Source organism: Equus quagga, chromosome 6, assembly GCF_021613505.1.
Source record: "Equus quagga isolate Etosha38 chromosome 6, UCLA_HA_Equagga_1.0, whole genome shotgun sequence".
Classification (NCBI taxonomy): Eukaryota; Metazoa; Chordata; class Mammalia; order Perissodactyla; family Equidae; genus Equus; species Equus quagga.
The window spans coordinates 99,447,064-99,519,152 of NC_060272.1; the positions used below are offsets into that span (position 1 = coordinate 99,447,064).

General features: G+C 41.1%; 1 long non-coding RNA gene across 2 annotated transcripts; it reads left to right on the forward strand.

The window, feature by feature from the left end:
- The first annotated feature begins 32,954 nt into the window (after positions 1 to 32,954).
- LOC124240588 (uncharacterized) lies at positions 32,955 to 42,489 on the forward strand. 2 transcript variants are annotated; one of them, XR_006888950.1, is made up of 4 exons: positions 32,955 to 33,089; positions 33,298 to 33,422; positions 36,587 to 36,681; positions 42,432 to 42,489. It is a non-coding gene; the product is annotated as an uncharacterized LOC124240588 (long non-coding RNA). The 2 variants fall into 2 exon arrangements; XR_006888949.1 differs by lacking the exon at positions 32,955 to 33,089 and having other exon boundaries at positions 33,096 to 33,422.
- The last annotated feature ends 29,600 nt before the right edge of the window (positions 42,490 to 72,089 follow it).

A 72,089-nucleotide genomic window follows, 5' to 3' on the forward strand; every position in this document is an offset into this window, starting at 1 on the left:
GAGTTGCTCAGTTTTCTTGAGTCTCTCCCATGTATACATGTTATAAAGCTTTGTTTAATTTTCTCCTGTTATTCTGTCTCATATCAATTTAATTCATAGTCCAGCCAAAAGGACCTAGAGTGGGTAGAGGAAATGTCTTCCTCCCCTACACCACCCACACTGGAGCATCCAGTGGCTTAGGCACCCCATTAAACGAAGGTCACTCAAACACTCCCCTATCGATCTTCTTTAACCATCTGTACCAGAGGAGACACTGCTTACAGCTCTTTCTGTTCTCTTTTACTAGTCCCAATCCTACCATCTCAAAAATGCTTCGTCTTCAAGGAACACCCATGTGGAGCACAGAGCATGGCTATAGCCTAATCAAAACAGAAAGAAAAAGACAGAAAAAAGGAGACATTCTGACAAGGAAACGTTTGACGTAAATACCACTAAAATGTTACAGAAACAGAAATCCTAATTAAAAAGAATGAAATGTGTGAGATTTTTTTCCAGAGAATGATTTAGGATCATTATAAACCATACAAAGGAGAACACGGCCAGCACCTTTGGAAAACTATTACCTGCTTCCTTAATGGCTTAAAATGAGGTGTGTTCTCTTCCAAGGTCCAAACACAGGATTTAGGAATAGCATCCCTTTTGTCCTTTGTTCTAGGTCATTGTGGTGGGTAGAAATGCTGGCATGGTGTGCCAATGTCATCTTGTACTATGAGGCCATTTGTGGGTGGCGGATTTTGAGGTTGTACATTCATTCTACCTCCTCTTATTTTAAAACCTCTATTTACAGAAGGACACACTACCCATCTGCCTTCTCTATTCTGAATTAGCCTTCATTTTCTTCAGTTTATATTCAAATGGACATGACATTAAATTTCTGAGTGTAGGGTGGTAAAGGTGGAAAGGATCTCCCAAAGGGAAGTATCTGAGAGACAGAACAGTTGGATGGACTGTGACTAGGCGTATATGAAGTAGGCAAAGTATATGAACAGAAATTCATGGGAGAAAACATCCAAATGGCTAATAAATATGTGAAAAAAACATGTTCAACCTTACTAGTTGTCAAGGGAAATGCCTATTCAAACAATAATGAGATATTGGATTAGTCTGGGTTCTCCAGAGAAAAAGAATGAATAGGAGATTTTATTTATTTGTTTATTTATTTATTTATTATAAAGAATTGACTCATGCAGTTACAGATGCTGAGAAGTTCCAAGCTCTGCATTCAGCAAGCTGGAGACCCAGAAGATCTGATGGTATTGTTCCAGTCTGAGTCAGATGGCCTGAGAACTAGGAGAGCCAACGATGTATGTTCTAGTTCAAGTCCTTTTGTGAAGGCAGGAGAAGACCCACGTCCCCACTTGAAGACAGTCAGGCAGAAAGAGAATTTTCCCTTACTCTTCTTTTTTGTTCCAGTCAGGCCTTCAATGGCTTGGATGAGGCCTATCCACATTGAGGGGCAGGGATTTACTCAGTCTCCCAATTCCATTCTAAATCTCATCCAGAAACACCTTCATAGACCCACCCAGAATAATATTTAACTAAATATCTGGGCATCCTGTGGCCGAGTCAAGTTGATGCATAAAATTAACTATCACAGATACTATTTTATAACAACAAGAGATTGACAAAAACTTAAAATCTAAAAAAAAATCAAGTGTTGGGGCTGGCCCTGTGGTTGAGTGGTTAAATTCACACTCCCTGCTTTGGCGGCCCAGGGTTTCACCGGTTCAGATCCTGGGTGCAAACGTGGCACCACTCATCAGGCAATGCTGAGGTGGTGTCCCGCACAGCACAGCTGGAGGGACCTACAGCTAGAGTGCACAACTGTGTACTAGGGGGCTTTGGGGAGAAGAAGAAGAAAGAAAAAAAAACAAGAGAGAGAAGATTGGCAACAGATATTAGCTCAGGTGCCAATCTTTAACAAATAAACAAGCAAGCATTGGCAGGAAATGAAAAGAATCAGGCAAGTGCACAAATTGCTAGTGGGAATGTAAACTGGCATCACCTCTTCAGGGAGCCATTTGTCAGTCTCTAATAAAGGTGAGTAGGACCACCTCCCGTAGTCCCACTTCCATAAAGTCTTTTATATTTATATGAGAAGAGATGTTCAAAGATATACTTTATAACACTGTTGATAATACTAAGAAAAGTAGAATTGCATATTATAAAGTAAATTTTCAAAAGTTAAAATTAATCCACATAAAGCAACAAGATAAATTTCAAAAATATAACATGGCATTTAAAGAAACAAATTGAAAAAGGATACACAAACTTAGATACCATGAATATACAGTATTCCCCTCTTATCCATGGTTTCGCTTTCTGTGGTTTCAATTACCCATGGTAAATTGAGGTCCAAAAGTATTAAATGGAAAATTCCAGAAATAAACAATTCATAAGATTTAATTTGCGGGCCATTCTGATCACCCTGATGAAATCTCACGCTACCCCACTTGGGACGTGAATCATCCTTTGGTCCAGTGTATCCACACTGTTTACGCTACCTGCCTGTTAGTCACTCAGCAGCCCTCTTGGTTATCAGATGGACTGTGGCCAACTGTGGCCGTGTTGCAGTGCTTTTGTCCAAGTAACCCTTATTTTACTTAATAATGGCCCCGAAGCACAAGAGTAGTGATGCTAGCACTTCAGATATGCCAGAGAGAAGCTGTGAAGTGCTTCCTTTATGTGAAAAGGTGAAAGGTCTTGACTTAATAAGAAAAGAATCGTATGCTGAGGTTACTAAGATCTATGGTAAGAACAAATCTTCCATCCATGAAATTGTGAAGAAGGAAAAAGAAATTTGTGCTAGCTTTGCTATTGCACCTCAAATATATATGTATAGGAAAAAACATAGGGGCCAGCCCAGTGGCATAGTGGTTAAGTTCACGTGCTCTGCTTCCGTGGATCGGGTTCGCAGGTTTGGATCCCTGGCACAGACCTACGTACCGCTCATCAAGCCATGCTGCAGTGGCATCCCACATACAAAATAGAGGAAGATGGGCACAGATGTTAGCTCAGGGCCAATCTTCCTCATACACAGAAAAAGAAAAAACATAGCACTATATATAGGGTTTGGTACTCTCTGAGGTTTCAGGCATCTACTGGAGGTCTTAGAATGTATCCTTTGCAGAAGAAGGAGGGCTACTATAAACAGTTAGTGTAAATAATAGAATAGTAGAAAATATTACTATATATTATTTCTGGACAGATATTTATATGTAGAAAATTATTTAAAAAGCAACCATGCATGAGGCTGATTCACACCAGCTTCCGGATAGGGCAATCTTCGAGGATACAGAAAGGGAGAGAGAAAGTGATAGCAATCAGATGGCTTGGCTATAACTAAAATGTTATTTACAAAAAAGGAGATTTGGCAGCATCTTGATTTTTCTTCATTCTAAGTACTGAGTATATAGGTGTTAGGTTATTTTCTCTACTTTTCTGTATATTTGAAATTTTTCAAATTAAAAATGGTAGAAAGGAATTAAAAAGCAATATTATAGTAAGATCTTATAAATATAATGAGCAATCAAATAGAAGGATATACACTAAAAAAACAAAAATCAAGAAGACTGTAGCCCAAAGTGTTAGCAATGGTTGTCTCTCAGAAAGATACTTAAGGGATTTTATTCTCTACTTTCTACGTTTTTGTTTTGTCTGAACTTTTGCCATGATTATAATCAGAATAACCAGCCAACATGTTGAGAAGGAGCAGAGGAGGTAAAGAAAGATGTAAAGACGTTTACATTTAGGTCCTTGCTCAAAAACACCCTTTGAGCCCCACCCCTTGGTATCATTTTTCAAAGAGTAGGCCAGAGGAAAAAAGGAATGTGTTTATGTTCTTAAAAGCCAATAACTAGCTAAGCCTCAATTTTACAATTATGCAATGCCAGCTGCCATTTCTGAACATTCACAAAGAGCTAAAAAAGGGCTCATTATGTTCCTCTGAAATCTGCTCCTCAGCCTGTATTCTCGGTCCACAGGAATGTTGACACTAGACTCACTAAGTTCAATCAATTCTACCACCCTAATCACTTTTGTACCCTCTGCTCTTGCCCCAGTGCCACCACCTTTGTTCAAGGTGTCTGGTTGATTAGTTCTTCTTCCTGCCTCAGGCCTTAACCCTTGAAATCCATCTAACAAACTGCGCTCAGAGCAATCCACCCAAAGCATGTTTGATCATAAAAATCCCTTCCTCAATCATCTCTATGAAATGTGTCCATATTTCTCATTACTGACAAGATAGAATTTCAACTCTTTAGCGTGGCTTCAAGAGTCTGGAGGCATTTATGAACGAGCTCCTGTCTACTTCACCAGGCTGACCTCTTTCTATGCACAGTTCAACCCTGTAAACTCTCTGTAGTCACCTGTAGTTTTCTGGACTTCACCCAGTGTTTTGTTTATGTTGCTTCCTCTGCCTAAACTTCCCTGCCCCATCCACCTAGAGAACAGAACATCTGGTGTACCAATAGGCTCAGCCCACACTTCCTTTGTGAACATTTTCCTGGTTCTTACCCACGTATACTCAAACACACACACACACATCCATTTGGTCAGAGTCCAGCTTTTTTCACTGTGCCCTACTCTTATTTTATACATTTAATGATTTCCCAAATCTCTCTGAGTATACTAAATAGTAGTTGTTGGTTTGAATTATTTATATTTTAATTCATGTCTATATTTTTCGAATTGCTTGCATTTTCTACAGGGGTCAGTTTGTTTTTCTTGGATTGTCTTGCTCATGCTGTTGGTTTTCCAAATATGTCTGATAATTCTAACCTGCTACTCAAATTACCTTTCATTCTCTAAAATTTGGGAAGGAGTCTCTTATCTGCTAATAATGTCTCCTTCCTTTCCCTTTGCTCTACAGCTTTATTTTGTTTTGCACATCACATATTTATTTCAGGGAGGTCTGGGGTATTTACAATGAGGAGATACAAATGCTCAGCCTGCCATCTTGGGTCAGAAAGCTAACCAACCATTTTAGAATCCACTGAACTAATAGACATTGCATAATAATGAAAAAGAAACAAACAAATTTCTCAAGACTCAAAATATTTAAGAATGCAGGTCAAGAATATTGTAATGAAGCAATAATTATTTACAACAACTGTGAAGCTTACAGTGTAAGCTTCTTTGAGGAAGAGCCTGTGTCCTCCACATCTTTGAAGCTGCAGTGCCTAGCACAGTGCTCAACTCATAGCATGGCTCAGTAGATAGCTGTTGAATCAATGCAACATCAACAGAAATTCTAGAAGCAATCCTCTCACTTCATTTGTTCTCATCATATCTATACTAGAATATGATTCTAATCTAGTTTCCATTTTAATTGGAAAGTGGAGAATTTAGGTCAAGACCAAACTTCAAGACATGTTTAGAGTAGGAGTTCCTGCCTCTGTGGTGTCAAGGAATACAATTTCTCCATAAAGCTTTGTGATTGAGTGTGGGGCGGAGAAGATCATGGTGAAGAGGAAAGTTGAGCTTGGGGGTCTGAGAAGAGGTGAAGGAGGAAGCAGTAAATCTAAGAAAAGTTGCTGGAGTATAGGGAGAATACAGACAAGTAAACAGACAACTGCAGGAAGGTGTGATAAACGCTACTATGGGGTGATCACCAGGCGCTATGCGAACATAAAGACGAACACATGCTCGCAATGAGGGGTCTGGGACATATTCCAAGGGGAAGTGACATCTTCTATGAAATCTGAAGGATTAATATGAGTTATTCAGGGAAAAGTTTACAGGAAGTCATCATGGGAAGGGGAAAGAGAATCTCACAGCAGAGAGAATGCCTTGGGGCAAGAGAAGAAAGGGCAACAAAGTCCTACTAGGAACTCATTATGGCTGAGACATCATCTGTGAGGTGGAGGGTAGTAAGGCCTGAGGCGGGGGAAACAAGCAGGAAAATCCTAAAGGGACTTATGCCCCTACATTGGAGAGCTTGAACTTGACCGTGAAGGCAAAGTGGAGGGCAACGACAGAGTTTGAGATGGGGATGCAACAAGATCTGATTTGTGTTTTAGACAGAGCTCTCTGGCTATATTATGTGGAATGTATTAAGAGATGAAGTGATTGGGCACCCGGTGCTGGAAGCTCAGGTGGGAGTCTGTGAGGGCAACCTCAGGAAAGAGGTGAGGAGCCCTAGACTAATATGGTAGCGGTAGATTAGACAGAAGTGGATGGAATCAACTTGAAAGACAAGTCTGTGGCATAATCAACAAGGGTAAGGAGAAGAACCTAAAGCTGCTTGTTAAATAAGCTTTCTTATCAGAGTCCAAGGACCACAAAATGTTCAGCTATTCACAGCAGGGTCTCTTGTAGGCTCTTCCTGTTTCTCCTGCCTTCCCATCCTGTCATTGTTGAGTCTCTCCTCTCCACAAAGGCCTTGATCTACTCTCCATCCTCTACCTCCTAACCTGGAGGATTGGTCTCTCCTTTTCCCTTCCCATCTACTCCAATCCTCTACACATCTCAAAGCATACGACATTCCTTATGGAGTGGCTTCCTGAAGGCTTCCATAGAAAAGACAGTGATAGCCCTTGACTCCCCAGGGTCTTCAGAAGAGTTGAGGGCAGATGAAAGAATGGAGAAGGGATTTCCAGGAAACTGGTCTCCTCTAAGATCATACCTCCAGTATGAGTCAGTCCCTTCTCTTGATTTATTCTGCAGGTGGTCCGTCAGTCACTATTGAAATAATCACATGCATGTACAGGCACACACACAAAATGCTTGAACACATACCCATCCCACCAAAGGACAAATATTAATTCTTAAAAATATACAGTCTATAAAATGATAAGGAAGCAGCCAGACTGGTGGTGTAGTGGTTATGTTCACACACTCTGCTTTGGTGACCTGGGGTTCGTGGGTTCAGATCCCAGGCACAGACCTACACATCACTCAACAAGCCATGCTGTGGTGGAGTACCACATATAAAGTGGAGGAAGAGTGGCAAAGATGTTAGCTCAGGGCCTATCTTCCTCACCCAAAAAAGAGAAATGATATGGAAAAAGCTAGGGGCTGGCATGGTGGCATAGTGTTTAAGTTCCTGCACTCCCCTTTGGGGGCCCAGTGTTTCACTGGTTCGGATCCTGGGTGCAGACATGGCACTGCTTATCAGGTCATGCTGAGGTGGCATCCCACATAGCACAACCAGAAGCACTCACAACTACAATATACAACTATGTACTGTGGGACTTTAGGGAGAAGAAGAAAAAAAAAAAAGATTGGCAACAGTTGTTAGCTCAGGTGCCAATCTTTAAAAAAAAAATTCTTAGTCAAAGTTGCTCTTCATTCTGTTTCTGCCTGAGGTAAGGAATAGTATGTAGTTTTGTTTCAGATATATCTATCTGCCGTATTCTTCTAGCCAAATAATAGAAATTGTTTAGCAACAGCACAATATTGGGGAAAAGACACTGTTTAAAGTAAGACTTTGCGTCAAAAATGCTGACTAACTTCCTGGAACTAAGTAAATCTGTTAATTTCTCTGAGCCTCAGTTTCCTCATCAGTAAATGATGGGTAATATGAATTTGTTTGGGTTTTTTCATAATCAATTTAGCTCAAGTGCAAAAATATATGTGAAAGTAACTAAAATACAGCAGGTGTTCAAAAATATACTGTACTTATGTGCGGTTAAAGTCAGAAATGATCTAAAGTAACCATTAATTTCTGCAAACAAAGATGCTAAAGCACAGAGAGGGGTAAGATTTGCCCAGTCCCACAAAGTGGCAGAGTCAGAAATAGGCGCCAAGTCTCCTGATTGTTGCTCAATGTTCTTTCCATTGTACTTTCTGGAGTGAGCCTGGAGCGTGTGTAAAGAGATGGCATCCTTTCACTATAGAATGTCTGCCCCAAGGATTTGCCTCCGCCTTTCCCACATGTCTAGGCTAATGTCAATTCTTTTCAACATCCATGAGATTTTGCCTTGGATGCAAAAGTTTTTTTCCAGCCACCTACCCCATTATCCTGTTTTGAAAGGGTAGTCTGTCAGGCACATCAAACATTAAAAGCAGCGGGAACATTCTGAGGTTTGCAGTGTGTATATTTTTCTCACCGATTAAATCTTCACTCCTCAGCTATCAGACAAAAGGGAGGGAAAGCTGTCGCTCTCCTCCCCTAAAAGGAGAAAAGCTTTTAAAACAGTTGGCAGAACCCGCTATTGAAAATGGAAAAATAAAATTTTCAAGCAACATCAGATGAGAAAGGCAAAAGGACGCATGTGTTCAGGGTAAAGTTTGTTTTCTCTTGGGCTAAAATATTGCTGCTTCATGACTCTAAGCTATTATCATTACAGCCAGACTGTAGCCAACAATGTTATCAACACAACTTAATGCTTTGCCTCGGTTACCATAATTAGGAAAATATAGGAATGTTTTAAGCTGATCTCATCAAATAAGGAGAAAACTGGCATTGCTAAAAATACAATTTTGCTAAATGGCAGAGTGGAGGATTGGTATGCCAGACTCAACTGAAAGGTGTGATTGGAGTTATCACCAGGCCTTTGATAGGATCACCTAGGAAATGACAATCAAGGCAGGGCTAGGTTCTTGGATGTCCCACTAGCATCTCAAACTCAATACGTTCAAGTTAGAATTCTGTCTTTCTCTCCTGCTCCAAGTTACTCTCCCTTCGGTATTCCTGGTCTTAGCAAGATCACCATCCATCACTGAAGACATCAACTCCTTCTTTTCCCTCATTTCCTATCTTCATCCTATCCCAAATGGTCTAAGTCCATTTTTTAAATCCCTGAAATGCCTCTGGAATCCATGGCCACAGTGTTAATTCTGACTTTCATTGTCTCTTGAACTATAGGCACTTGAGTTTGATGAATCAGTCTCTTGGAGTCTGCTCCTATCAACCCCCAATCCATGTTTCTTACGGCAAGCCAAATTACTATTGTAAAATATAAAGCTAATGATGATTTAAAACTTTCTATGGCTCCCTGTTGCCTAAATGAGGCCAAAGTTTTCATCTGGTCTGGAAAACTTTTCTCAATCCAATCCAATCTCAATCCACTTTCCAACTTCCCCTTATCACATCCCACCACCATGACCGTGCAGTCGAAGATTTGACAATCCCCGAAGTACTCATTGTTCTCAAAAGCAAAAAAAAAATCCTGTTATATCTCCATGCCTTTGTTTATGCTATACTCTCTGCTTGTACGTCCTGCATTTGAACTTCCATTGTCTACCTGGTGCCTTTCTTCTTAACCTGAAAGACAGCTCCAATGCCACGTCTCGGTTACGTTTTCTTTGATAATCCGCAAAGATTTAGTTGGGTCTTCCTCTATATTTCCATATCATGGTTAACAAATTGTTATTATACCAATTAACCCATTATGATTATGTTTTTGTGAGGGAACTCTTTGATATTAGGTTGTATCTTCCTTGTATCCTCAATTCTTTTTTTTTTTTTTTTTGAGGAAGATTAGCCCTGAGGTAACATCTGCTGCCAATCCTCCTCTTTTTGCTTCGGAAGACTGGCCCTGAGCTAACATCTTGCCCATCTTCCTCTACTTTATATGTGGGCCCCTACCACAGCCTGGCTTTTTGCCAAGCAATGCCATGTCCACACCTGGGATCCAAACCGGTGAAACCCGGGCTGCCGAGAAGCAGAACATGCAAACTTAACTGCCGTGCCACCGGGCTGGCCCCTGTATCCTCAATTCTTAATCCAATGTCAGGGACAGTAAGTATTCCAATGTTTGTGACTCAAACTAACTATCCATCTCTCCCCTAGTGATAAGAAATGTGAGTGACTTTCTTGTATAATCTCACTTAAACTTCCAACTATCAGAAATATAGATTGGCTCTCAAACAATATACCATGGCACAAGTGTATACTGCTAAATATATAAAATGTAAATTATATAAAAATTATGTCAACTACACAAAAGGACTGTTTCCTTGGTATCTGTCAGACAGCAAGTTGAGAGGTTTATATAACTCAGCATAGGATGGAGTAAACTTAGTGCATACAGGAGCTTAAAAAGAATGGTGTAATGTAAAGCCAGTGACCAAAAATAGTGGGGTGTTTTTTTTATTAGAACCTGCAAGACCTTTACCTTGCAGTATACGAGAAAATATAGTCAGGGCAGGAGGCAGTTCAACTCAAACAATGAATCAATGTTCAAGGGAAACCAAGTGGAAGAATCGTAACTATGGGTGTTTCATGGCATCTCTGATCGGTGTCCCTACAGAGGCCCGATGCAATCAGAAAAATAAAACTATAATTATCAAGTTTGCTTGGGTGGTAAAGTGAGGTTTAGGTAAGGAGATCTGGTGAAACTCCCAAAACATCACCTGGGAAAGCAGACGGGGATGAACATGGAAAGGAAAAAAATGGCAACAATTCTATCAAAGATACTTACAGATTGAGAGTTCAGAGCAAAATTCAGGTAGATGAGGCTGACTTGGAATATATAAGGACACAGGAGAGCATTAACTTTTATCTGACTATAAAGATCAATGGCCGGAAATGTTTATTTGCATGTGGAATTCCGTGATACTTCCACGAGTTGCTTCCACAATGAGATACCTGTGTAATTTGATGGTCTGGAAGTAAGTAGTAGTAACTTATGACTCATGACATAATTGTTTCCATCCAATCATCAGAGTTTGACAGCTGCATATGGCAGGTATTAACACCTGCCTCTTGGGCTATTTCGATAATTAGTGTTTTCAACAATGTTTTGAGCTGTAGAAAGCTGGAAACAAAGGTGGGGTGATGTGTCATGGTTACCAGACACAACTATTATTCGTTTTCCTTGTAATCAAGGACACATCACAGAGGCTCTAACATACCTATTTAAGAATGAATGAATATTCCTCAGTCAAATGCCAGCTTTCAGACAATGGGATTCTTGCCTAAATTCAACCTGGAATCAGTATGTTTCAAAATAGCTAATGCCTCCTAAACACATTGAGTTCTGGGTTTTGCAGCCCGTGTCAATGACCTCCTTGTGGCTAAGTCCATCTGGATACTTCTAAATCCTCACACATTTGATGTGGTTGACCACTACCCTCTTTCTTTAGCCATTCTTTTTTTATGTGTTTTTATTTAGATTATGGATAAATGATTTTCCTGATTTCAGTTCCCAAAATTTGACCATTTTCTTTTCGTGGCCACTATAATATCATGTTTTTCTGAGTTTAGTGTCTGCTTTTCAGATTCTTCTTTGTCCGTTCCACGATTTGTTTTTTGTCCAGGTCCCGTTCTTTGCTTTCTGGATTCTCTGTTGCTGAGCAGTATCACCCATGACTGTGGCTTCACATGAGAACCTCTGAGTGCTGATGGAGCTCAGAAGAGGACCTAGTCTACAGAAGCTATCATGAAATGATGGTATTTGAGTTGGTTCCTTAAGAAAGTGGTAAAAGGGGGGTCATAGAAAGTTTCTGGCATAAAATTGAAGTTATGTTTGTATAAAATTATATCTCTCATTCTACTGTCTATTCCAGCTTGCTCTTTATAAAATAAATATTTTCCTCTAAAGGAAATTTGTTAGTTTTCATTCTAGTGTCTCTCAAATCTAAATGAAGTTCATAAAGAGTTTAGAAGAAAATGATGCTCTGCTCATGCCTTACATTAAAATACACTCATTTGAATTCAATGAGGCATCAGACTGAAAAGTTATGTGACTTCCTTAGTCCTTCAATTCTTCAAACAAGAATTCTTGTGATTGCAGAGTAGACTCTTCCATTTGGAGAGAAAAATGCACTTTATTTGCATTTTTTATATTCAAAAGAACTGTTGAAAAGGGGAATTACACAACTTTTCAAAATAAAAGGTTTAATTTATAAACAGTTTTCAAGATATTAACAGAATTGTTTTGCATCACACACACACACTCACACGCACAGAGTAAACATTTTAAAAGGAGATCTAAATATCTTTTAACAAAACAGAGAATAAGAGAGAAGGACCAGAAAAGTTGGCTTGAGAGGGCTGTGGATTTTGATGGATTCCCTAGAGGAGACAGGTGGTGCAGCATCTGGATGACTCTGCAATTTTGTGGAAAATTCTTATATTTGCAAATTTCTTTAAAATAACTCCTCCTGACAAGCATGTAGGCCAGGTAACCATTATCATCCAAATTTTTCAAAAGATGAAATAGAAATAGAAATCAACGAAGCAATCTGCCATCTTCCAATAGAAAATGGCAAGTGGTAGCAGATTAGCAACCACCGATCCTGAAATTCTATATTGCTGTCTGAGCCAGAGTCCAGGTGGACCCGGTGGATGACTACCGATCGGCATTCGCCAAATCAGACCAGACAAAGCGGTGCACCGTTGTGACAGTCCATCCAGATAATTCAGTCAGAACTTGCCGGTGACCCTGGAATCTCAAAAACAATGTTACTGAGACTATTTAACAAACTCCTAACTTTATGTTTAGCTCTACTGAGGGGGGCCGCCAAGACACTAGTGTTCCACAGGAAAGGGAAGAGATTTAACTCTCATTTGATTGGGTTGAAGTAATGAGTTATTGGGAATTTTGCTGACAGCGAGAGAGAGACATTCACTAAATACACAGGCAAGTTAGAAGTGTTCCCTATATCTTCATTTTGGACAATTCTCACTTGAAGAAGCATTTTTATTTTACTCCTGGATACCCTTATGGTGCTAGGGGAACATACACACTCTCTCCGAAGAGAACCTGAAATGTTATGTAATATTTAAATGATTTAATATTAAAATTTAATATTAAAATAATTAACTCCCAGGCACCGTTCTTCCAGGTTCTGACGCCCTCCACACTGGCCCAGCTGTAGAGGTCCACAGAACAAGGGGCACCAGCCAGAGTTCTAGATATTGCTCAGTGACAGTGCAAATTAAAGAGAAGCAGAACAGCTTGTTTTTCTTCAGCTTCTCTTGAATCAAAACACAGGAGGACCTGAGCAAGTAGTACAAGGCCACAGGCAAATGACTCACTGGAAACCTTGAATGTTTGCTAAGTAAGGTCTTCTGTGGCATCCCGGATCCGACACCTCAGGCCCTTGCTCCTGCTGCCAGTCCTGACTCACAGTGGAAAAGCCTGTAAGGCGTGTTGCCAGTGATGTCTGCTATCAGGAGTCGCATGATCTAGGTCTGAGGAGGAGTTCGCTTGGTGGTGGCATGGTTTGCTCTTCAGTTCTTAATTTTTTGTGTGTGATTGTTTGTTCATTTAATGAGTATAAAATAAGTGCTCAATATTAAACATTTGGAAAAGACAGAGCTTTTCTAACACAGCAGGAAAATAATCACCCGCAATCCCTTTCAGAAGCAATGTGTTAACATTTCTGTCACTTCTTTTAGACCAGGGTTTCTCAACCTCAACCTTGTTGACCTTTTGGACTGTTGACTTCATCGTTGTGGGTATGTGGGGGGCTGTCCGGTACACTGTAGGATGTTCAGCAACATTCCTGGCCTCTCATCGCTAGATGCCAGTACCATTCCACCTCTATCTCCAATTGTGACAAGGCAAGGTGTCCCCAGATGTTTTCAAATGCCAGCTGGGAGACAAAGTTGCCCCAATTGAGAACAGCTGATTCAGAGAGTGCATTTTTGGAAAGCAAGAGTGTCCATTTGAGATTTATATCTGGGAAAGTTTTAGGAAATTCCTTAGGCAGAGCTCAGTCTAAGCTTTGCACAGACTTGTGCAAAGTTACCCAGTGGATCAGTGGTCGGATCCGCTGAGTCGCTGATCTACTGATCTTTCCACTCTTGTCTTTGTGTAATTCTTGTATTCTTACTTGATAGTCACATATGTGGGACACAATCAAAACTCTTTGTCTGTGGCTCTTGAATTTCAACTCAACTATCATTCCTGGTATGAGATGTGATTCTTCCCTACTGGTCACACTTGTCCCTGACCAACAATAACCAGCTGCATGGGTGACGACAGATCTATTTTACTAAGAGAAAATCTGGCTTTCTTGACTTACACTCCTTCTGCTAAGAGGCCCTCAAGAAATTCCCAGAAGCTCTTGTGTTTCAGAGCCTAGCGCCCCTCTCTCTTTTTCTGCTTCCTGTTAGTTTTCTGTCTTTGTCGGGCAATAATCCAGTGATTTAGGATACATTTTCTTCCCTCTTTGTTCTGATCTATTAATCTAAATATCAGCCCTAAATTTCTCTCCCGGAGATTTCTTCTATTCAAATTCAAACCCCCCGTCATCTTCCATCTGGACTAAAGCAATAGTTCCTCTGCTTTCTACCCTCGCTCCCCTAAAATCCGAAGTCCGTTCTTCACAGAGAACGGACTTTTCAAAATGTAAATCAGACCAGGCCACTCCTCTGTTTAAAATCCTCCTGAGGCTTTCCATTACACTTCAAATACAAATTCCTTGCCCTGGCCTCCAAGGCTTTAAGTCTTGCCAGCTCCTCACCCGCTCTGCTTCAATCACACTGGCCCTGTGGTTGTTCTCAGACGTTCCAAAGTCTGCCCACGGCGTCTTCACACTTGCCCTTTCCTCTGCCTGGGATGTGCCTCTTCCATGTTCCTGTGTCTGACTCCTTCTTATCACTTAGGTTTCATCTCCAAAGTCACTTCTTCAGGGAGAGTTCCACCTTATTAACATAGCCACTCCTGCCCACCCCTCGGTCACTCTGGATCATATGACCCAGTTTCACAGCCTTCATAGTATTTATTGTTATATCATAATCAAAATAATTATATTTATTAGTTTTCTTTTTATTATCTTCCTTCCTCTATCCTCTACCAGAACATGTCTCTTTTCTTCATTGCTGTAGCCCGATTCCCCACAATACCAAGCAGCAAAAAATAAGTATTTTTGAATGAATGAAAAACAGAGAGAACACTTATGCAAATATCCTTAAGATCCTTGGCATCCTGGGGCTGGCCTGGTGGTGCAGCGGTTAAGTGCACACGTTTCACTTCTCGGCAGCCCCGGGTTCGCCAGTTCGGATCCCGGGTGCGGACACGGCATGGCACCGCTTGGCACGCCATGCTGTGGTACGTGTCCCACATCGAAAGTAGAGGAAGATGGGCAAGGATGTTAGCTCAGGGCCAGTCTTCCTCAGCAAAAAGAGGAGGATTGGCAGTAGTTAGCTCAGGGCTGATCTTCCTCAAAAAAAATAAATAAATAAAAGATCCTTGGCATCCTTCCCTAATAACCCTCACCCCTCCTATTCGAGTCCATTCTCCACTTCCTGCCCCATCCTCATTATGCTACATCATATAGCAGGCATAGTCATACCTAAAACATAGAAGTGTTCATTTGGTGGCATGGATTTAATAATCCATGCCCTACCTGACTCTGAAGGAGTCACTTAGATTTTATAAAATTTCCCTTATAGGATGTCACTAATAGTCCTGCTTTTGATTTAACCTTAGTCATGAATTCATTTACTGGAGTAACATTATCTAATAGTCAGGCCCAAAGTCAAAAGGACTCAAGAAAGCAGTTCCTAAGAGGATTCCACTTATTTGCATGGGATTACTACAACCATCTTCCTCATCCAGATGTTGTGAGAACAAATGAGATAATATCTGTGGAGCATTTTAATCTTAAAAAGAAATATTCATACACATGAAAAATAAAGCAATTGATTTCCTGACATTCCAATATGCCATTTATATGCCTTTTACTAATAATTATATTAAGGAAGGTCAATTTTTGTGCATTTCTCATAAGTCAGGGGAAATCTAGATGCTTAAGGCATTTATCCAAGAGATTCCAACTTGGAATTTGAGAATGTTTAGGAATAAAGGAGTTGAGTAAATTTCAGGAATTTTGTTCTTCCTTTACTCTCTAGAGTCTTTAACTGTTGTCATGGACCACGGAACGTCAGAAAGCAAGGAAGCCCCTTTTAAGTCACCAGATCCAAACTCTTTATTTTATAGAGAAGATAGCAGCACCCAGAAAGTCATGTACCAAAGTCCTTCAAGCTCGTCCGTGGTTGATGCCAGCCTGATGCCAGCTTCCTCTACTTTCACCCCAGGGAGTGTTCAGTCATACCCCATTGCTTCTCATGTGCCATTTTCTATTATTCTCCTCTAATTTCCCAAGGTCAGGCTGCTAACCAGGAAGGGAGAGTAAAATGCTAAGATCAAGCTCTCACCAAGCAAAACCCCGCATAGTTTTGCCCTACTACTTCCAGATCTTGGTCTTCTGATGAGAAATAACCACTCTTGTTGAAAGTATTCAAATACGCATCTGGAAAGAATTCAGGTCAACATGGTCAACATTTTAAAACCTTGGCTAACTTGGACACCAGCCCTTCGGAATGCTCAGCAAGTTGGAACAACACTGGATCCAGAAGTAAGTACCCTGGGGCAAATATACAACGAAAAAAAAATTCTTGTTTTTTTTTAAGGGAATCCTTTTTTAAGATTTTATTTTTCCTTTTTCTCCCCCAAACTCCCCAATACATTGTTGTGTATTTTCACTTGTGGGTCCTTCTAGTTGTGGCATGCGGGATGCCACCTCAGCATGGCTTAATGAGCGGTGCCATGTCCGCGCCCAGGATTCAAACTGGCGAAACCCTGGGCCTCAGAAGCAGAGCGTGCAAACTCAACCACTCAGCCACGGGCTGGCCCCTAAAAATTCTTAAGTTAAAAAGTATTTTTGGTAGGGAAGTGCTGTCCTTAATCTTTCAGCAACAAATGAGCTCAGCTGAGAAAAGTCAAAGACCAAAATACAACACCCAATACAGTAGTATCAGCCAGTTCCTTTCATGGCAAAAAAAAAAAGAATAGGAACTAATGCTTACAAAATATTAAGATTTTGAAGAATCAAAAGTCGAGAGTGTGTGCGCTATGGATCATGAAGTAATGATCTGCCCATTTCAAGAATGCAAAGCAAGTGTAAATAAATTTTTTTAAAAGCTTCCATTTGTAAAAGTTAAAAGGAATACTCAGGCATAAAATTCAGTTAGCTTAAAAGCTGAATTTGTTTTCAAATAGCTATAGAGATACATCAATACTGAGACGCATGCACAAAAAAAAATGCGCAGAAGGGATAAATTGAGGTGGCTCCATACAGAAATGGTAGCATGATTTCTAATCATTATGTGTCTAGGACCCCAGAAACCCAATTATGTTTAAGAAAAGATCTGGATGAAAATAGCCATAGTAGTTTCTATACCCTGAATTGGCCACTTCTCACCTGTTAATACAGGAGAGATAAATTTAAAACAAGCCTTTAAAATGTCAAGCTGGGGGAAGAATGCATCAGCAGAAGTACAGGCAAGCTCTGATAAAATATGGGCATAGCATCGTGCTGTAAATTCTACTTGCTGTTCTATTTCATGCTTCATTTTATTTCTTTTCTGCCCTTCCAAAATCTAGCAATAGAGAAGATTAGAGAATTCATAACTGGGCTATTTCATAAATAAATGGATTTCCTTTCGAATAGAGTTGAAATTAAGTGAGATGTTTAATTCCTCATTCAGTTTTCTTCATCCTGGAGTGATTAAAACGGCAAAAAAACCCACCCCAAAACAGCATGACAACTGATCTGTGAATATGCTTTGTATCTTGGAACATTATATTTTAAAATATACAAAATTGAACCATAAAAATCACATTCTACACAATTTTGAGAATTCTGAGTGTAAATATATTTAAATTTTAAAACAAATCTTCATCATATGTAAAAAGAAGATAAAGAGCATTAAGATTTTGCTGACCCTGATCTTTTTTTTCACATGATAAATAGAACAGCCATATAAATCAGAACAGAAATAATCACAATATGTTAAAATCTAGTTATTATCATACGTTGGTACAAGGAACAGAGGTAGCTGGCTGTTTAATTTCACAAATAGAAGGAATTCGATATAACTATCATTTCTTTGCTTGTGAAGTATTCTTTGGTTCTTTAATTTAAGTTAGCTGATCCCAATCTGATTAATGCAGAAACTATTTTTCCAAATCTCTTTTGCTCCACGCTAAGAAAGTTGTACCATAAGCAGAGTGTCCGGTCGCCGTTCAAGGTGCCAGTAAGGATCCGTGATACATGCCCCAAATAAAATGCTTGCACCCCGCCCCCAACATTCAAGCCATCACAAGAAGTTCAGAGGTCCAGTTGGTCTCCTCCAGGCTCTAACCCTCTCCCTGTTAGCTTTCCAGAGGTCCCTGGTGTTTATAAGTCTCTTTGGGGGAATTCCTTCCCAGCTTGGACCTTTCTTAGTGCACAGACTGCAGTCTAGGAGGTAAGTGCAAATCCGTCCAGGGCACAGAATTCCTGCAGCAGCTAATCTTCAGGCCTTTCTCTTAGCTTCTGGTGTTGCTGGCAATTCGTTGGCTCGCACATGTATCACTCCAATCGGCCTCCATCATCACGTGGCCTTCTCCCTATGTGTCTGTGTCTCTTCTCCTTCTATAAGGATATAAGTCATATTGGATGGGGGCCCACTCTAATCCAGTATGACTTCGTTCTAATTTGATTACATCTGCAAAGATCCTCTTTCCAAAACCATCACATTCAAAAGTGCTGGGGCTGGGACTACAACCTATCTTTCGGGGGGACACAATTCAACCCCCAATGGTCATTATGGTGGTAACGACTCAGAACAGTAGCTAGAAAGCCATGCAGCTTGGTTCACTCCAGCCAAACTTTCCCAAAAGGTCTGGACAAGAAAGCAGTGGCAGAGGCTGAATCCTCTATTCCATCTTCTTCCATGGGTTCCAGTAATTCAGCAGGGAAGGTGACATCCCAATAATGTGCTGAGTCATGGGCTTTTAGTGCCCTTACCAGGCCCAAGCTCAAGGTTTTACTTCTTTTTCTTCCCCCAATCAGCTCTTTTGTTTCAGACAAACAGATGAACAGCCCCATCTTAAGGCACACAGCAGCCCCTAGAGAGCTTGGACAGACTGGATCCAGAGCCCGCTATATTAGCTTCTCATTGCTGTAAAAAATTACTGCGAATTTAGTGACAACACAAATTTATGATCTTACAGTTCTAGAAGTCAGAAGTCCAAAATCAATCTCACTAAGCTAAAAGATGTCAGCAGGACTGCATTCCTTCTGTTGCCTCTAGGGGAGAAACTCTTTCCTTGCCTTTTCCAATTCTTAGAGGCCACTTGCACTCCCTAGCTCAGGGTCCTTTTCTCTATTTTCAAAGCCAGCAGCAACGTAGCATCTTTAAATCTCTCTATATCTTTAAATCTGACTCTCACCTCTGTTTCCATCACCACATCTCTTTCTTCAACTTTCCTGCCTCCCTCTTTCCTTTATAAGGACCCATGTGATAACATTAAGACCACCCAATAATCCAGGATAATCTCCCTGTCTCAAAATCCTTAATTTAGTAACACCTGCAAAGTTCCCTTTGCCACTTAACATATTCATAGATTCCAGGGGTTAGGACAAGGATACTTGGGGGCGGCTATTATCCTGTCCACCACACCCACCATCATTTTTACTCCCTATATTCACTTCCTTGGGCTGGAGCAGCTATAATTTCAAATCCTCAAGTTACAAAAATATCTTGCTTCACTTTTGTGTCAGTATATCAGGGCTAATTGCCCTGCATTCCCTCAGCGAATTCAAGTTGATATTCTGCCTCCATTTAAAATGTAATATGGTTGGTCTTACTAAAGAAGAGAAAGCACAAACTCTTTAGTGAAATATAATTTCTAATCGTCACCTTTCATGGGAACATAGAAATATATAACACCATATACACTCAAGTGTATGAGGCCTTGCAACACACTTCTAGTGAGTAATAAAACCAAGAGCAAATGTTTGTGAGTAAAGTCACTTCTTTAAAACACTAGTCTGGGGATCTATTGCTTCTTATGAACTATGCTAAAATCTTCCTTCCTTCATTTATTCCACAAATATTTAATGCCTGCCTGTAATATTTATATCAGAGCCAAGCACTGTGGAAGGCCCCAAATACAAAGACAGACAGAAGGGACGTTGTTTCTTCCATCATAGACAACATAAACTACAATTTAGTGGAAGAGTAGACACCTCACATAAACAAACAAGTACGTAATTGCAAAGTGTTATAAATGATCTATGGAAAATAAAGAGAATTTGGAGATTGAGGTTAAACAAAGGAGGCATAAGTATTAAAGCTAAGGAAGATTGCTCTCAGAAGCATATGTGTAGCCAGGGCTGGGCCAGTACACTGTCTTTAGAAAGTTTAAAAGCAGTAATAAAACTGACCAAAATCAGCCTACTTTTTATTATCACCATGTGCTCGCAATGCTAAACAATGTCACTGATAAAACACTTCTTCCTAGAAAAAAATTTCCTGTTGATCTACGTTCTAAACAATGGCTGCAGTCACTGTTGAGTTTTAATAACATATATGTAAACTATAACTTGGCACGTTTGTATTACTTGTCCTTTAATACACACCATATTCTACGTAGAAGTTAATTTGAAGCAACCCCAGTTACGCAATCAGTTTCCAACACACGCAGACTCCACGCTATGGTCTGAATGTTTGTGTTCCCCAAAATTTATAGGTTGAAGCCCAAATCCTCAATGCGGTAGTATGTAGAGGTGGGGCCTTTGGGTTCTGAGGGTGGAGCCCTCATACTCAGATTAGTGCCCTTATAAGAAAAGATAGGAGAGAAAGAATCTGTTCTCTGCTCTCTACTCTCCGCCATGTGAGGATACAAGAAGATGGCCGTCTGCAAACCATCAAGTGGGCCCTCACCAGACCCAAATCTGCCAGCACCTCCTTGATCTTGGACTTCCTAGCCTCCAGAACTGTGAGAAATGTTTGTTGTTTAAGCCACCCCGTCTACAGTGTTCTGTTATATCAGCCTGACCTGACCAAGACACTCAGCTATACGCATTTGTTTTTACGTTAGGTTCATAGCAGCATGGAATCATTTGAGTTAGCTTCCGTCTCTGTTCATGTCTCTGAGTCTTTGGTTCTTTCCCATAGCACTTAACCTTCCCAGTGTTTCACACCCTGGTAAACAGGAAGTGCTCAGTTATGTCCACATTGCAGATGGCAGATTTGAAAGAAAGGACTCATTCTTGGATTTCTTTCCTATTTCTGGAATAACTCCTGCTGAACTCACACAAAAGTCACAACACAACTCTTCTGGATAGTGAAGGACTAGATATAAACCTGTATTGTGATCAAGGATACGATGATGCTACAACAACCGCCATTACTGTAGGATTTGGGTAAAAAAATCAGAGGTTAATCTTAAATCCTTATCCATGCCTTGTGCAAATCACACACCAAACCATTGAAGGGTTCCAAATTTGGGAAGTTTTTCTTCACGTATGATGATTTGGGGAAACTTTAAAAAGATTTCTCCCTTCTTTTCATCAATTTTGGAAAGAGTCATTGATGGAAAATGCCACAGATTGTAACAGCGAAAGACTTCCCCAGACACAATGGGGTGTTCATTTTGAAGCTGTACACAGAGCAAAGACCAATTTTGAAAAGTTAATCCCAACCTTTGAAGTACTATAAAATCTGAAAGAAAATGTGCAGATGGGAAGATCAGTCAGATTTTTCTCTGCTAAGGCTGTTTTTCTTTTCTGAGTTAACTTTTTTTTCTGGAGTAGACTTTAGAGAAGATTAATCAGGCAAACAGATTTGCAAAGAGACAGAATCAGCTTTTGAACAATGTGTGAGAAACACCAGGCTTTCCAATTTTCCCTTGAGGATCAACATACAGAAGTTGTAGAGAAGGCCGATAAATATACAGAAACAAATGTAAGACAATGGACATTTACACAGAAAAAAAAGAATCAAATTTTGAAGAAGACCAGCAGCAACAAGGGACAGTGTTTGAATGCCCTGATCATTTTGCCCAAGAACTGACCGCTTGTTCTAAAGCAATGGATTAAATGATGTCAGTGTCTGCTCGCGTTTGTTGGTTTTCTCTGACTTTTTGCAGGAGAAGAAAGACTTCAGAAGTTCCTCCCAAGTGTAATATAAATTTACAATGAATTTTTAGTGAAGATACTTTAGTGTAACTTTTTTGAGTGAAGAGACATTTGAAAGCCACTACAATCCATCTCGAAGAAGCAGACATATGGCCAATTTTACAATGTCTGGAAATTACTGTGCATAGGATTTTTGTCATTCTGCAAATGTATCAACTAATTTATGGTTCTCTGAACTATATTTATATCTGTTGTTTCACATAAAAGAAACCCTTCAAAGTTAAAATTAATAAAAATTATTCTTTGATAAACTATCAGTGAAAACAGGTTGACAAATCTAGTTATATCGTCTATTGAATCTTAAGATCAGTTTTAATAAAGTCATTGATAAATTTGCCAGGTTAAAGGCTTGAAAACAGAAATTGTAATATTATTATACATTATTGTGACAGACCCATATAAAAGTATAAGGAGGTGTTTGCGTGCGTGTGTGAGTGTATGTCTGTGTGTGTGTTTGCTTTTCTTAAAAAACACATTATGGGCTGGCCCTGTGGCTGAGTGGTTAAGGTTGTGCACTCCACTTCAGCGGCCCAGGGTTCCCGGGTGTGGATCCTGGGTTCGGACTTATGCACCACTCATCAAGCCATGCTGTGGTGGCATCCTACATGGAGAAACTAGAATGAATTGCAACTAGGACATACAACTATGTACTGGGGCATAGAGGAGAAAAGGAAGAAAAAGAGGAAAGATTGGCAACAGATGTTAGCTCAGGGCCAATCTTCCTCAAAAAAAAAAAAAAGTTAGTATAATTACAAAGGACTAATCCTGAAGAATGAGAAAGAGCCAGCCATTCAAAGGAGGGCAAGGCTAAGATCATTCCACGTAGAAGGAACAAGGGCAAAGACACTGAGTTACGAAAAAGAGGATATGTTTGAGGAATTAAAGGGAGGCAAATGTGCTGAAGGAGAGTGTGTAAAACACAGAGTCTTGGGTTGTGCCTGGAGAAGCAGGCAGGGCCCAGATCACATAGCACATTATCAGCTATGGCAATGAATTTAAATTTTATTTTATTTATTTATTTTTTTCCCTGCTTTTTCTCCCCCAAACCCCCCAGTACATAGTTGTATATTTTTAGTTGTGCGTCCTTCTAGTTGTGGCATGTGGGATGCCGCCTCAATGTGGCCTGATGAACAGTGCCATGTCTGTGCCCAGGATTCCAACTGGTGAAACCATGGGCCGCCGAAGACGGAGCATGCGAACTTAACCACTTGGCCATGGGGCTGGCCCCTTAAATTTTAAGCACAAAAGAAAATATTAAAATATTTTAAGCAGGAAAGTGGTGTGATCAAATTTATGTTTTTACATGATAGCTCTGGCTGCAAATAGATGAGAGAGGAGGAAAAGTGGAAATGTGGAGACCAATAAGAAGATTATTTCAATAATCGAAATGAAAAATTGAGGCTTGGATTAAGTTGATGCCAAGACAGACAGAAAGAGGCGGATAGACCTGAGATCTAGCTGATAGATTTGGGGTCTATGTTTAGTCAGAACTCATAGAATTTGCTCACAGAGTGGATGGGAGGAGTGAACAAGAGCGGGATTCAAGAAGTCCCGGATTTCAGATAAGCAATTAGTGGATGGTGGTGTCATGGGTTCAGATGAGGGAAAAAATGGTTTAGTGAGGAAAATTCTTATCTCAAGCCTCAAAGGCAACCTCACAGATGGAGTATAAAGATAAAACGTAAAGCTACTCCCTCGTTTTTTAAAAACATCGTCATTAGAGAACACCAAGACAAGATCTAGCCCGTATTTTCCTTTTACACATTAAAAAGCTGAGGCCCAAAGGGGAAAGACGACTTGTTCAAAGAGTCATCAGAAGTCATCTCCCAGGTCGGATTCTTTGGTCCTAGTTCTCCAAATACTTCACCTAGCACTTTTTTTTTCATAATCCTTTTCTTTTATGCCCCTTTTGGGTTTTTAGGCTCTGTCTGTTAACACAGCCTATGAACTCACTTCTTCCTAAAGGCATAGACAGATGCTAAGAAGGTTCTTCCTGCCTTCAGATCTTTCAGTCCAGCCATACCTCATTCCAGAGACGCACGTGGAACACTAACAATCAGGAAACTTTCATCCATCAAGCTTTGTCTTCTAAGAAGTGCCATTATTCAAACAATTCAGTCAGACAAACACTTATTCAGGAGCTACTGTTCTGTAGGCCATGAATGATTCAAAAGGATGATCTTTGCTCTTTCACACCCAGATGTTTTAAGTCTGGTTGGAGCGATTAAGATATATAGGTAAGAATTGATTAGGTGACAATGCTCGTCAGTACAAGATTTGGCACCAAAATGGTGGCTAGTACAATGAAGGCCATGACCTTTCAGAAAAGGTGGCCATCCATGTAGGTAAGAGAAATCAGAGATTATGGGGTGAGAGATGGAAATCAAAGAGCATTTTGACTTTGAAAAGGAGAAAAGGAAGGCAGATGCAAACTTTAATTGAGAAAAGCAATCCAGCACAGGGTCTGGCCAAGCCCAAAACAAGGTCAAGAAAGTTTTAATGAAGAGCAATAGTGTGGATGATTGTATTCAATGGAGGCAGAAGGGCTAAGCTGAGAAGAATAACTAATCAATAAACGTGTATTAACTGAAGTAAGCCTCCTGAAAATCCTATGAGGAGGTACTATTCTAGCTCCATTTCACAGATAGGAAAACTGAGGCATGGAGTGGTTGTGTAACTTGCCTCAGTCCCACAGCCAGCACATTGTAGTGCTGGATTTCAAGCCCAGATAGTTCGGTTATAGAGCCTGTGCTCTTAACCACGAGAGCATGCGGACTCTCACGTGCATGCTAGTGGTTTGCAACAGTCAGAGGGAAGGGCATGAAAATGACCATGATGAAGTCTGGAAATAATGGCTCGAGACGAGAATAAATGACTACCAGCAAGTCATTGCAGAGATGGGGTCAGATTGCACAGACAGAAACAGGCTTAAGGGCCAGCTTCCAAACAGTAAGGATGAGGATAAACATTGAGAAGAGGCTCTGGAAAGACACAGCTTCTGGCTTGGAGAGGGGATGGGATTAAAAGAAAAAAAAAGAAAATGTTGTAGGGCAAGTACAGCTAAAGATAAGCCTCCCTGAGGCCGAGTGCTGGCAGAAAGCTGGTCTGACTGCCTCTGATTTCACTACCCGTGTGGCCACCTTTGTCCTTGCATCTTAAGGAAGAGTGATGTCAACCTCTGAAAGGAAAATAAATGGAATAAAATTTGATGGTAGAGGCTGAGCATAAAATGCTTCAAGCACACCCTCAACCCCATCTTCCTATCTCCTTCATGAGGTAAAGGACAAGTGTTAAAAAATATGAAGAAACAAAGCCAACTAAGTATGTCAGATTGTAGACATTGAAATTCGGAATGAGTGGCTGAAATTTCATCTCGGAGGTGATATGGAGCCACTGAAGTTTCTTGAGGCAGGAAGTAAGAGGACACAATTGGCATATCAAGTACCCTCACTTGACTGTGGTTTATAGGTTGGATTAGAGTGGGGGAAAGGCAGTAAGTGGAGAAGTTCAAATGCAGCCACTGCAAGACTTGTAACGTGGTATCAATAGGATTTGAGAAGGCAGTTAAAACAATGATAGAAATAGGAGCTTTCAGGGGAAATCCAAACTTTCAAGAGTGATTTCTAGCAACTCTGAGAGAGTTTTTTCCTGCTGTGCTAACAGTTTAGAGGGAATTTTTGTAGCACACTGAACGACATACCGAAAAGATGAGTTCCTCGGAACAGAGACAAACCATGTCATTTTAGGTAGGCTCATAGTTTCCCTTGAAAACATTCTTTCATCCATGATAAATATAACTTTAAGCAGTATCCCGCATGATTCATGTGGCTGTAACACACGCAACTAGTTTTTCTTTCCAAGAGACCCATGAATCAACTGCCTTTGTCTAAGAATTGGAACAATTTGCAAGGTTCAGCTTAACAGATAATAGATACACACCTGAAGCAGGAGCAGTGATACCGAAAATAAACCACTTCTACTGTGGTATAAAAAATAATAATAATAATCCTTTCTTTCACCATATCTCTGAATACTCTAAATCTTTATAACACGCTGTCAGCTTCATTATTGGTCTTTGGTCTTTTTTATTTCTTAACCACTATTTTCAGGGATTTATTTTTAAGGCATTTAAAATGAAAACGTAAAAGTAGCTTTAAAAAAAAGCTTTACAATCTTGTGACTCTAGTTCTCAGTTTTTTCATCAGCAAAGTAAGGAAGCTGAACTGGACATTCTCACAGGAACTAAATATATATGATTCCATTAATATTTTCATAAATATTTTTTCTGATGATGCTCTTCAAAATACTCGGGATTTTTTTCTATATATGCCAAAATAATATATAGACTCAGATATTAAACACAAATTTAAGAAATTACATAATCTACATCTTTATTAGCTATTAACCAATCAATCATAACTTCTTCATGGATAAAATCTTTTAATTCATTGTTTACCAGTTCTTGGTCATATGAGTAAAGAATTTTTCCACAACATTCATTGATGAAACAGAATGGATCATATCAAAGAGCTTTATCTGGTGGAGCCCTTTTATAATGTCTGTTCAGCACCCCCCTCCACGTCCACACCACCTTTCCTATGAACTGCTGTCCATCCGTATGATTAAAGGGATGAATCCCAATGTCCTCTGTCTGTTTCAAGGCCCTACCCCGTGAACACAGTCATTTGGGCCAGGGAAAGGCATCTGACTCTAGAATTTGCAACTGGAAAAGAAAGAGAAGGAGAGACAGGTGTCTCTTTCCAGGTAGATGGAGGTGGAACATATAATGTCGGTAACTTTCAGCAATTGCATTTTTCCATTTGTGCATGGAAAAGTAGAAAAAGCTAGTCCACAGAGAGAGAAAAAAAAGCCTGAAACCAGACACTTAGAGAAGCAGAGGTGTTCAATTTTCTGGTCCAGTTTATTCCTGAGGCTTAACTGCTTCTCTGTCTTAGATTTTGTGAGTGTCTGTATGCTCGTCATAAATTCTCATTGTTTGCATACACCGCCTCAAATGGTTCTCTGCTCTTAGTTTGTCTTTCTGGAACAAGAGCTCTCACACGACAAGCAGGATAAGGCTGTGTGGCTGCTATCACCCCAGACTCATCAGATTGCCTGGGTGTACTCAGTCACAGCTCTGGTGGTCTCTGAAAGATACCTCTGGTAGACTATGTTCAGGAGAAAATACGGAGAGGAAGCAGCAGTTTTTGCTTGAGGCAGTATTTCACACCCATGGATTGCCAGGCCATGCCCTCTCCCTTCTTCAATTTATCCCCCAATCTCTGCAGCAGGCTTATCTGTCTGGGGACAAGAAAATTGTTCTGTCTGCTCAAAAGTTATTCTAGAGTCAGGTGTCTCTCTAGGGTTACTCAAGATCTCTCAAGGCTGTCTCAAGTTACACATTATAAGCTGTGGGAGTTCTCTTCATGGGTATACTCCACAGAAAGGTGCTCAGCTTCGGATAGGCAAAGCAAGAAGGGAGGATTTGAGCTGATCCTAGCAGCTATCTCCTAAACATCTCCCCTCCAAGGCTAGGGGAGAGTCACGCATTACCACAGAACGTGGTTTCCTCCTATAAAGCACAGCACTTCCTTTCTCCCCACCCCGACCCCAACTTCCATATGTATGCAGATTAAGGGATGAGCCAGTTTGTCACCCAGACAGGAACCTCTATGTCAAGTAGCCCAAGCCCAGACTGGTAGACTGATTCCCATTTAGAAATTCAGAGCCATAGGGTCATTAAAAATAGCTTGCTTTGCCTTTTCCTTCTTAGATATTCCTCAGACTCGCAGAAAATTTAGTCTCATCAGCAAGCTCTAACAAGACCACATTTGCATTTTGTATTTCTGAAGATTAATTTGAATCTGTCTAAGGAAATTAAAATACACTACAGTACTCTTTTTAAAGTCTCATCAAAGTATATGGTCCAAAATCAGCAAGGCTCCTGAGAGTCTGCCTCATCCCACCTCGCCAATTTTTTTCACAGAGTCATGGCCATGCCCCAAGATGACTTGGCTTTAACTCTGGTAAAGCATTTTTAATCAAAATTTTTGCTTCTGCTGGCAGACTAGGTAATGTGAACCAATCCTCTCAAGAAAGATGATTAAGAAAGCTGGATGAAATTTTAAGAGAGGAAAATCTTGGAAACATCAAAAGGCCAATAGAATATGATGAATTTCCAGTCCCAGACACAGAAGGAATGGGAATCCAGCTAGGTAAGCATGGTACCTGGGGCCACTTTTGGATTGGAGGTATTTGCCAATCGGAGAGAGGTAGCCAAGAGGCTGAGCTGTACTTTTGGTAACTTCACAGAGCTGGGAAGATAAAAATCAGTGTCTAGAGCCAGGCAAGGTAGGAATTCCATAAACTGTCCCTCACTTCGGACTGGTAGCCCAAACAGCCGCACCCTAGAAGTAAGGGTGAGCCAGAAGTAAACTATTCCTTTTATGAACTACAGATATGCTGGGTGGCCTGGAAAATATCAAATCTGGAACTTGGATTAAGTTGTTCTGAATTATTAGTGTCTCCAGGTACTTGGCTAAAGTAATTAAATTTTCTCTTTGGTGGACTAAACATCACTCTAGGCTTTGAATTATTTGTCCATTTTGTGTTTGGAAAATTATTTGCCAAAAAAATGTCTAGTGTACAATCAAAGTATCCAGGCATAAGTGGAGACTAGATACTATGAAGGTAAACTACAGGCAACAAAAATAGACTCAGAGGCTCCAGACATTGGAATTTTTTTTTTCTGAGGAAGACTAGCCCTGAGCTAATATCTGCTGCCAATCCTCCTCTTTTTGCTGAGGAAGACTGGCCCTGAGCTCACATCCGTGCCCATCTTCTTCTACTTTCTATGTGGGATGCCTTCCACAGCATGGCTTGCCAAGCCATGCCATGTCTGCACCCGGGATCCGAACCAGCAAACCCTGGGCTGCTGAAGTGGAACGTGCGCACTTAACCGCTGCACCACCAGCCCCCAAGACAATGAAATTTTTAAATTAAGATATAAACAACTGTGTTTGCTATGTCCAAGGAGATAAAAGTCAAGCTTAAAAATTCTGGCAGAAAACAAGTGGCAAATTAGGGATCCTGGAACTAAAAAATTTGATAACTGAAATCAAGAGTTCAATAAACAGACTTCACAGTATGCTAGACACAGCTGGAAAAAGAATTAGTGAACTGGAAGATAGATCACAAGAAATTATCCAGAATGAACACAAAGATATAAAGATGAGAAATACAAGAGAAGTAAGAGGCATAGAAAATACATTGAGAAGATCTTACATGCATTTCATTGGAATCTCAGAAGACAGACAGATAATGGGACACAGGCATTATTTGAAGAGACAACAATTGAGATTATTCTGGAACTGATGAAATACAGCATTTATCAGACTGTGCTGCAGAAATACATACTGCAAGATGATTTGTAAAAATCAAGGAAGAAACATTAGATGTGGGCAATCATCTATCCTGGCTGGACTACTTACACATTCTCATTCTCATCTCATCTTCAGTTGTTGCTCCACACAGAATCAACAGACCAAGCTGCATCCTTTATTTTCTGCTGCAGGGTCATTTGGCTCTGAAGCTCTCTTCCATAACTAAGCATCTCTCAGCCACATAAAATATTCTGCTGCTCTCCTACTGCCCTGAACTTTCACAAAACTCCATGCGGCTGTCTCAAACTCACCTGTCCAGATACACCTCAATAATATTTTCTTTATTCCCACTTTATGGTGGTTATATAGAAATTCTAAGTTCTGCCTTGCTCCCCAGACCCTATATTATGGGTGTCTCTGAACTTCACACCCTAAATTTATCTGGGGGAGGGGTGAGGGGAGTGTCTCTTATCCTCTACCTTCAGAACTTGGGCAGAACCCTTATCAGGGATGCAAGTATTCACGTCTCCACTCTCTCTCAGTTCTCTCCTTTCTCCTAGAGATTTTAATCTAGTTGAAGGTGGGAAAAGCTGGTTTAATTTGATAGTTTTATTCTAAATTTTCTCTTTTATGCCCAGACCAATGAATCTGTTACTCAAAAGGCAAGTATTTGATTCTCTGTTAAGTATTCTGCTGGGTCACTTCTTCCCAAAAGCAATGAATGCCATTGAATAAAACAGAGTGCAAGCACAGAAAGAAGAAAATCAACCTGGGAACAAACTTGAATGAATATCTCAAAATACTATTTTATAACATATACCACCAAAAGTTTTATTGAATGCCTTTATATTACATTGTATCTATTTATTATATTATGTTTATGTATATACACAATATACAGACATCATTTTATGTGCACAGGTTTACCACAGCAGAAATATCATTCACAAAGTTGTGAATTTTTATGCAATACCTAAATATCTCCTAACTAACTTTTTGATGGTCTGGGCCCATATTTTAACATATTTTTAAATAGATATATAATTATATAATTTTTGGCTTTGTCCGGTCTTCATGCTTCTCACCAGCCTTTTATAAGTAAGCTCACAGAAATAGCAGGGAGTGGGGCCGTCCCAGTGGCACAGCAGTTAAGTGTGCACATTCCACTTCTCGGCAGCCCAGGGTTCGTCGGTTCGGATCCCAGGTGTGTACATGGCACTGCTTGGCAAAAGCTGTGCTGTGGTAGGCGTCCCACATATAAAGTAGAGGAAGATGGGCATGGATGTTAGCTCGGGGCCAGTCTTCCTCAGCAAAAAGAGGAAGATTGGTAGTAGTTAGCTCAGGGCTAATCTTCAAAAAAAAAAAAAATAGCAGGGAGTGATTTTGCAGTTATTTATCCAATCCTGTAAGAAATTTACCATGTAAACGTGTCAAAGGTCATAGTAAAGCTCAGTTTGTATGCCCACCTACCTCAGGAATCCAGGAAATTTAGGAAGTAATGCACACTCCCCGAAAGAAGAGAGAAGGACGTTAGGACAGCTAAATCTTGGGTGCTCAGATTCAAAACCTTTGGGAGGATAGAAGGGCTGCTCTATGTTCTTGGGGGGAGGAGTACTCAAGAAAATGGGAATACTGACAGACATGGGCTCTTTCTCAGGTCTCCGAGAACAGATACAAGAACTATATGGAGGGGTGGGAACCATGAGGCCATATTTGGAAGTGTCGTAGTGCCATTGTCACTTAGTGACAGAGCTTGTAAGCCCAGCTGATAGAGGAAGAACGCATAGCAGAGAAGTCCCTTCTTAGTGTGATAGTAACAGGCTAGAGATGGCAGCTTGACAGCAGTGGCAGTGGGAACAATAACAGGTTCTCCTACAACAAGTGAGGGACAGGACAAACCACAGCAGCAGTGGCAGCAGGGAAACAGAACCTGTGCTACCGTATAGGGAGCAGGCAATGTCTGCAAAAGGCACAGCAATGGTGCTGGCAACCACAACAAAGAGAAGCCAGCAACAGGAGTGTGAGTCACTCAGGGCCTGGGGGAGGGCAGCGTGAGGAGGAGGCAAGAGGAGAGAGGCCTCTCTCCTGATGGTAAACATCCCCTAGATGAGCAGAACCAAACTAGGAAACATCAGAATATCCACTTCTGGTTGCACAGGCAGATTCCTGCCCTACCACAGAGCTGATACCTCACAATATGTAGGAGTATAATCGAAGAATTTGAATTTTAAACAAGTTCTTAAGGGGATTTTTAAGTAATACTGCCCATAGATCAGAGAACTGGGAATCCTGCCCTGGATCCTGACATTTAGACAGCCTGCTTCCACAGCCACGCTCCTCAGGAGGCGAGGTGTACCAGGGGTCAAGGGAACATGCTTAACAGGGCCCCTTGCGATCGAGTAAACAAGCAGCCCCCAACCCAAACCATGTTGCTGGCACCCAAGACCCTGGATTCTCTGCCTAAATGATATCGAGACCAATTTCCCGGGCCAGATGGACCTCTTCCCCTGGTCTGTTCCCCACGATGGACCACCCTGCATGGTGTGCACAAACATGTATTTGCCACGGGGCTTGGGACTTGTGTGTTGGCTGACTGCATGTGCTCTCCAAGCCTCTTACCCTGGGGCAGGAGCAGGAGTAGGAAGAGAAAGAGGGCCTCCCCCTTCTCTCCCTCCCTCCACACCTATGCCCCGGGCTCACAGATGTTAGGGACATCTACTAGCCTAGACTAGAGACTTACTCATTATTTTTGCCTCTTTTTTTTTTTGAAGTCACACGGGTTTTGTTTAGTTTAGCTTTTGTTTTGTCTTGTTTTACTTTGTTTTTAAGAATCAGAGAGGGAAAGAAAGCTCTTAGGGTCAAGATGTCAATTACAAAATGAATGGATGCTAGAACTGAATCCTTCTGTGACTTTACAAGCTCTTGACTTTTCCCTTGGCAGGTGAAGTCTTGGAGAGCAAGGCTTGCATGATTAAGTGGCATCTTAAAACTCTGAATTCACAGAGTTAATTTAGTTTCAGTAGTATCTGTTGGGCATTTATTCTGTGCTCCCCATTGTCCTACACAGTGAGAGGATCGATAAGATATGATGAACACCCTCAAAGCAAGGCCATTGGATAATTCAAGTTGTACACATGGAATGCAAAAGTAACAGCTGTGCAAGGGAGGCCGTTATTTTAAGCACTAGAGTGCCCCAGACGTGCTAACTGCAATAGGAATTCAAAGCATCTTCAGCAAGGTCCTCTCTTTCTGTTCTCAGGGTTGTCACCATCTCGGGGAGAACACACACGCACAACCCTCCTTAACAAGGGCCCAGTGCTTTCAAGGTTCAGGAACAAGCAAGATTAGTGAATGATACTTTGCGCGTCAATGCTTATCTAGCCTTGGCTTTTAAAAATTGTCTTGTGTTTTGGTTTTTTCACGTGAGCAAGGAGGGAGCACAACAGTTCAAAGTGTTTTTCTTTCAGCAATGGTCCACCCCCTGAGCCTCATCACCCATGACAAATTCTGTATTTGTCAATCGCAGAAGGCCGTTGATAGACTGAGTATGCTCAGTGTTCCTTTCCAGGTGGAATATTGAGCAATGAAACTTGGGAAGAGATTAATTATTCATGCTGTTTGTAAAATTAGACATTTGTTTTGCCCTAAACTTACCATAACACAAGCCTAAGGCATCTGAGTCAGTATAGGCAACTGCCCTGGGTTGGTATCCGTTTCATATTTTTGCCAATGAAGTTGTGTCACGGAGGATAAAAAGCAGCAGAGACAGGAAGCAGTGACCCAAGACTGAGCTGGGAAATTCCAGCTGCCCTGCTGCCCTACTTACCAGGAGGAGAGGTGACTCATTGTTAAGCGCACAGATGTTGACTTGGCTAACAAAATCCTAGGCAAAATTTAACTTATCTGGGCCCTTTCTTCCTCTTCTGGGAAAAATAAAGCAGACACATTATGATGTTTGGACACCTGGATAGCATTGTTCAATACTGGTATGAAAGAATAGGCATACGTGTAATTTTTGAATGCACTATTTCTTGTGTCCTTGAAGCCAGCCTTCTTCCGGAACATATCTATCCAGAGAAGACAAACTGTACAAGAGAAACCTCCACCATCCAGGCTTCTGCTGTGCAGGTGTGTGGTGGTCTGCTGCTTAGAGAGACATGGAATTTTCAGGTAAGCATAGCTGTTAGCAAATCCTGATATGTTCCCCCAAACATAGAAGGCCAGAGGCTCTACTCCAAGTAGCTGTGTGGCCTTCGTTTCCTCACCTGTGAGATCAAAAGGTTCACTCTTAAAGCTTCTCTTTCCTTTATTGTTTTATGATTCTAGGACTTTAAAAAAGTTGGAAATATATACCTATAATGCCTACTCTCTCCATCATATATCTACCATAAGAATAAGCACTTATATGAGATACAAAATGTTTCTGTTAACGGCTTTCTTTCAGCATAGGGGTAGGAAGGTATGGCTTGGGTAATGTGGGGTCAAGGATAAGATACAACTTGTAATGGAGTTAAAAACAATTCCTTACTTGCCTCATTGGGTTGTTGAAATCCTCAGATGAGATGGCATCCTCGAGACGTTTCTTATGTGTTGGGCTCTGCAGAAATGTGCTATAGACTGAAGGTTTGTGTCCCCGCAAAATTCGTATGTTGAAACCTAATTCCTTAATGTGATGGTATTAGGAGAAGGGGCCTATGAGAGCTGCTTAGATCATGAGAGTAGAGCCCTCACAAATGGGATTAGTGACCTTATAAAGGAGACCCTCGAGACCGCTTGCCCCTCTGCCATGTGAGGTTACAGTGAAAAGACAGCTGTCTTTGAACCAGAAAGCAGAATATCATCAGACACCGAATCTCCTGGCAGCTTGATCTCAGATCGGACTTCGCAGCCTCCAGAACTGTGAGAAATAAATTTTTGTGGTTTATAAGCCACCCAGTCTATATTTGCTATAGCAGTCTGAAGAGACTAGAAAAAATGTTGTTGCTATTACTAATAATAAGCGAAAAGATATTTACCCAGTAAACATTGGTCAAGCACCTTCTGCACGTCAGGCATTGTGCTAAACATTAAAAAACACTGATCCCGTTTTCCCAGGGCTCACGGAAATCCAAAGAGCTCAGTAAAACGATGACGATATTTATTCTTAAAACTGGTTTTTGTCTTTATGGAAAGTTTGAGGCTAAATAAAGAAACAAATTGCTAAAGCTGTTTTCTTCTCTATTTTCAAGTATTACACATCTTTTTAAATGTCCTTACCCTAACCTGGAGAAAAACGTACCTCAGATTTTTCAAAACCTCAACTGATTTCAGCACTAGGTGAAGAAATAAAAGATGCTCCAGTCTATTAACCGTTGGGACCAAGCATAGTGGCAAGTATTTAATGGGCTCCCCAGCAGTGATGAGAGAAAAATGGATGATGATAACCTCACTGGGAAGGCTAATAGAAGACTGACCTTGGGCTGTGAAAAATGTGTTCTGGAGCCTTGTGGCTGCAAAGGCCACTATCCCCCCTTCCCGCTTCACGCTTCGGTGACACTGCACTTACCTGCTTCTAGGTCCGTTAATATTCACTTGCTAGTTCAGACCACTGCGCATTTTCTCAGTCCATGCCCTCAGCCTGGACTAGGTGATTCCCTATCACTCCTCACTCTCATTCTTTCCTTCTTCCTCCTCCTCTTCCCTTCTGCTTCACTTCTCCACTTCATGTCCTGCAGGAAGTCTTTCCTAATTTCCCTCTCCCCCTCCCAGGCTTCGTGAGGTGCCCCTTCACTGCACTCCTGTCGGCCCTATGGCGTCATGGCATTCATCACGGCGTGTGAGAAACTTCTGTCCTTTTGTCTGTTTTTTCCACTAGCCGAGTGGTTCTCAACTGGAAGAGCTTTTGTCCCTTGGGAGCATTTGTCTGGAGACATTTCTGATTGTCATGATTGGGAGAGGGGGTTTGCTGCTGGCAATTACTGCATAGAGCCCAAGGATGCTGCTAACATCCTACAATGCACAGGACAGGGCCCCCAACAAAGGATTTGTCCATCCCTAAAGCCAGTTGGGCTGAGCTTGAGAAACTGTACCAGACAGAGTTCCCTTCCTGTTCCACCAGCTCCAAGCACTGTGCCTCGTGCTCAGTAAGAATCCAAAGAATATTAAAATTAAATTTTCAAATTTAATAAAAAAGACCTTACAGCTCTATCAAAGAACTAATACTAATTCGAGCACATTCCACAAGTCAAAGGAAAATCAATACTCAGAGTAAAGGTAGGTCATACACTCAGTCTTTCCCTGACACCTCCTCCACTCTAACTCCCTCCACATTTCTTCCCTTTGCTCCTTTTTATCTTATACATATGTACTCTCGTCCCCCCTTTACCTTCACATTTGAATTCCACTCAAAAATAGGAATTTGAATATAGTGCAATAAATTTCCCCATATTTGTTTATCTTAGGCATTCACTCAATTTAATTTTAATTTCTTTCTTTCTTTCTTTGTCAGGAAGATTGGCTCTGAGCTAACATCTGTGCCAATCTTCCTCTATTTTATGTGGGTTACCTCCACAGCATGGCTTGACTAATAGTGCTAGGTCCACACTCAGGATCCGAACCCACGAACCCCAGGCCACTGAAACAGAGTGCACGAACTTAACCACTATACCGCTGGGTCAGCCCCTAATCTTCATTTTTATTTTATCTTGTTTGTTTGTTTGTTTGTTTGTTTGTTTTTGAGGAAGATTAGCCCTGAGCTAACTGCTGCCAATCCTCCTCTTTATGCTGAGGAAGACTGGCCCTGAGCTAACATCCATGCCCATCTTCCTCTACTTTATATGTGGGACATCTACCACAGCATGGCGTGCCAAGCGGTGCCATGTCTGCACCCGGGATCTGAACCAGCAAACCCCGGGCCACCAAAGCAGAAGGTGGGAACTTAACCACTGCACCACCAGGCCGGTCCCCTAATTTTAATTTTTAAACATATCAATCACAGGGTGACATGCTGGTCACTGCAAGAAAAACAAAGATGCATAAGAAAGTGGACCTATCCTAACCAGGGAGATTTCTGTAGCAATAGAGTAGAGGAAATATCGTTTCATTTTCATTAATATGATCAGGGAATGTTTCATCAAGAAAGCCTTGGATTTGGGTCTTCACACATGTTTCATAAAGTATTTTAAATATGCTGCACATATGTCATCATGTTGTCTTTCGTTATCTGACATCTGACCAGCAGAGCCGTAAGTATGACCCTTTAGGACAATGATTTTTAAGATTCAACTGGGCCCACCCTCAGAGTTTCGGATTCAGTGGGTCTTGGGCGGAACCAGAGACTTTGCATTTCTCACTAGTTCTCAGGTGCTGCTGCTTCTGCTGCTGGTCTTCTGAACGTACTTTGAGAACCGCTGCCTCAGAATAATCAGCCAAGGAATTCCTTGCCTGAAAGGTACACCCTTCACTTGGCTAAAACATTAAATTTCCAGTGTTCATGAAAAAAAACAACTTGTGGGTTTCTGCAAGCTAGAGAGGAAAAGCTATTTCAATCTATTCTGATAACTAAGGAAGGGCTCAGTTTTCAAAGATCAGTTGGTTGTCAGACCCACTTCTGTTATGCCCAGTGCCCTTGGGGAACATAATTATTTATTGGAAATGTCATAATCAACATAACATTTTTGAAGATATTTATAATTTGGAATAAAATAATGTATTTGTTGATGTGTTAAACTTAGAGTCCTAATGTCTAGAATTACATTTCTCAAAGGCATAAGATATATTTGAAAAACTGTCAACTTCTACTTTGATTACAGCTTTTGGTTACTTGCATCCAAAGCTTCTCTTTAATAATTCCTGTATTGTTTTCTTTTATCCTCCCCCCCATTTTCAATCAATCTTCTTTTTTTGTGTGTTCTTTGTATATGCCTTCTTTTTATTTTTCTGAGGAATATTAGCCCTGAGCTGACTGCTGCCAATCCTCCTTTTTTTGCTGAGGAAGACTGGCCCTGAGCTAACATTCATGCCCATCTTCCTCTACTTTATATGTGGGATGCCTACCACAGCATGGCTTGCCAAGCAGTGCCATATCTGCACCCGGGATCTGAACCAGTGAACCCTGGGCTGCTAAAGCAGAACGTCTACACTTAACCACTGCACCACTGCGCCGGCCCTCCCCCAAAAAACTGTCTATGGCATCTTATAATTCTAATTTTGTCTCTTAGGCTATTTGCTCTCCCCTCCAGTCTCTCATTGGCATGTCTTCAATCATTTCTAGGAGTTCTTGCAGAAAGTTAACTATTTTTGTTCATCTTAAAACTTTTAACCTTTAATTTGAAAATAAACAATTAAAAATTATAATGGTTATAAATATATTATGTGCAATATTAAGTTCAAAATAGTTGACATGCTTTATGCTGTATGTTATAGATAAGCTAAACAATTTCGGGCAGATTAAATAAACATGGAAGCACATGTGTTTTTTTGTACGCAGCCTCTCTGTAACTGCTATTTGTTAATGTCAGCCATTAGAGGTTCATAGGTGTGGTTTTCAAGTGATCACTGGACATACATGTGTGTTCATTGCTGGGGCCACTCATGCCTACTGAATATTTGGGAAACGCACTCTAATACACAAAATAGTACTTCCTAGGAGCCAGCCCCGTGGCACAGCAGTTAAGTTCACACGTTCCACTTCAGCACTTCGGCAGCCCTGGGTTCACTGGTTTGGATCCCGGGTGCAGACTTAGCACCACTTGGCACACCATGCTGTGTTAGGCGTCCCACGTATAAATTAGAGGAAGATGGGCATGGATGTTAGCTCAGGGGCCAGTCTTCCTCAGCAAAAAGAGAAGGATGGGCAGCAGTTAGCTCAGAGCTAATCTTCCTCAAAAAAAAAAGTACTTCCTACGGGAAGCATAGTAGTATCTTCTTCCATATCCAAGGACAAGAATTAATTTCTTTAAGCTTTCTTCACAAAAGAAATTCAGTAAAAGAGGAGGAAATTGGGACCTTATTGAAGAAATATATCTGTTGGGAATATCAGCTAATGGGTAGTTCTAAGAAAGCTCTCACAGACATTTTTTTTAACCATTACTAGAGTAGAGACAGCACGTGAAATAAATTGTTGATGCCATTTGGCACCTTAAATTATTAAGACTGAATACCATATAATTAATTTTTTTTATCCCTCCCTCACCATGAACTTTTCAGATGACCACTTTCTCTAAGTTTCAATAGTAAAATTATAAACTATAATTTTAAATTTATAAATTATAAGATTGTTATTGCAAATAGCTTGCTTGCTGATAAGTGGCATTGTTTAAATGTGTCTGGTCATTTCTGTTAGAGCTCTAAGTCCTATCATCTCAGTTTAAACTACAATTTCAGGGACACTGAGGTTTAAAGGTGGATGCTCGAAAGGCCCTCTATACATGGGCCTATTGTGCACAACTGCAGAGCTATTTTTCAAACCTTTTTTCTGATATATGTGTTAATATATCACGTGGTCTTTCCAGAGGTTATTCTGGCCAAAGGAGCCTCTGAAACACATCTGCGTTCTCATCATTCTAATAAAGAAGTGGATGTGGTATGAAGGAAAGAATTGTTTTTTCAGCTTTCTTTACTTCTTCCAAAGTTTTACTAGAAAAACTTCTTTCTGGATTCATTTCTAGATAGCAATTGCTAACATTTATAGGGTGATAACAATGTGCTAAGCTTTGTAGGCACTATTTCACTTAACACTTGAAACCACCTTCTGAGACAGATATTCGTATTATCCTCATTTTATGGATAAGGAAATGGAGGTTTCTAGAGGTTTAGTATTTCATCTAAGGTCACACAACTAGTGAGGGATGAAAGGAGGATTTGAACCCAAGTCTGACACCAGAGCCAGAACTCAGAGCCACTGAGCTGGACTGTCATTCACCTTTTCTCATATCTCTTTACCTAACCCCCTCCTACTTCTGTTTTCTAAGTGTTCTCCACAAAAGCGACTTGCAATTTTTTGACAGGCAATTGGAATTAACTATACTAGAATTTGTGAAAAGATAGTGCAGGGGAAAAAAGGAAGGCAGAAGATGAGAAAAAGGAGCTCTGCTCTCAGATAAGGGAAGGCTCTGTACTCACATATTATGCAACTGAAACCTATATGGACAGGACAATAAAATCAGTGCCAGCTAATGTGTTCTTTGCATATGTCTCAGTGCCTTGCACAGAGGAGGGGCTGGATAAATGTTTATTGAACTAAATGTGGAATCAAATGAGCTCTAGAAGCATTAAGGGGATTTGATTATGAATATGAACAGCATTAGATGTGAAAAGAGTCTGTTAAGAAAATATGCATAGGGACGGGCCAGGTGGCACAGCGGTTAAGAGCACACGTTCCGCTTTGGCGGCCAGGGATTTGCTGGTTTGGGTCCCGGGTTCGGACATGGCACTGCCTGGTAAGCCATGCTGTGGCAGGCATCCCACATAGAAAGTAGAGGAAGATGGGCAGGGATGTTAGTTCAGGGCTAATCTTCCTCAAAAAAAAAGAAAGAAAGAAAATATGAATATCTTCTTTACAATAGTGAACAGTAACTGCCCATACTACTTCTCCATCATCAGAAAGTTCCAAAGGTCTTGTAAAACTTGTGTCTGTTAAGGGCAGGCCCATGGCTGAGTGGTTAAGTTCATGTGCTCTGATTTGGTAGCCCAAGGTTTTGCCGTTTCGGTGTTTCGGATCCTGGGCACGGACATGGCACCACTCATCAAGTCATGCTGAGGTAGTGTCCCACATGCCACAACTAGAAGGATCCACAACTGAAATATACTACTATGTACTGTGGGGCTTTGGGGAGAAGAAGAGAAAAAAAAAATGAAGATTGGCAACTGTTGTTAGCTCAGGTGCCAAACTTTAAAAAAAAAATTGTGTCTAGTAAATAAAAGTGTCCAGCTTAAGATAGCAGTTTATTGTGGTAAAAATTGATACGATTCAACTAAATATTTATTAAAAGCTCACTATATGCAGGAACTGCACAACAGATTTTTTTTTCCTTTGAGGAAGATTAGCCCTGAGCTAAATCTGCTGCCAATCCTCCTCTTTTCGCTGAGAAAGACTGCCCCTGAGCTAACATCCATGCCCATCTTCCTCTACTTTCTATGTGGGATGCCTGCCACGGCATGGCTTGCCAAGTGGTGCCATGTCCGCACCCGGGATCCCAACCAGTGAACCACGGGCATCCGAAGTGGAAAGTGAGCACTTAACTGCTGCACCACTGGGCCAGCCCTGGAAACAGATATTTTGAAGCCTTAATTTGTTCACAGTACTGGAAAAAATTCCTACATAACTATTCAAATTGTGGTCAGTTATAAAAATGGTAGTCAATGTAACCACATTTTATAAGGTTGCTTCTCTCTAAATAAGAAATTCTGAATTAGATTTGTGATTCTAGGCTAATTTACTTCAAGTGCCCATTTATTTCTGCTGTTTAGTGTTTTTAAATAGAAAGCAAGCTATGGCTTCTTCAAAAACATAGTCTTTAACATTGTTTCCCGAATTTAGTATGTTTAAAAATACACTAAAACCAAAATGGGCTATGGATTCCCACATGCCACAGCAAACTCACCCAGATCTAGAATCTTCTTCCCACAATGGAAAGTCCTAAAACCCTTCTCCTTTCAGTCCTCAGTGTATTTGAAAAACCAAAAGATCACATTTATTGCCACAAATACTGAAACACTTGATTCTACTGGCAGGCCACATTTCCACTGTTTCAAATATGATCTTAGAAATGAGAATCTGTGTGCAACTTTCAACTTTAAAACATTTTTACCTCTGCAAAAATCATCATAACAATAAATCAAAGAAGAGAGTCACGAAATGACATCTATTCTTCAATAATCAACATCTGTAATATCAAAAGGCTAAGATGATCAAATTTTAGAAAAGATGATCATATACCATTCTCTCTTTTTTTTTTTTTGAGGAAGATGAGCTCTGAGCTAACATCTACCACCAATCTTCCTCGTTTTTGCTGAGGAAGACTGGCCATGAGCTAACATCTGTGCCCATCTTCCTGTATTTTATGTGGGACGCCTCCCACAGCATGGCTTGACAAGTGGTGCATAGGTCTGCACCAAGGATCCAAATCGTTGAACCCTGGGCCACTGAAGCAGAATGTGCGAACTTAACCACTGTACCATCGGGCCGGCCCATCATGTACCATGCTAATGAGCTGTGAGAAAGGGTTCCACAAGAGAGTGGGACAAAGGTTCGGAAGTGGGGCATTTAAAGGTTGCCTGGAAGTGCTATTTTTTATTTTTTAATTTATAAATCTGAATATGTCATTATTTACTTAAACATCTCAATGGTCACAATACACAATCCAGCTCCCTTAACACAGCTCTCAAGGACTTGATTAAAGGTCACCTCTCCAAGTTCATCCCTCAGCACTCAACAAAATGCTCCCTAAATTCTTATCCTACTAGCTTTCTTGTGGCTCTCTGAATAGCCATGGGAAAAATGGCAAGACTTCCATCCAGTGAATAAAAATCCTGTATACATCCTTGCTTTTACACGCAGAATTTCTCTTAACGAAAATAGCCTTCCCTACCTGACTCACCTTCCAAATCCAGGCTGAGAGAGCCTTTCTTTAAGAAGTTGTCCCAGGGTCGGCCCAGTGGTGCAGTGGTTAAATGTGCACATTCCGCTTAGGCGGCCTGGGGTTCCCTGGTTCGGATCCTGGGTGCAGACATGGCACGGCTTGGCAAGCCATGCTGTGGTAGGCGTCCCACATAGAAAGTAGGGGAAGATGGGCATGGATGTTAGCTCAGGGCCAGGCTTCCTCAGCAAAAAGAGGAGGATTGACAGCAGATGTTACCAAAGGGCTAATCTTCCTCAAGGAAAAAAAAACAAGTCCCAAACCCTTTACCCCAAAGCAGTTACTCACTCTCCCCTCTGTGTCACACAGAATTGCTATTATATTATTTATTGTATTTACTTGTTCCCTTTTAAGTTGGGAAATCCTTCATGGAAGAGTCTGTGTCTTAATTATCTTTGTACCTTAGGCCCTAGCACAGTTCCAAGCATATAGTAGATGTTTGATAAATGTTAGGTTGTATTGATGTTGTTGAATACTAAGTAGATATTTAATATATGTTTGAAAAATCATTCCCATATTTTAATGGCTATAATTTTCATTAAAAATGGTCTTCCTGAGCCAGCCCTGATGGCCTAGCAGTTGGAGTTCCACACACTCTGCTTTGGAGACCTGGGTTTGGTTCCCGGACACAGAGACACGCGACAGCCATGCTGTTGTGGTGGCTCACACAGAAGAACTAGAAGAACTTACAACTATACACAACTAGGTACTGGAGCTTTGTTGGGGGGAGGGGCGGAACTGGAAAAAGGAGGAAGATTGTCAAGGGTGTCAGCTTAAAGCAAATCTTCCTTCTGCAAAAAAAAAAAAAAAAAGTCTGGGGTTGGCCTGGTAGTGTAGTGGTTAAGTTCATGCACTTTGCTTCTGTGGCCCAGGGTTCACAGGGTCAGATCCTGGGCACAGACCTAGCACTGCTTGTCAAGCCATGCTGTGGCAGCATCCCACATAAAATAGAGGAACAGTGGCACAGATGTTAGCTCAGTGACAATCTTCCTCACAAAAAAAAAAAGAAAAAAGTCTTCCTACAATATCTATGTATATTTTCCCTCCATTGTATCTTGTCTCACAACAAAACTTCTTGCTTTTCCCTATTTTCTAAGTAATCAACTGGCTTTGTTACACAACACCGTGACGGCTAGCAAATGACACAATCCATGAAAATGTCTCATCTCACTTTTTTTTCTAAAGATCTGAGCTCACGTCTGTTGCCAATCTTTTTTTTTCTTCTTCTTCTTCCCAAAGCCCCCCAGTACATAGTTGTATATTCTAGTTGTAGGTCCTTCTGATTGTGTTATGTGGAACGCCGCTTCAGCATGGCTTGATGAGTGATGCTAGGTCCACGCCCAGGGTCTGAACTGGCGAAACCCTGGGCTGCCAAAGCCCAAAGAACTTAACCACTCAGCCATGGGGCTGCCCCCTCATCTCACTTCTTAAGAAAGCTGTCTAGAAGCTACAGAATCGATAAATGTGTGTGTGTGTGTGTGTGTGTGTGCATGCATGCACACAATTGCTATTACATAATTTACAATGGAGGCATGAACTGACGTTATGCTTAAATCATTTCCTGGTGATCAAGACCTGTCATACAAAGTTATCCCAAAACTACTAATAATATGATGATAAATAATATTCACCCAAATGTCTCAACTTTTTTAGCTGTGAGTACAAATAATGTCACACTGGCAGTTACACTCAGATATGCTCCTGAAGGAGTTCCAGGCCCTCTCAGAGTGCTTCTCCCTCCCCACATTGCCCAGGATGTCAGAATCATTCAGGAAGCCTTGCAAATCATTTTGGTCATTGCACACTGATCCCGACATTGGTGGCACTGTTGGCTAGGCCAGAACTCTGCAGACCATGCTCCTCCCACTGTTTTTTGTCACCCCAAGACTGTTCCCAGGCAATAATACTCACAGAGAGTGGCAGGTGGAATAGTACACCCTGTTCATTGTGCCCTCCCTGGGGACTCTTGGAAATCCTGGTCAGCAGTGGGTGGAGAGGAAAAGCAGCAGAGTCCTGGGGCTCAGGGTTGCAAGAATAGTGACACTGCTCTTTTTTTTCTTTCTCTTTTGACTCACACACAGGGTGGTTTTACTAGAGCTGATTTCAGTATCAGCTGCCACAGGTCAACATTTCTTTAATTCTCACAAACCCTCCGACCTTCGGCCTGTGCCAGAGTCTGACTTGTTGGGCTGAACATTTTCGTTGTGGGTGAATTTCATGTCAGGAACCCCACCTGGCTTCATAACCTTTATTACCATGTGCCCCTGCCTCCAACACATGCACGCTCCAACCTCAAATCCATGGGACCTACCAGACAACATCCGACCCCCGATTGTGAGCTACACTTAAGTTGTTTATTTTTCCTTTCAGGAAAGTTTTTCAACACCCTCCTGGAACCAGTAATTACAAAGATATACTCCCAGGAAGAGGAGTGTCATCCAACTCTGTGTCACCAAAGTATCCAAAACTCAGCCTTGAATCAGAGATGACTCCCTCCATGACGACAGCTATCAGTTTAAGAAATATTTTAATTATTGACGTTTCCATCTTTAGGGAAATCCAGGATCACTCAGTTCAAACTGACAGTGCCTATTGCTGAAACTGATGCCCATAAAAATGGTTGGAAATTGAATTAGACATTCGTTGAAAAATAGAGTGGTAGGAAAGTCAGGAAACTAAAAGCATTTGTTTTTCTCTGTCTAGTAAAACACATTCTCTTCTTCTTTTATTTGGCAAATCTTATTGGCATAATATAATTACAGGAAACTCCCTGCTTTTTTTTTTTTAAGATTTTTTTATTTTTCCTTTTTCTCCCAAAGCCCCCTGGTACATAGTTGCGTATTTTTAGTTGTGTGTCCTTCTAGTTGCGGCATGGGGACGCCGCCTCAGCATAGCCTGATGAACAGTGTCATGTCCGCACCCAGGATTTGAACCGGCGAAACCCTGGGCGGTGGAAGCGAAGCACGAGAACTTAACCACTTGGCCATGGGGCCGGCCCCCCGGAACCGGCCCCCGGAACCTCCCTGTTTTTGATGGACAGCTTTGGTTTGAGCAATTTCCTTCTGCAACTGTGCCACATGTGAATATTGACTGTGATGCAACATATTCCATAAATTAAAGTTTCAAACTCAAGAGCTAATTTTAACGTTGGTTGTATCAACGCGATTTCAATGAAGATACAGATAGCTTGCTGAATTTTTATAACTCAATAGGTCAGAAATAGAGTATGTGCGGGTCCCAAATTAGGGAGAGGCTGTTTACGACGCTGCTTTGAATTCTCCTGTCTTGCAGTGTAACGGTACCTCCTCTTTGAACAAAGTATCGGACAAAGGTCAGATATTTCAGAGGACTGAATGGGAAAAAGCACTAAAGCAATTTCCTAGCAAATGTATCTAAAATATTATTCATTATACAGTTTGGGTATCTACAATGATTGAACTTACTAAATCATTTATTTTGTATGGTTACACTTTGACATTATAGGTCAGATCACAATGACATACGGAGCAATAGAAAGCCATTACCCTCAGTGCATATGTATTTATCTTTCTATTCTAAATGCTTCCAGATATTGCAGTTGTGTGGGGTAGAGCTGGGTGAAGTTTTTTGTTTGTTCGTTTGATTTTCTTTGACCTGCAAGGAGCTGAGTGAATTGGCCCACATCCTGATAAGCAGAGGTTTTCCTCGGGATGGAGGTGGCCCAATCTGCCTAAAGATCCCCATCCTTGAAACCTAGCCCACACTTAAAGTAAAAAATCGGAGTGTCTGTGGGGACTGGTGGTGCAAAGCCAACACTACTGCCTAAATGCTTCTGGGGGAGGCTGGTTTTGACACCGGCTCAACACAAGGTTGACATCAGGGAAGCCATATTGTAGAAAAGAAACTATATTGTAACTTTAAATGACCTCTGATTAACTAGCCCAGACCCGTTCTGTAGATTTTGGGCCCCTCCCAGCTGCTTTAAGATGATAACTTTTGTTCTTTTGAGTACCTTAGGAATGTGATGACCCCAGGCAAAGATCCTATGCTGATAGCCATCAGCAATGGCAATTGAAAGATCAGGGTATAGGGTGATACTCCATTCTCTGATGCATATCCAGTAAAACAAAGGACTATGAGGAACTGGGAGCAGATGTCTGCCCCACCCAGAGACCAGCCTCCTCCCCCACTTGGAGACCGGCCCCATATATAACTGGCCTGTAGTCTTTGTTCTGGGGAATGGTTACTTCGGACACAAGTCGGCCATCTTCCCTCTTGCTAGCCAGCTGTAATAAAGCCTTTCTCTCCTACCACCTAGCTTCCTGACTCTTGGCAGGTCTTGCGGCAGGCAGACGAGCCCACTTGGGCGGTAACAGTTTGAGCAGTATGACTGCTGCTGGAAGTTCCTCCAACCTAGGCACCTGAGCCCAGCAGCTGTACATTGGAGAACAGTCACTGAGCATGAGAGTGTGAACTGAAACGCATGGTTTCCCTGTGTAATATTGATTTATAATAGGAAGTGTATATTTGGTCTTTGTCCCCCTTTCTAGCACAGAACTTCTAAAACCCTTGGAATTTAAGAGGTGAGAGAGATCTAGGTGTCTTTGTTATGTTAATGAGGCAACTTTTGGAATGCCCCCTGGGTCACCTAAGGAGGGGGCCTGGTTGCCAAGGGAACTAACCCTGTAATGGGAGGGTTGGAATTTTCAGTCTCACCACACTGACCTTGAGGGAGGGGAGAGTAGAGAAGGGCTTGGGGTTGAACTGAACGCCAATGGCCAATGATTTAATCAATCGTGCCTCTATAATGAAGCCTCCATAAAAACCCAAAAGGTCAGCGTTCAGAGCACTTCCAGGTTGTGAATATGTGGAGACTTGGGGAGAGTGGCCCGCCTGGAGAGGGCATGGAAACTCCACTCCCTTTCCCCATACCTTACGCTATGCTTCTCTTCCATCTGGCTGTCCCTGAGTTACATCTTTTTCTAATAAAACAGGAATCTAGTAAGTAAAATGTTTTTCTGAGTTCTGTGAGCTGCTCTAGCAAATTCATCGAAGCCAAGGAGAGGGTCATGGGAACCTCTAATCTATAGCTGGTGGATCAGAAGCACAGATGACAACATGGACTTGTGATTGGCATCTGAAGTGGTGATGATGGAGGAGGGGGGCAGTCTTGTAAGACGGAGCCCTCAACTTGAGTAATCTGATGTTATCTCTGGATAGATAGTGACAGAATTGAGTTGAATTGTAGGACATAGCAAGAAGCTATAGGAGTATTGTCAGAACTCACATCACCATAGCCATCACTGTCACCATCTTTGAATTGCGATTCTTAGACCACTTGAGGGAGGAGCATCACAAGAAGAAATACTAGAACCTTCCTAATAAGTCTTATGGGAGTCACACATAGGAAAGCTTAGGTGTTTCACACATAAGTTCAAGTGCTCCAGATGCCCATGATTAGCAGAAGAGTCACATTTACATTATAATTCAGAATATAAATATCTGCTCTAACATTTAATTAAACTTTTGTAATGTTTGACTTTTCTTTGCCGTGAAAATAAAATTCAGCCAGTAACCAATCAAGTAGAAAACTCCCCAGCTGTGACAGGACGCACACAATAACTTGTTTTTTTTGGCTTTACCTCTCTTACAGGGCCAGAAAATAGTAAAGTGGGTGAGGTTGGTTAAGATTGAAATGTTTTAAGAGTGGGATTCACCAAAAACACAGCCTCAACCCATGTGAGAATACACACCCCCCCCCCCCCCACATAGACACAAACACATACATTCCTCAAAAACATCAGGCGTTAAATGTCTAGAGTGTTTTTTATACATCACGTTTAAGAATTGACTCCACAGAAACGGCAAGTCTTAAATTCTAACTAGTGGATGGGGCCTCTATTTTCTGACTCAGACTTTCTGTTCTTGCTAGGAGTGTGGAAAGAGAGCAGTACATCTTAGTTTATTTAGGTTTTCTCCAAGCCTACTTATAGTAAGGTTACTATGAAGGTTGAAGTTACGGGACAGTTGAATTCTCTCTATTTTAAGCCATGGAAGATATACTGTGGTTGTCTGTTTTATATTAGATTTCCTTTCCAGGGACCAGCCATTAACGCATTTTTTTCTTTTTTTAGAGGTTATTTTTCAAATCCACCTGGATCACTCAGTGTCTTCGCTTGCTTTGGGGATAATTTAGAGAAATCTGTTAGAAGCACGTCAAGAACTACAAGGTAAAAAAACATAGTCAATCCTTTCAAAGCCCTTCAGTCCACTGCATTTTATTGTGTCTTATAAATTTCACATATTCAGCTTGAACTCTCTCCTCTGGCTCTTCCATCCCACCTCACTCCCACACCCATCTGAAAGACAAAAATAGGTGAATTCTATCTTTTTCTACTCAGACTTTTCCTTTTTGTTTTTTCAGGAAGATTAGCCCTGAGCTAACATCTGCTGCCAATTTTCCTCTTTCTGCTAAGGAAGACTGGCCCTGAGCTAACATCTGTGCTCATCTTCTACTTTATATGTGGCCTGCCTGCCACAGCATGACTTGGTAAGCGGTGCCACACCCGGGATTTGAACCAGCAAACCCCGACCCACCAGAGCAGTGCGTGTGAAATTAACTGGTACACCACTCCTCTCCTCAGACTTTTAGAGAATAATAGCAACAGCTTTGAAAATCTTCCAGAATACTTAATCTAACCTATGACATCATTTAACTGTCATGACTCACATTTGTGTAGGACTGCAGGAGTTGGAATATTTTTGCATTTGAGCCTTATGCAATCCAATGAAATAGATAGAGGAGGAATTGTGATTACTCCGGTTACACAATGGAGAAAATCAAGCCTTTCAGAGGCCAAGTGATGACTGAAGCTAGCTAGTTAGTAAGTGGAAGGGCTGGCTTGCCTGACTCCCAGGCCTGTGCTGTTTTTGCTATACTATTTTGCCTCTTTCCAACTGTTTATGTGACTTTCCACCTACTATGTTTCTAGCATATTCAGCATTTATATTTTTCTCTTGAAACATAAGCTAAATAACAATAAGCAAAACAGATGAGCAAATTTAGAGGATTCTCCAGATAAGTTGGTCTGGAAATAAGTACCCACTTAAATCTCTATGATGATTGCACACAGCCTTTACATGAAATACAATATATATCTTGCAGCCAAAACTCAAGTACCAATCAATGTTTAGAGCAGCAAAAATTAGTAGCCCAAGAAATTTTTCTTAGATTCTATGGAGAAGGTCTGTCAATTTTTAAAACTCTTACCTTTATTGAGGGTATGGCTGCCCAAGAGTAATTGAAAATAGGCTTGTAATTCCACAAATATGTTTAGGTGTCACATTTTTGCATTTCGTGAGCTCCTTAAAGCCTGAGCTAAGGTCTTATTTGCCTTTATATTATTGCAGGTAAGCACAGTGCCTTGAACATAGTAAGCATTTGGTAAATATTTGGTTTTATTGTTAAGCATTTGACAGATACCTATAAGCCACCGTATTTCTGATTTAAGGTGACTAGTGTAGGGGACGAAGACATTTTCTCTATCCACTCTGGGTCCTTTTGGCCAAACAGCGAATTAAATTCACATGAGACAGAATAATAGGAGAAAATTAAACAAAGCTTTGTAACATGTATACATGGGAGAGGCTCAGGCAAACTGAGCTACTCACCAAAATGGCCGAAGCCACCACCTTAAACATCATCTTCAGCTAAAGACAAAGGAGGATGTTGGGGGTGGGAGGTGTCAGTTATGGGAGGTTACCAGACAAGTACAGCAAACAAGAGTAAGATTATGCAGATTTAAGTCCTTGCCTTCCGTGTTGATTAAGAGCTTCTAGAGATAAGGTCATCCCCCTTCTTCCTGGTACAGAGAGGGAGACACCTTTACAGATGGAGATTTCCTTTACAAATGTAAATGTCTCTTAACAAAGGGTAAGTAAATTCTACTTTTCAGAGTTTCTTTCCTGTCTGCAGTTTTTAAAAGTAACCAGCTTAAAATATTCCTCAGGCCAAAATCTTGGTGTGGCCAATTCCAGTCCCCCACACTAGTTATTATGTTTCTCGGAAGAACTCTAAACAAAACTTCATTGTTGTTCTTCATATGTGCGTAGACACAGTTTATTCTTTAATAGATTCACTAATAAAGGTTATGTTCACAATTCTATTTCCAACCACAGCATTTGTTGATTAAACTGAGTCTTTAACTTATCAATCATTATAACTCGGTAATAAACCTCAGTGTGTGTGTGTGTGTGTGTGAGTGTTTGTGTGAGAAAATCCATTAGGGTTGGGTTTTACAATCATGTGAACATTTCTCTATTATTCTCTAGCATGGTGTCCCCTTCCTTCATTGTACTTTTAAACAACAATTCTCAACCAAATATGTTTATTTTAACTTAAGATTAAAAAATAAATATGTTATGGGGCTGGCCTGGTGGCCCAGCAGTTAAGTTTGCATGTTCCGCTTCAGTAGCACAGGGTTCACCAGTTCGGATCCCAGGTGCAGACCTATGCACTGCTTGTCAAGCCATGCTGTCGCAGGTGTCCCACATAAAACAGAGGAAGATGGGCACGGATGTTAGCTCAGGACAAGTCTTCCTCAGCAAAAAGAGGAGGATTGGCAGCAGATGTTAGCTCAGGGCTAATCTTTCTCAAAAAAAAAAGAAAGAAAGAAATTATATTTTTTAATATTTATTTCTAATATATTATGTATAACATAATATAAGATATACACTTGATATATATTTTGTATATTACATAATATATTTTTATAATTGTATGTAATATATACATATATACATACATATATTCGTGTGTATACTTGTGTATATTTTTTCTCTTTTCCAAAATAAATATAAAAAGGGCTTATTTAATGACTCTAATTATTATTACTACTTTTTATCTTAAGGTCCATAAACACGTACAGATATTAGTGCAATATATATGAATCCTGAAAAACCAAGTATTAGTCCTCAGCAAACGTTATACCAAATAGGGTCTTTCAGTCAAAAGCCTCAGAAACCAGCCCTGGCTAAACAGAAGCAGTTTGCTATGTCAGAGAGAACACAAAATCTACGGGAAGCTTGGAGAACCAAACTCTGCACCAGGACGGGGCAGGAACTGAGACCACTGGAATTGCTTGACCTTCTTTTCAGGCTGCAGCTGCTCTGGCATGAATAAATGAATGCCAACCATTGTCACTATTTTCTACTCAAGTCACTTCGTTTAAGGTTCAGAGTCCTGAGAAAGAAAACTCAATTGACTCAGCTTTAGCCACATGTTCACACCTAAGTTCAGGGTCAGGGAAATGAGGCAGCATCAACCACATGACCTGAGGTGGAGGGATGAGTGGAGGCCCAGGAAAAGTGAGGCCTGCTCCTGGAATAATGGGGTTGAACACTCCTGGGTGGCCACAGCCACCTCACATCACTTCTGTGGCCCATCTCCTTTTGCTGCCCCTACACTGTTCTTTCCATGCATGCGTTTTCTTCTAAAATGCCCCGGTAAACATAATGTACTCTTTTGCTGAATGCACACTCAACATTTCCCCAAAGGGAGATAATCTACATTTTCATTACTTCCTGCACTTGTTTCCAAGCCCAGGATCTCTTGTAAGGCATCCATTTCTCCTCTAGTTTCATCATGATTCTACTTCAAATAAGTAGTAAGTAATGGATAAAATAAATAAATTTAATCATCACCTGTTACGGGTTGAATTGTGTCCCCTCCAAATTCATATGTTAAAATCCTAAGCCCCAGTATTTCATAATATGGCCTTATTTGGAAATAGGGTCTTTACAGAGGGAATCAAGTTAAAAGTGAGGTCATTAGGGTGGGCTCTAATCCAGTATGACTGATGTCCTTATAAAAAGGGGAAATTTGGACTCAGAGACAGACATAGAGGGAGATGATGTGAAGAGAGCTGGGAGAAGACGACCATCTACCAGCCAAGGGGAGAGACCTGGAACAGACCCCTCCCCACAGCCCTGAGATGGAACCAACTCTACCAACATCTTGATTTTGGACTTTTAGTCTCCAGAACCATAAGACAATAAATTTCTATTATTTAAGTCACCTAACTTTGTGGTACTCTGTTAGGCAGCCCCAGCAAACTAATACACCATCAGAACACCCTTCACATAATAATGAGGGAAGAAAGATGAAAAATAATTAAAATGTATAATTATACAAATACATAAATAAATATTATAAAGTGTACAATACAGCAAGAGAAGTGAATATAGAAGCTATACTTTGTATCCACTAACCTCTACTTTTAGGGGTGTTTCAGGGGGACAATTCCCTTTGGATTTATTAATTTCCTGCAGATTTTAGGTATAGCAATGTCTTAAAAAAAAAAACTGGTCATATTTCTGCTTCTCTTGCTTTTAATCGGAACTAGAATCAAAGTGTCAACATACTTAATGGGAAGTTCTCCCTCTTTAGGTTGAAGCTCATAAAAATGCCAGTCTCTTCCGGTAATACTCTGTGGGCTGGAGAGATTCCTGATATAAGGAGAATTGTTGATTACTCAAAACTAAATAGGATCCCCCATATTTTAGTAAATAAACGACTTTAATAAGATATGTTCGGGTTATGACAAGGATAAGCAAAAAGTGTTATGGAGACCTAATGAATAAGCAAGTGGGGTGAGGGGCAGGCAGGAGTGAGCAAAGCCTTCTAACGGATTCACTGAGAAAGCCAGAATTGCTGCTGATTGCGTAGGGGAAAGCTGCAAAGGATGAGCAGGTCATGGCTCTAAAATTATTCAAGGCTATATTTATCCTTAATTATGAAAAAAAAAACCTTAAAAAAAAAAGCTATCAATGAATCCCATAGGAAACTCAATTCCCCCCAGTATCCAGGACGGGGAGCATTGATAGCTGGGAACAATTCATTAATTCACGTAACTGTGGCTGCATTTCTCGACACTTAACTAGTGAACTCTCTAAACTGAACCCTACCCTAATTTATTCGCATTACTTTTGAGGAGCTGCTGGAAGGCAAAAAGCCATGTGGGAGGAAAAGGAAGGAAAAGAAATCAAGAAGTAAAAGCAGGTTTAATTTTTGACTCTGCACAGCATCAAGGGTGAGCGCCTACAACTCAAAACCCAGAGGGATTGCACAAGCAAAGACACAAAGGGCGCGAGCAAGACGACTGCTGAGCGTGTTTAACTCAATAAGCCCTCAGGAAGAGAACAAAGTTCATGAATGTTTAGCTGTCCGATTAACCCAGTAATGTGGTTTACTCAATATCATTTAAAACAGGTCCGGAGAGGGCTTGTAAGGGCGCTGGCAAGGGGCGCCACAGTGGGAGGTCAGGGGGAAGTTCTTGCACACATAGCTCTTTCTCAATAGAAGACCAACTTCTCTACCCCTTTATCCTTCCTGCATCCGAAAGACAGAGCTCTTATCCCCCTCTGCTACGCTCACGTGGGCACACGGCTTTGTGGGGCTTTTGGGGGGCTCTGTCTAAACTTTGGGCTCTCTCTGTGGCTTTTTGTTCCAGTCCTGGATTGGCCCACGTGCACGTGATTCAGCCTACTTCCTCCTTCCTTGCTCACTTCTATAATGAACACAGGATAAGTGATCTCAGAACAGAACCTGGAAAGACCTTTCCTCGAGAACTCCTCTGCCCACTGTCTCTCCATCCCATCTCATCCTGTCCCCTGCTACACACAGGCCCCACAGGCCCCCTCCGGACATCTGATCCCAGCTGATGCAAAGTGAGCACAGACCTTGGTAAGCTTTTACTCATAATTTCACCCTTGAGAAATACGACTTAATTTCTTGGGTGTTGCTCTATGTATATGAATGTAAAACAAGCTGGTATCTAGCTCAGTATTTCAAAAGAAGAAAATTTAAAATAGGCCTATCCACAGCCTCCTATGCCTAGAACAGTAACTTGGACATAGTAACTCCCACAAACATTTTCTTATTGATTTGTTCAGAAAAAAAGTATCCTGCATTGTTTCTGGGCAACGTAATAATTTTTACTACTTGTAGCCTTTTCTGTACTTAAATTTGAGTTAAATAAATTACAAGAAAGCTTGGGGGAAGGAAGGTCACTATGGAGTTTCAGTGGGGAAGAGTGCGCTGCTTGATTTATTCCATGGAGAGTTTTTCCACAATTTTTTTTTTTTTTTTTTGAGGAAGATTAGTCCTTAGCTAACATCTGCAGTCAATCCTCCTCTTTTTGCTTAGGAAGACGCCCTGAGCTAACATCTGTGCCCATCTTCCTCTACATTATATGTGGGACACCTACCACAACATGGCTTGCCAAGTGGTGCCGTGTCTGCACCCGGGATCTGAACCAGCGAACCCCAGGCCACCAAAGTAGATCATGCGAACTTAACCACTGTGCCACCAGGACGGTCCCTCCACGATATTTTCTCTGAAGATTATAAGCAGGATAAATGGGAATCTGTCACATTAGATGCTTAGTTACCCGAGAGGAGAAAAGAAGTCTCTGTGTATTTGTTAAATACAAAATACGTTCCTAGGGTCCTTCTATTGATTCATCCGTTTATTTAATTAAGCATGTTGCTCAATACCTTAGGTGTATATTTGATGCTAATTCTTGGAACTTTTCCAAGTTCCAAGAAAAAATGTAGTACTTTCAGAGAGAAGGGATAACTAACTAAATAACTATCAATAATGATCGGAGGTTTAACTACGTAATTCCTAAATAGTGCCGTGCAAAGTCAGAGCTCAATTTTAAAATAAATATTATTAATCACATTGATGATTGGCATTAGAAAAACAGCAACTAAGATAAAGAAGTAGGGAAATTGGCTCTCCTCTTGCACTCATGAGTTCAAGCTGATTTCACGTTTATCATGTTATGGACTGAATGTTTATATACCCCCCAAAATTCCTATGTTGAAGTCCTAACCCCCAATACGAAGGATTAGGAGGTGGGGCCTTTGGGAACTGATTTGGATTAGGTGAAGGCACGAGAGTGGAGCCCTCATTACCGGGATTCCTGTCCTTAGAAGAGACACAGGAGAGCTTGCTTCTCTCTCTGCTCTCTGCCATGTGGGGATACAATGAGAAGTCGGCAGACGGCAACCTAAGAGAGAGCCCTGCCCAGATCTCGACCAGGCTGGCAGCCCAGACCTGGACTTCCAGCCTCCAGAACTGAAAGGAAGATATTTCTGTTGCTTATAAGCCACCCAGTCTATGGCACTTTGCTGGAGCACCCCAAATGGATGAGGACACAAGGGGTTAATGCAGGTGAGGGGCTCTCAGGGGAGGAACTGTTTCATATATTTATTTGAAGTTTCAGCTCAGGTTTAAGGACACACACACATGCTGGCGCACACAAAGTGCACACAGTGGAGCAAACTAAAAACCATTCCCTCTGGATAAATTTGGAAGGAACAGGCAGATGCTCATAGCCTAAGGCAGTCTACATCACTAAGATGATGGGAGTGTGAAAACACAGATAAGCCCTGATTTGTAACGCGAAGTCTGACCAAAATGGAGAAGACGCTTCACCTTTCCATTGGCAACAGGAAGAGCAGCAGCCACAGCAGGGGGAACAGATACTCCTGGATCCCTTACACTTTTCCCTGTCTGGAGAAAGAGTCAACCTCATGATTTTTGCCAAAGAAACTCTACCCAGGCATTTCTACACGTGAAGCTCTAATTTTGCTGTCAGGAGGAGGGCATGTGGCTTTTTTAGGCAGAAAGAACATCTCAAAGTAGATGCGTATACTGCTAAGGGGGTGGGTTCGTGGAAAGATCCTGGGATGAAGTCAGATGATACTTGTTTAACATCAAATGTGACATAGCTGGGCATCACGGATAAGTGCCTCTGTTTCTCTGAGCCTCAGTTTCCTCCTCTCTCTAAGAAGTCATTAAATAACAGAATAATAGAGATTTCCAGCTGTGGAGACAAGAGTTCCAGGTTGTAGCCCCGGTTCTGCCACTTGCTAGCTGGATACTCTTGGGCTAATTATTTCACGTCCCTGAGCCTGTGCTACTACTACTTTACTACTTTTCTACTACTATCTTACTACACTTCCACTCCTATCTTACCACATCGCTACTACTATTACCTTATGACACTACCACTACTACCATTTTTACTATATTACTACTACCTTAGTTCTACTCATTGTAACCACTGCATTGCTATTATACGACCACACCATGTGTATTGGTTTGATAGACATACCACAACAAAATACCACAGACTGGGTACCATAAACAATGTAAATTTATTTTCTCACAGTTCTGGAGGCTGGAAGTCCAAGATCAAGGGATTGGCAAGTATGATTTCTCCTGAGACCTCTCTCCTTGGCTTGCAGATGGCCACCTTCTCACCGTGTCCTCAGTTGGTATATTCGTCGGGGTTCTCCAGAGAAATAGAACCAATAGGATGTATGTGTGTTTGTGAGTATGTGTGTTTGTGTGTGTGTATATATACATATACTTATATATATACATATATTTCATACATATATATATGAAAGTTTGAGAAATAGATTTATTTTAAGGAATAGGTTCATATGATTGTGGAGGGGCTTGGCAAGTTCAAAATCTGATAGGGAAGGCCAGAAGGCTGGAAACTTAGGAAAAGAGTCAGTCTGAGTTCAAAGACAGTCTGCTGGTAAACCAGGAAGAGCCAATGTTGCAGATAAAATCCAAAGGCCATCTACTGGCAGAATTCCCTCTGATTTGGGGATCATCAGCCTTTTCTCCTACCCAGGCCTTCAACTGATTAGATGAGGCCCATCCACAGTATAGAGGGCAATCTGCTTTACTCAAAGATTCGGATGTAAATCTCATCCAAAAACACCCTCACAGAAAGATCCAGAATAATTTTGACCAAATATCTGGACACTCTGTGGTCTAGCCAAGTTGACACAAAATTAACCAACATACACGGTCTTTCCTCTGTGTGTACATCTCTGTTATCTGTGTGTGTGTGTCCAAATTCCTCTTCTTCTAAGAAGACCAGTCAGGGCCCCCCTAACAGCCTCACTTTAACTTAATCACCTTTTTAAAGGTCTTCTCTCTTAATGCAGTCACATTCTGAGATACCGGGGGTTAGATCTTCAAGGTATGAATTGGTAGGGGACATCATTTAGCCCACAACACTATGATTCCTGCTACCCTTCACCAGCGCTTCAACCCCACTGTGACTCCCGCTGGACTTCTCCTCTTCCCCGTCCTCTCTGTTACTAACACTTCTGTAAATTCCCCTGCAGTTTCAATTTCCTGTGTTTCTATAAAATAGATTGTATACAGATGGCACCGTGAAACTCAGAGTTTCTACTGAGACTGAATACGAGTTCAGCCAGACCTGGTTCGTGGAACACAGTTTAGATAACTATCAGAAAATATTTTAGGATATAGGTGTTTTTGTCAAGAAGGCAATGCCAAACTATGAAGAAGTTAAGTCAGGAAGATTGAAAAAAACCAAGACAGCCCACCCAAGGAGAGTTTCCATCTGTCAGTGGTCACCACCTGGAGAGGATCCTGCTTAGGGAGCCTGAACATTCTGGAACTAAAGACTCAGCAACAGTTGTTTGTTAAATGTCAAGAGGTTTATCACTTGAATGGCTGGTCTGGTTTCCTCAATAGTAAGAGCCTAAGGAATGTTTACCCTTTATTCCTCTTCTAAGCATGAATTACATAATTGTATTCACTAATTTCATGATACCCCTGGAAAATAATAGAGAAATATTGCCAATGAAGGACTAAGTGATGAATCCGAATCGAAAATACTCCAAACACACATAAGTGTTCACACGCCGCAGTTGTTTTGACAGGCCAGGAAATAATGGGTTTTCTCTGTTTCATCTCATATTCCACGTGAATTAAATTGTACACACAAAGACAAAGAGATTCCCAATGATGGACACTAAGTCATTCTTAAGTTTGTGTCTTCCATGTGCCTCACTTAGTGTCTTTTACATCATCTTTACTCAAGAAATATTTGCTGAGTTTAGTAGAGAGAAGCCTGTCCAAATTCTGATGATGCTAGCTCCACGGCTGCTCTCTCTCATTCGAAAATAGGTACCATGTTCAGCTACCCTACCTGCTGTCGAACCAAGCAAGATCACAACATGGACCTCCCCTGAAGTCTGAGAGACTATAACACAGCAAATAGTTCAAGTTGGCCCAATAGTCATTTATTCAGCCTGTACCATGTGTAAGACGCTACAGAGTTTATCATCCATTAAGGCAGACTGTGAGTACATGAATATCTGTAATTCAAGGCAATTTGCTCTATTAATAGAGATATAAATAATGTACCAGGCATGGGAAACATGGCTAAGACAAGGCAGGAAACTGAAACTGGTGCCAGATTGTGGAGCAGTTTGAAGGCTGAGCACTACTCTAATTGCCATTGATAAATTCTTCTGTTGTCATTCTTAAAGGTCAAAAAAATACAGAAACACAAAGCCTAGACAGCCTTATTACCCTAAAAGGCACAGAATGGAGTAGTTTGATAGTACTGACATCACTTCAGGGAATAACGACATTTTAGCGATAAAAAGCCCAATCTCATGCTCTCTAGAACATTCAGTTATGAACAGTTATATACCAATTTCTTTGTATTTTAATCAATATCATTGAAGCAAGCCAGATTTAAAACTCTTTAATGTCATATGCAATAAGATAAAAATTATTAAAGGCAAATATTTACAATATCCCCCCATGGCCACCATTCCTCAATTACAAGGTCAATTCACCCCTCCCTGTTCCTCCCCATCTTTTGGACTGATATGAAAAGAAGAGGGAAAGAATACAGAGAAAGAGTTGAAGGTGACTCACAGATAAAGAGCCGTGAGAAAGAGAGGAGGGAAGGGAGAGAGTAAAAGCCATACAGACTCGGGAGAGGGAGGGTTGAGGTGGAGGTCGATGGGAATGCGGAAGGGGGCAGTTCGTTGTGAGTAAGAAAACGTGAAAGAATTGGGGAAAGGGAAGAAAAGGATGCGATGGTTATGATTTGGATCCCGTAATGTCCTCTGAGAGATACAAGTAAAGAACAGGTTTCCCTTTTAATTTGGGGAAAGAGACGAGATTGCCCATTGAACTGTGCTTCTTGAATGACACACTCTTCAGAGACCAAAACCTTGGGGCCCCCAATTTATTACGATTGCAATAAAACCTAAAATATTTTGGTTGAGGTGAAATGCAGTACATGTATACTAGATAATTCCTAACTAGCAACTGAATTCTGATTTAACCCAGAAAATTTTCTTAACCTAGTGATACAACTTCAAGAGAGTGGAGATGAAAATAAAACATTTTAGGGAGTTTAATTAGGACATGGGTTTTTGTTGTTGTTGTTGTCTAATTACCTACTATTTTTCCCAGAAGCAAGCTACTTGAAGTATCTAGGTCAGAAATGAAACCTCTCCGCACCAGTTGAATCGTAAATGCAAGCAGTTAATGAAAGCTTCATGTCTTTACAATCTATGGAATACATTAGCCAGTTAATGTTGGTCTTTTAAAGAGCTACGTCTTTTATTTATAATAAAAAGATATGTATATGTGTGCGTATGTTCAGACCACATAAATGATGAACACTGATATATTTATCAAATTAATTTAAGCCCGTAATAACCACCGTGCCACAAAATAACCAGACTTGCAATGTGTTTATTGTTAATATCTGACATTGAAAGTTCCCGGAGTCTTAAAGCTGTAGCCCAAATAATTTAAAAACAAACAAAAAAACTATGTATTTCGCAGTGCTCCAAAAAGTCTATATCTTCCCCAAAGCAGGCTAAAAGATTAACATAGGCTATAATTCTTAAAGATACCGAATATTTGCATCCAGACCCAAGAAAGCTCTAAAACAAGCAACTAGGTGAGTGAGAGAAACACAACCTGGAACAGATCAACACGCATCCAGAGCCCGCATCCATAAAGCCAGTGTGGGGGCAGGAATCTGAAGAAGAGGAGGAATGGCTCTTCAAGAAATACCTGTGTTGTAAACTGCTATTTGTCATGGCTTATAACCTGCCATCATTTAATGGCCAGTAAGGTGACAACTAGCTAAGCGCTTGCACACTCAGAAAGTGAGTATCTTTTAGATTTGCATGAACAATAATAACTTGGATATGTTTATATGATAAATGTAAGACTGTGGTGGGAAGCCCTTTGCAGTTTCGCTTAAAGGAAGAATTTCATCTTCCAATTGAATAAAAGCTAAACATAGTTCTAAACACAAGTCCTCCTGTTTTCTGAGGGTTGCGAAATGGGTACAGCTCTCTTCTTTGGATGAAGACTGATGGAAGGGAATAAGGCTGAGCAGCAGTCCTTATCTAGAGTTCTAATCTCCAGGGTGCATTTCAGTCCCAAGCTATGTCCCAAAGAAAAAGTAAGGGTGGGATGAGAAAAGGGCTCCAGAATCAATCTAGAGCAGAGGTTGATCCTGGCAATTCACAGATATGTTGTTTGGTCAATACTGTGTTTTCAAATGGAGAAAATTTACATTTAAAATAAATCTACATTTCCAACATTTTTGGAAAAATTAGAAGATCTGGAATCTCTAAGTTCCTATGCTCACTTCAGCTAGAGTTGAGTAGTTCTTGCTACCTTTAGAGAGGGCAAGTGTTCTCTAGTTTACCACAATCCTCACCTCTCCCTATTGTCTTTCACCTGATCCACTTTATTTATGTGTGTTACCTACAGAGTTTGCCACTCTGGGATTAACATAGCTCCTAAGAGCTCCAGACAAAACAGTCTGGAATTTCATGTATTCACAAAAGGTTCGATAATTTCCAGAGCTTTCCTGAGTAAGTGGTGATTGTTACAAGCTAAGGGTAGAATGGACCATAATAACCTTCACAGACCTTTGAACATCTTTGGTTTACTCAAATTCAAACACACGGATCCTCGCTGGGCCTTAAATTGAAATGGTCCTGGATTATTAGGGGGCCACACGGGTTGTATTGACACAGAAGTCAGAAATCAGACAAGCTGCATAGGGGGACAGTTGGTGTTTAATGGAAAAAGGACTTGCCTAGCGCAGAGGAGGAAAAGACTTCCTCTGCCCTCCTGGGTTCTGTGGCTGGGCCTAGAATGACACTGACATAAGACATTCACAGGAGAAAACCATGCAAATTTTGTTGAATATTTTTATGTGTACGTGGGAATCATTAAAAGGAAAGTGAAGACTCGAAGAAGCCATAGGCCCAAAAGCTTATATCCCTTTTTAAACAAAGAACAATAAATTGTGGGACTTTGACAAGACAAAGGGGCTTGGCCTAGGGACAGTAAATTACGGGACAGTGACTGGGAAATATATGGAGGAAACTAATGGAAGATAAGAGCTGTTTTAGTAGGTTTGTCGTGCAGATCTATTTCAGTGCTGACTCCCAGTCTCTGGTGATAAGAATGTTCTTCTCTTCCCAGTGAAGGGCGGGCATCTTTTTCACGGGACATTTTATGACCTGCTTTTAGGCAGAAAGAGGAGGTCAGAGGGCCCTTCCTGCATCTGCTGTTTCTCAACAACCTTCAGTTCAATATACTCAATATGCCACAGTGGCATATTCTGGGGAGGCATGTTCTGAACCCCTTCACCAGGCATTAGAAGTCCCGGATGTATTAATTTCATAAATAAACATTTATTTATTGCCTGCTATGCACTAAATATTAAGGATACAAACATAAATATAGGATCCTTTAAAGAGGATTCAAATAAATAAATAGTTTCAGTGAAAGCCACGTGAACTTGGGTGTGTCATTTAACCTTCCCAAACTCTGTTTCTCCCTAGCAAAAAGGGGTTGGCATGTCTGTTTCTTGGGGCTTATTTCTTGCTATCTTGAGAAACAACTGAAACAATAAGATTGCACACTTTGCAAACTGTGAAACACGAGTAACAAGGTGACAGAATTAGATTCTTCCTGCCTTTGTTTCGTAGGGGTCTAATACAATAGATTGCAATTTAAAAAGTAAGCATGAGACGCACCCCACTCCAAATAGAGTTTTACAAAGAAATGGCCCCTAAGAACCTGTTGCATTGGACTCCTCAAGCAGATGGATCATACACAAAGGAATCTGAGAGGCAAGAGGAGAGAGGTGCTGCCATGCTCTTGGTCTCCCCCTCCCACCTGTCAATCTCCTCCATCTCCTTCTCACCTCCAGCCCTCGTGAGGGAAGCATGGTTCAAAATACATTTTCTGTAGCTGGAAATAACAGAAGACTCTTGCCTGACTCAGACTGCAGGCATGTAAGGCAGAGTGTGGATGGTCCTGAGGAAACCTCGATGGTAGGGGAGGGCCTAACTACCTGCTTTGGTGGTACATCCAAGAGGGAGCTCCTGTGTTGAGATTGTCTTAGCTTCTCCGAGTTTGCCTACACAAGAGATAGGGGATATTTCCTGTTGACCAGAGGGAGCTACTCAGGAGAGGGTAGCCTCTGTTATTCTTATGTCCTGCAGAGTTGGACCACATAGAGGGATGAGGTGGCCTCAGTAGAAAGAGGCTAGATGCATATCTCAGATATCCATGGACTGAGCAAGGAGTTGCTAGTGAATACCTGGGTTACAGATACATCCATGGAGGTAAAACAAACCACAGGAGAGAGGATCCCAGCAAGGGAAGAGTCCATGAGACTGGTGCACAGGACAGTCCATTTTTGCTCCAACTCCCCACCAGCCAGGACTTCTAAGAGAGGCGGGCTTTAACCATCTGCCAAGTCAGAGAGCCAAAGCCACCTAGTGACAACAGTCTTGTGCTTTTGCCTCTCGTCTCTCCTACGCTGCATTTGACCCTGAGAAAGAGGTGAGCAAGGAGCACGAAAGAGGAAGAGACAAACTTGCTCCCTCTCCTACTATAGGCCTCAGGCTGAAACAGGGCAGATTTTAGGATTTTAGATTTCAGGCAGGACAGATTTGATGTTCAATTATAGTTGGAGTTTTGACTTTGCGTGGCCCTGGACGTTGTCAAGACTGAATTAAAGCTACATTTACGACTGAAAACCACCACAGGACTGTTGTTTACCTTACTGAACAGAAAGACCTAAAAGTAGCCCAGATCTTCACCTGGGGTCAGGTGGGATCGGGTGAAGATTACCCCCATTAATAAAGCATACAGGGAAAGCAGGAAACATAAACAAAGATGCATTTAATCAAAATCCACGTTATGCCCCATATGTTTGCACCATACACACAGGGATAATTCTGGTAGATAGCAGCATAATTTCCTCTTCTTGAAAAGCAGCTTTTAATGGGTGCAGTTGCCATAATTCGCTTTTTCTACTTCCTTATTCAAAATATGGGGAAAGCTTATTGATAGAATAATGGTTATAGGCCATGGCCCAGATCTGGGGATGAAAGTCAACTCAAAAGCTTTGACAATAGTTTTATGTGGGTGGCATGCACCTCCCTAGAAATGTTGATTCAGTCAGCCCCCTCCCCTGAAATTTAGGACTTTATTCAAATTTTGGAAACATGAACATTCGCTGTATCACGCCTCATGCCTCAGTGCTCAATAGTTTCTGTGATCTGTCAGTCAAGTGGAATCCTTAGAAGCACCAACTGGCCCCTCTTGGCAATGAAATTGAGTGTGGACAGAATGATTATGCTATGCACCTGTGCCTCTACGCCACTAATAAAATTTCCAAAAGAGTGTCCCCATCTTCCCAACAATCCAACTCAGGAAACTTAAATTTCTTATAAAGGAAATTTAAAAGAAAAAGTTCTGTGATTCAAATAAGGATTATGCTCAAGATTCTGCCATTTGGAGTATTCCTAAAAAATTTCGAATCTGCCCATTGAGTCATCCCGTGGTTACTATAGCGGTTTAAATTGAAATCTGTCAGAGAAATTCGGTTTACTCCTTTACTGTAGCCTCAAAAACATAGAGCCCCAGGGAGTCTTGAATGTAAGTTGTGTATAGAAAGCACACACTTTTTTTTAAAAAGGTTGGGGATTCTGAGGGTGGAAAAGGGAGAGGAGACGCCCTCCTTCTCTCCAAGTAGTTCATCTAGACTTACAACCCTGATTCCTTCTCTCCTTCCTACCCCTTCGTCTCCAAATTTTATCTAGCGCAGTTTCAAGGTTGATGAAGCGCCTTTCTCTGTTTCTGCTGTGTTGCCTTGAGGCCACAATGCTTCTCTCACGCAGTTAGCGCTGCCTCCTTCACCCCAGCCAACAGGCAGTGACAGCTGTGTTTCAAAAACAATCACTTTAGTGTCATGAAAATCACTGCTAATTAAACTCAACCAGAGTGTTTGCTGAGTGCTTGGTGTCTGTCCTTCATTGTGCATTTTCCTAAAATCTTCTTATCCCAAAGTTAATTATATCCAAAGACAGCAGATTGTCTGGACCTCAGGGGGCATTTTTCCCCAGTTTGCATTTTTGCTGTTATTCTTAGAGCATTACTCTTGACCATTTGTTGAAGAAAGTATCTGGAAAAGAAGACAGAATTTACAATAAAAGTTTTAAATTTTGAGAAGGGTGATATTTAATTAATATTTGCTAAACAGTGTTAAGCAAATATATCTACAGAAATATGTGTCGTTGCATTTAACCATAGAAGTATGCCAACAGGCTTAGAAGAAATTGGGATGATAAAGAGAAACATATACTTCATCAGTACAGCTGAGCAGCTATTCATATGATCTTAGATGCTTGAAAGAAATGTAAGGCCTGCGCCATGCTCTCAGAGACCACACAGTGTAGCTGAATGGGTCTGAATCTTTCGAATGTCATGGACCAGTCACTTTTTTGCAGGAAAAGAAATGGGCAGGACAAACAAGATAAAGACATCAAGTTTTTTATCTGTCCAGTTAAATGGGAAAATTTTTAGCACTTACAAAGTGCACTCTACGCGCCAGACATGGGCCTAAGGGCTTTATCTGTTTCATTTAGAATTTACAGCAATACTTCTGACATTTTACAAATATGTAAAACACGATTAATTATTTAGATCATCAATACATTATAATATTTTATATATTATTGATATATATAACTATATATATATAGTATTATATACGTGTGTGTGTGTGTATACATATATACTGTCATCATCCCCACTTTCCAGGGAACCGAGGTGCCCGGAAGTCAACAACCTTAGCAAAACTGGGATTTGACTACAACCAGTCTGGCCCCCTAAAACCTTTAACCACTATACTATCTCCCATCAATTAATCCCATCATTTCATGAAAGAGATTTATCTTAATACTAAAAAAGTAAAGAACTAACTGCAAAATAAAGAAGATCTGTTAGATACAAATTATGTAGCTTTATGATAAAAGCTACAATGTCCTTCTTTTCATTTTGTATGGACCTACGAAGACCAGCATTTGGGAGCCATGGAACTATTTTGAAGAGACAAGAGCTGGACTTACAAAGAACAATTAAAATATGAGCCCATTTGTGATCCAGGTGAGCAACACTAATCATAATCACTAAACAGGGGGAGCCCAGTGTTGGTTGAAAGACTGAATGGTAGAAAGGAGTGGGGAGAGAATTCCAGACAGGGAGAGGACACAGGCAAATGCCCCAGGATGGAAATAACAGAGATGTATGAATGGTGAAGATACCAGCTTGGCTCAATCAGAAATTCAGCCCAGGATAGATGGCCCAACTGTAGGCCCATGGACTCTACAATTATCTTTGTTTGGCCTGCACAGTTTTTGGGGTTTTTTTAAGTAATCTATTTTTTTAAAATATAACATGCTTTCAGAAAAATGCACAAATTGTATATGTGCAACTTGAATTTTCACAAATTTTGAACACACTTATTTACCTCCTCACAGTTGAAGAAACAGAACACCTCCCACCACCCCATAAATCTCCCTCATGCCCCCTTCCAGTCACTACCCCAAAAGTAATCACTAACCTGAATTCTATCATGATGGATTGGTTTTGTCTGTTTTTAAACTTTATATAAATGGAATCATGTAGGGTATATAATTTCGTGTCTGACATTTTCGTGTTTGTGAGATTCATCCATGTTGTTTCATATAGCAATCATGCATTCCTCCTCACTGCTGTGTAGTAGTTCATTTATGAATACACTACATTTTATTCATACCTTCTATTGTTGATGGGCATTTGTGTTGCTGCTGATTTGGGAGTATTATAAATGAAGCTTCTCTGAACGTTTTGGTGTTCATGTCTTTCAGTTCACACATGTGTACATTTCTGATGGAAATGGAAGTGTTGGGTCATAGAGTAGATGTGTGCCCAGATTTAGTGGATACTACCAAGCAGTTTTCCAAGGTGGTTGTACCTATTTATACCCCCACCAGCAGTATCTCATTGTAGTTTTAATGTGCATTCCCCTAATGACTATTGAGATGACCACTTATTTCAGATGTTTACGGGCCATTTACATATCTTCTTTTATGAAGTTCAAGTCTCTAGCCTGTTTTTCTATTGGGTTATGTGTCTCTTTCTTACTGATATGTAGATGTTTTTATATATTCTGCATATGAGTCATTTGTAAAACATGTATTTTACATAACAACCCTTTTCCCTCTCTTTTTGGTGTCTTTTAATATACAGAAGTTTTCTTACTTTCAACTTATGGCTTGTATTTGTTGCAATCTATTTAAGAAATCTTTGCCTCGCCCAAGGTCACGAAGATATTCTTCTGTGTTCTCCTCCATCAGTGTTATTGCTTTGCTTTTCACACTACATATACAATCCATTTGGGTGATTTTTGAATATTATGTAAGATAGAGATCAAGATTTATCTTTTTCCATATGAATATCCAGTTCTCCCCGAACCATTTATTTAAAAGGTCATCCTTTACCTACTGCACTACAATGTCACCTTCGTCACAAATGAACAGTCTGTGCTTTTTGTTTTGGGACTCTGTTCTATTTGTCTGTCTTTACATACACATCTGGTGGTGTGTAAGTCCTCCAACTTTGCTCTTTCTCTTCAAGATCACCCTGGTTATTCTTGACCCTTTGTTTTTCAGATAAATTTTAGAATAACTCATTAATTCTCATGTATACCAAAGAAATGGAATTGTATTGAATCTACAGGTCAATTTGGGGACAACTTGCACTTTTTTAATACTGAGTCTTCTAATCCATGAACTTAGTATATCTCTCTGTTTATTTAGGATTATTTTAATTTCTTTAAGATTGTACAGCATACATTTAAAATTTTGAGTCATTATTTGAAAATCCGGAGATTTCATGTACAAATAAGGATTTCCAGCTTCTCTTGAAAACAAAACTATCTGACAGAACTACTCCAATACTCCTGTGTGGCAACAATAGGCAGGAGCTGCCCACTATAACCAGGGTATGTGCTCGTCCACTCATCACAGCTCTTACCACAAACTCCATGCATGAGTTGGGACTCACAACTCTGACTTCCGGCTGGGTCACTCTCTGTGGTCAAAAAAAGGGAAAATACTGAGAAATGTGAGAAATAATGTTCATTTACTCATTCTTTAAATATTTACTGAATGCTATGTGTCAAACACTATGCTACATGTTGGAATATACCAACGAACAAAGAAGAACACAGTTATTTCTATGTTTTGTCCCTGAGGACTTTAACACAATCATTTTAATCAGAATTACAGCAACATTGAAAATTCTTATCAAGAAAATCTTTTATGGGGCAATCTTCCTTCAGCCAATTAAAAGGGGTGAAGGGTGATAGAAGAGTGGGCACATAGAATGAGAACATAGTGAAAAACCCAGAGGGACATGGAGAAAGAAGCTGTAGCTGTTTTGTCATATTAACAGATAAGTTCTCAAATACACCAGGACAACAGAGCACTCTTGGTTCACAACAGCCTCAGGTTCAAAATGACAGACACAAAATGCCCTGCTATAATGAACAATGTGGGCAAAGCCTTTGCTTCTAGGAAGCTTCTGTTCTACTGGTAGCAAACTTAGGTTGGAACCAGACCAAGAAGTTCCTTGAATTTCAACCTCAGGAGTTTGGACATTATCCTCCTACTCATGGGCAATCAGTGAGGTTTTACTACTGTTATTCTAGGTTTCTTAGTAGATTCACAGAAGCCTGTTTCTTCACTGGATACCAGGTTTGAAATAAATCAGTCGCGACCCTCAGGTGAGTAAATAGGCTTCTGTGAGTAGGGGGAGAAGAGAAGAGAAAAAGACAAATTCTCCATCCAATGAAATTTAGAATACAAAAGGGCAGTCAAGGATGAGGTGTATTTATTTCCCTTACCAAGAACTCAAAGCACCTTTTCCACTCAGTCAGTGTGATTTTCCCATTCTAGCCAGTAGTATAATACCAAGACATGTGCGTGTGTTTGTGAGTGCGTGTATCTATGATGGGGCAGTGGGAGAGGGAGTGAAAGGGAAGTACAATCCAGCTATTACTAATGGATTGCTAAATTTTCCCCCATGTAAAGATTTTTTAGCCTTCTCCTTCTCCTGTGTCTTATGTCATGTCTTGGCATCCAACCAGCCCTACCAGAAGCAAGACCATTAACTCTTTCAGGCCCCCATGGTACCATTCAGACCACTTAGTGCATTTCTGGTGTTCTACTCTCTAAGTAGACCATACAAGGATGCTATTTAGTTCAATACACTAGTGATACATAAAACAATTCCCCAAAGGCTTGAAAGAGTTAACCTGGATTCCTCCCCCCACACCTTTGGCTTAGTGCAAGGGGTGGACTGAGAAACCAGGGAGGATAGAGCCTAATTTCTCATTAACTGGCACAAAATTCTAGTGACATAAGCAAAAACAGACAATATCATCTTTCGTATACAAATGGAAAAACTGAGAACCTCAAGAAGGTTTTGCCTACAGTCACACAATAAGCTGGTCTCAGAGCCAAAACTGTTTCCAGGTCTCCAAATGTTCCATCTGGAGCTCTGCCTATGGGTTCCTCTAAATCCAAACTCAAGTAGGGAAGGGGCGGATGGAAGTGTGTGAGGGGGCAGAGGTTAACACAAGAGTCCTGGTGGGCACTTCCAGATCCAAAATTCTATGTCTTCGTTTTTTTTTTTTTTTTCTCATTTCTCTGAAATGCAAATGCTGGTTCATTTCTCTGAAATGCAAATGCTGTTCCACTGTAAATCCTGCTCGAGATGAAATGGAATTTTAAGTAGAGTCTGCGAAACTATCCCTTCCCAATTTCCTTCCTCGACAGTAGTCACAGTCACCTCTGACCACATCAAGCCCAGCAGATTTTCCACACTTCACCTCCGTTCCCATCAGCATGTCTGCAACTTCCCATAGTTCATTTTCATCTCTCTCCAGCAAACAAGACCTCTTGCGAAATAAGAGAGGACGGGGTCAACACACACACTCGCCTACTGGCTTGACACAAAACGCCGCACAAACCCAGGGAAGCCTGCTGGAGGGCTACCAGGAGGCCACACAGTTAGTTTGCCCACTGGCACCGCAGTAGGGTTCCTGATGAGACAGAAGTCTCAAGTTTAAATCACTCCCCAGTTGGAGAGGACGCTGGGAATAAAGAGGGTGGGGGCACTGCCATGACTTTGCAGTCGGACTGTGACCAACCCCTTCAAGCCCAAATCCAGATAATAAACTTTGGAGCTGGACATGAGTTTAGAAATCTGGTCCAACTCACATCTTATCAGCAAGAAAACTGAGGCAAACAGGGAAGTGACCTATCCCAGGACGCACGACTCATTAGTGATGCAGTCAATGGGTGAAGGCATTTCAAGTATAAGGGCCAGAGAGAGAGAAGCTCACGTTACCTCAGAAAATGAGGATTAATTGTAAGGATGCACAGGGTGGGGAACATTGGTGGTAGCTCAGCCAAACTTCACAGAGCACTGAACTCTGCAGGTCCATGAGAGGAGCTCTAGTAAATATATACCAGTCCGCTACTCTCGCTCTGCTACACACTCCTTAGACACAGGCATCTGTCTCTCTGCCTTTGCTTTTGCGGCTCCTGTTCATATGAACACATCTCTCTCTGTTCTCCTCTCTGCTTCTTAATCCCTGCTTCCAGGGCTTCTGCTTCCTGGAGAGGCTTTCTACCTTGTTTCCTGTGTGTCTCTTCCTTCTGCCTGTCTACACGCAGTTGACTACCCCTGGGTAGACTTACATTCAAGTTCCGGAGGGAGGATCCGATGGTTCACTTAGTAACTCTGTAGACGTTCTACCGAGCCCTCCCACCAGACTCAGGCTTATTACAGATGACAACCCAAGGGAGATGTCCTTCCCTGGTCAATGAGGACAGGCTAGAGAGACAAGCTGGAGGAGTCATCTTTCCTCAGAATGGGGCTTTGGACATGGAAAACACTTGGCGCATAGTAGATTCTTCCCCAAATTGGTACTTTGGGCTAGATCCCACCTCTCCTCAGTTCTAGTGCAGCATACAGCAGAGAATAAGAAAGTATTTCTGAAGCCAGGCTGCCTGGGTTTTAATCCTATGACCATTACTTTCTAGCAAGTGATGCTTTAGGAAAGTTATGAAATCTCAGATTCCTGATCTGTAACCTAGAGATTATAATATTACCTATCTTATAGAGTTGTTGGACGACCAAGGTAATTTACATAGGATGTTTAGAAGAGGACCTCACATAAGTGCTCAATAATCTTAGATATTACTGTTGTTACTATTATGTTTTTTTCCCCATAGCATCTGTGATAGTTTTAAAATATATCTGCAAATTCTTTGACACTTTTCCCACAAAGGATGGAGTCTAATTCTTTTCCTTTGAATATAGTCCATTTTAGCAACTTGCTTCTAACAAGCAGAATGCAGCAAAAGTGAAGCTGCATGATTTCTAAGGCTCGGTCAGAGAAGCCAAATAGTTTCTGCCCTGTTGGGATTTTTGGCCTTGGAACTCAGCCACCTCGTTGTGAGGAATCCCAGGACCCATAGAGAAGGCCTGTAGAGGTGTTCAAGGGGAGAGCCCGAATTAAGGTCTCAGGCAATAAACAGCGTCAACCGCCAGATGTGTTAGCGAATGTACCTCAGCTAATCCCAGCCTCAGCTTTCAAGTCTTCCACCTAAGGTCCCAGACATCACGGCACAGAGTAAGTGATCCACTCCAAGCCTTGTTTGAATTCCTGACCCACAGAATCTGTGAGCATCACTAATGGTTGATTTGTACCATTTAGTTTGGAGGTAGTTTAGGCAGCCGTGGTAAGTGGCACAGCCCCTTTATTTTTTTCTCTCTCTGAAAGTTCTGTTCATGGAGACCTTCGCAGGAATCAGGTGACATTAGATTCTCTCTAAAGCTCGGCTTCTATACTGTAGTTGTTCTTAACCAGAGGGTAGCTTATAATGGTCTTTATAAAAAAACATAGCCCAGGTCCCATCCCCAGACATGCTAACCAGGATATGAGACTTAGACATGAGTAATTTGAAAATGTTCCTCATTTAACTGAAACAAATCTCCACAAGGGAAGACTACTGACATACCTAGTCCCCACCCTGAATCAGAGGCCGACAGCTGAAGACCTTCACCTACGCTCATTAGGAGTTTAGAGAATTTCTATGTGCCTGGCTCTGCTGCCTGGGGCCCTAATGGGAAGACCACGCTCACATTCTGGGAATGAATTAGCAGTACATTTGGTATTCCTGAGCTGTAAGATTCTCTTGAAGGAATTCAGGTCAGGAATGGAAGATACCCAACTACAGCCTTCAATAGTGAATTTCTAATATATTAGCATCAGCCCATCAATTCTTCCCTTCAGAATCTGGAGAGCTAGAACAAGACAAGGATGTCTACTCTCGCTACTTCTATTCTGTATTGTACTAGAGGCTCTCACCAGGGCAATTAAGCAAGAAAAAGAAATAAAAGGTATCCGGATTGGAAAGGAAGAAGTAAATTATCTCTATTTGCAGACGACATGATCTTACATACAAAATCTGGAGAGTTTGATAGTGTGTCCTTCTGGGCTCTAAAGACCAAGAGAATTTTCTCTGCACCTCCCTCCCCTACTCCCTAGATTTGTGATTCTCAGACTTCAGTTTGTTTAGTTTGTTAAATACAAACTCTTAGGCCCAACTCTGATATTCTAGCATAGGAAACTTTTTTTTTTTTGAGGAAGATTAGTCCTGAGCTAACATCTGCCGCCAATCCTCCTCTTTTTGCTTAGGAAGACTGGCCCAGAGCTAACATCTGTGCCTATCTTCCTCTGCTTTACGTGTGGGACGCCTACCACAGCATGGCTTGCCAAATGGTGCCATGTCCGCACCTGGGACCCGAACCGGCGAACCCCGGGCCGCTGAAGTAGAACGTTCAAACTTAACCGCTGCTCCACTAGGCCAGCCCCTAGTGTAGGAAACTTTTAAGAAGCACCCCAGGAAAGTCTGATGCAGGTGA